Raw genomic sequence first — 58,480 nt, forward strand, 5'->3', positions numbered from 1 at the left:
CACATCATAGTTCTGAAGTGATGGTTCCAATTAGATATTCCTTATTAAAACTGTGAAGATTGAAGTATGATTGAAAGACTTTCACGATATCAAATATTTTTATATTTTTAGAAGGCGGATTTAATAACAGAAATCTGTGTTCTGTTGCTTATATAAAAACTATTGTAAGAATGTTAACATTCTCACCTAAGTAGAGAAAGAGAGAAATTCGGAGGGCAAGCTGGAACTCTGTGCTGATACTCCAGCCTTCCTCAGGACAGCCGGCAGCGCTCCAGCGGATGCAAGAACGCCGTGAACGCAGGCCAGAGGTTACGGCGCTAACCTGGCGCGGAGAGCAGGCTTACGATGGAGTGCTTGCTCATTCGTTTTATTTTTATTGATTATAAATCAACTTGTCAGTAGAACCTTTAAAGTAGTTTTTGTGCTTTAAATATCCTCTGGGGATTTTTTTTTTTTTTTTTTAAACCCCAGTTTAAAAAAAAAAAAAAAAGCCCATAATAAACATTTTAAATGCATTATTATTGTTGTCTGTAACAGCTCCATCTGGAGCTATTATGGTATATCATCTGTATACTGTACTGTACTTTATTACAGAGGTGTTTTTTAAACACGTGTTGTTTACTCATGAACTCTCTGAGGCTTTTTCAGTACATTTCTATGTAATGGCTTAATTAGAGATATTTTTTTTTGTTATTATTATTATTGTTATCATTATTATTATTTTGTTCTGGGAGTCCTTGAGCCAATAGACCACAATGGGTTCTCCGGAGCTATTCAGTCTACTAGTGGAATTACTTCAATAGGAAACGTAATGAAAAAGTAATTAATTGTGCAATAGGTAAATGTAAAAGCATGCTGTTCTTCTGTTCTAAACCAAATAGAAGCCTAGATGCAATTAGAACTGAGATCAATTAGACTGTTAGGAACACTTCACTTGTTGGAGTATTTGCATATAGCCAGAATCACCAAAAAAATGCCAGAACTGATAAACAAAAAGTTGTCTTAAAAATCACTTTTTTTCAGGAGACCGATTCACAGTGGAGATTAATGTAGAGTGACTTCTTATCCACCCGTGACGCTCGTAAAGGTATAGATTTATACAAAAACGTATCAGTAGTCCCTTACTTGTAGAACGGCAAGTGGTAAAAACGTATGCTTTCCTTTTTTGCCCCCTCGTGCACTTTCTCACTTCTGTCCTGTGCTAACGAACACGTTGTGAAGAGAGAGGTGTTTTAAAATGTTTACCAAAGTACCTCATCCTCTTTTCTGCCTTTTAGCGGTGGGTTGGCAAGGAGATCCTGTAGGTTGTAACCAAGTGTTGTAAATGCGAATCTCTCCCAGCGTGCCGTAATTGCAGGAGCTCTGCTACGCGGTAGTCAGAACGATCTCCTATTACCCTAAATTGCCATTCTGTGTTAATATTAAATCTGTTACCTCAACACTCAACGTGGCAAAAACGTTGTGGAAATTACCTCTAAGTCATTCTGGCACTGAAACGCAACGTGAGGTAAGATACGCGCGTTGAACAGCGGCTCGCAGTGTTGTGACTCCGAAACGCTCCGAGAAGTGTCAGGCTGGAGTTTGATCTGCACGACTACTTTGAATTTCATGAGTCGCAGTAGTGCAGATGTTCAGGTGGTAGAATTCCTTACTTCCTTGAGGAATTTCTCAAAAAAAAACCCCATAAGCGGCCGGTTGAGAACACTTTAGCAGTTGCACAGGAAGGGACCAAACAGGCCAAATAATCACCACATGGCTGGAGTTCTGGGACGCGGAACCCAGCGTGCGTATTTCGGGTGCACCTGCCAACAGTGGTCAGTAAGGATCGGTTTAAAGGAAAGAACAGGAATGTGCGCTCCTTCCTTTTGAGTAGGATGTCGTCTAGATCCGCTCTACTAAGGAACAGCAACTCCTGGCCGTAGATGGGTGACTCTTCCGTGCTTTCAATGTACAGTTCCGTTAAATTTTCCGGTAGAGGGATAGATTGCTTCATACGCTTGTTGCCGTCAAGGAAATACGAATTTGCATTTTTAGCTCTTTATAAAGAGCTAAGGAAGGACTCTACTCCGAGCCCTTCCAGGTTGGAAAGCATTATTCCAGACAGAGGGAAGACAGCCTATGTTTCCTGAGAACAAAAAGGATTGGAGGAGGGTTTACTGATTTCTGTAACCTGTACAATCTCAGAGCATATGCACGTTTTCTCATTGAGATACTTTTGTATCTGGGTTTTAAAATTAAAAAAAAAAAAAAAAGGCAGTTTTAAGTCTATAACTCATTAACTAACCAAAGAAGCATAGTTAGCACAGAGCTTTGGGAAGTAGGGGATATTGTGCTTTGAGTTTGCCCTAAAAGCAATGGAGGTGTCTAACTTTCCAAAAATAAACCTGTCTTTCTGAACTATTTTTCTGACTTTTGACTATGGATTTGCTAGTTTAGTTGTCTATTTAGGAGGCTAGCCTATACTTAGCAGGATTTTATTTAAGTATTTATGAAGTTTTAGCTAGCTATTTATTTTCAATAACTTGAATTATGTGATTTATTTTTCTTTTAAGACTTGCATAATGGGAGTACTAGTATTTATTGAATACTCCGATATTTGGTAGTTTTATGTGAGAATCTCTGGGATACATGATAAATGGTCAAGGAACAATAAACTTAGAACTATCTTCAAAGCAAAATAAATCAGCAGTTCAGTGGTGAAAAGTCTTGAGTCTAACAAAGTAAGATAAACTTTTCTTTGAACATTGTATTTCTGTGCTATCCGCAAGTGCCCAATAATCTTTTTTCTCAAAGAATTCAGATAATTTTATAGGTCTGTTCAACTTCTTTGTTTTAGACAAATTATAAGAAAACTTCCCTTTTTGTTTGCTTTAATAATGCGTAGATTAATGTTCTAGAACCAGCTTCTACAAGGTAACACCTTGGGGTTTTTACTGTAACTATTTTTAGAAACTACTTTTATTTTTCCTCAGAAAACCAGTCTTATTTTAGTAGCATACACTTGCATTCCAGTTACTCATACTGTCCTCTCACAGATTTTTAGAAGTGCGTACGTGTTTTGTGTTCCTAACTTATTTTTATGGCTGTAATTCAAAAGACTGTAATGGATTTTGTTAAATTGTTTTAAAAATGATAAATGAAACGCGTTTCTTCTGTTTTTTGTTGTCAGTAACTTTCATATTTTAATATATTTCTTTATCAGCCATGCATGTTCTGTTGTATTTAAGCAATCATGATTGTCCAAATTTGAAGTTGTTGTTCATTTTCCTCCTGTTGACAGTGTTTCTTGCTGGATATTGTGAATGAGGAAGATTATTCATTGTTTTCTTCTCTGGAATCCATGTTTTATAAGAATGAGATATTAAAAAACATTAAGGGGTTGTTTTTTTTTTTTTATTAGAAAGGTAATGTTTATAACATGGTCATATACCATGTATGTGATAGTGTATCATTACCTGTGGTGTTCAGCTACTGTAAAAAAGTCCAAGAAGTGTTTCCTTGCCTTGGTTTTCACTGTTCTGTTCAGTTTTAATGCTGATTGTTTTCCACAGGAAGTTACTAAAGAGTTCTACGCTTTCCAGGTAAGCTCATTATATGTTTTTAGATATCTAGAATTAAGGGGTTTTTACTGGAAAAAATGCAGGGGAGAATGCAGCAAAATAAGTGGGGTTAACTAGAAGATCTTCTGCTCCGATTACTGTGAATCCAAATTTCTGTGTAGCTGGATTTATAACTTTTTCTATATATTTCCTGCTAGGTGAATTTATAACTCCTACTAGAAGCAAAAAAATCTGTCCTGAGGTGCCGTTCAGTGCTCATTCTTGAATGTCTGCTGCACATTTCAATCCAAGAGCAGACGGCACATTTTTAACTCTTGCCTTTAACGTTCCATCATCATTCCATCATCGTGTAGTTAGCCATACTCATTTCACTAGCAATTTATAGCTCGGTAAGAATTGCTTATATGCTAAGCATATGTCTATATTTGCTGCCGTGAGTTACACTTTCTTAGATTTTTAGAACTTTATCTTTGTTGTCAATATATTTTAAATTGGATTTTAAATATATAAGCCCAAATATAAATCACGTATTCAAACCCAGTAGCAAAATTTTTAAGGTGATCTTAGGATTTTTTGATATGTTGATATTTGTGTGTGATGACACTGAATACAATTTTAATATATGGTGTTTCCAGGCAGTTTGAAAACAGGTTATTTTTTTGGTATGACACTGGTGAACCATGGGATGCATCTTATATGACCTAATGCAGTCTTTTTTTAACCCGTATTGAGGTAAAATACTGTATTTTTTTTTCTCCTGTTTGTGTGGATAGTGTCACTACAGTAATAAACTGGTTAAAATTAAGCTCTGGCTTTATTAAGAATATGATATAAAACTGTTTGAGAGTTTTGTAAAGGGAGAGGCTTGCCTTATGCATATTTTAGCAGAAACAAAATGATGTTTTAATTAACATAGAATCATAGAATGCTTTGGGTTGGAAGGGACCTTGAGAGATCATCAAGCCCAACCCCCCTGCAGTAAGCAGGGATTGAACCTGTGAACTTGGTGTTATTAGCACCATGCTCTAACCAACTGAGCTAACCCGGCTGGTCATCTATTATTTCAGAACATAATTTTTGGCATAATCTTCTATAAACTCTAGAAGGCTATTGTAAGACGTTTGTTAGTGGTATCTATTAACATACTGCTTACTGAATTTTGCCAGAAATTTAATTTTGCCTGAGACATGCTTCTTTTTGACCACTGTATCGTGACTTCTCGTGAATCACGTTCCAGCAGCATTCTTGTGACTGTCTGTCTCTGCACTCTTCTGGTCTGAAAACCCTGATCTCCTTATTCAGGATGGCGGTTCCTGAACTGGAGGTGGTAGGGAGTGCCGGGGTATCAAGTACCAAGCTATCGTGTGGCATGTTGATTGTAGAACACTCTAATTCCTTGTAGAAGAGTTTTGCTGAAAGTTACCAGGAGGCAGCTGGTGATTCGGTAGCTTCCCCCCACCCCATTTTAAATACTTAATTTTGGTAGCAGTGGAAAGTTCTATACAATATGCCATCTAGAATGCAACACAATCCATTGATTCATGTTACAATTTAGAAGCTGAGGTTTTGTATAGCTATAATTAACGATATATCGGAGACCTGGAGAGACTTCTCAAACACATTGCTATAGATGGTGGATGACATGCTTCCCTGTGCTTTCCAGATATAATAAATCAAGTCATTTCACCAGCTATGCACCAATAATTTTCAGGACTCTTTGTTGCTGTCAGTTCCTTTTGTCCATTCCGCTCTGATCTTAGTGATCACATGTAGCATGATTTAAACTGAAATTTTTAGGCCGTTAGGTGACAGAAATTAATTATTCTTCAACTAACGGAAGGAGCGTAGCTGGTACAGAGTACTGGGATGCAGGGGACAGCGTTCTTGGAGTTTGGCCTAAAAGCAATCTGTAGGAGTCTTCACTGCAACCGTTGAAACCATCGTCTGTCTGTGCTTTAGGATCAAGGGTTTCCCTTGGGGAGGTGGGAAGTACTCTTGTCCATTTTCATTCTGCTTCCAAAAAGATGGGTAATATCTTCTACCGCTAGCAGGTACTGTTGTGCATTTACTTTGTGTAGAAGGTTGAACGCTACAGGTGTTGACGTAACAGACAATTTTTGTTTCTCTCCTTCAGATTAAATGTTTGTCGGGAATTTGTCTTTCAGTTAAATAATGGCGGAGAGGATTGTGTCACGTAGGTAAGTGGAGTTTGCTATTTGAAAATGTCTAGCTGGCTGAAACTCATGACAGCAAAAGCGAGTCATATTTAGAGTTCATTCCAAATTTAGGAATTCTTACTTGAATCGTCTGCTCGGCCTCCATGAGCAAACTTGATATTTGAGATGCATTTATTTTGGGATAATAGCATCGATAACAGGGGTTGGTCTAATACACAGGTGTGGATGGAAAAACAGCTGTTTAATCAGCCTAGTTACAAAATGTCTTTGCCGAGATGTAGTCGCGTTAACTTTTTTGCGTGAGCTCCTTACGTGTCACGTACATGTCTGTGTGTGACTTTCCCACCAAAACATAACAGCACTCTCTCCAAGGAGTAGGCTTGAAACCACATCCAAATTTTAGGACCCCTCTCCTTTTCAAATAGAAGGGGCGAGAAACCCTGGAACAGAATTATTGCATACTTGGAACAGCCTATGAAGACTTGTAACAACTGACCGATAAGAGCAGTGGCTGCAAACATCCTTTTTCCACTATGGTAGCCCGGTAGATCCACACTCCGTACCGTGAGCTGGAGCCTACTTGTCTTCATCTCACAGGGAGACCAGAGCAGATCCACAGGCCTGAGCAGGGGTACATCTCATGAAATTCTAAATTCCTTAAAAGCTGCGTTATGATAAGAGGGTGCTTGTTCTTAAGGCTAATAGTTTTAGTTAAGTCCACATGATCGTCAGTGGCGAGTGATTTCATAGAATCATAGAATCGTTTAGGCTGGAAAAGACCTTTAAGACCATCCAGTCCAACCATTAACCTACACTACCAAGTCCACACTAAACCAATCAAGGGTAGACTAGACTAAACCATGTCCCAGAGTGCCACGTCTGCCCGTTTTTTGAACCCATCCAGGGATGGGGACTCCCCCACCCCTTTGTTAAGACTGGTGTCTGCGCTGTAAGGGAGCTAGAGCGCAGGCCTGTAGGTTAGGGCTGAAGTTCAGCGTAGCGGCCACTGTTTGGATGGAGAGGGAAGATGCTAAGACGCAGCTGAGGTTTTGGGGGAAACAGGGATGTCGCAGGAGCTGGGGAGACGGGGATATGCAGTAAGAGGGCTGGAAGGTGGAGGACTGAGTGAAGAAGAACAGAGAGAAAAGGCTGGTACGTGGATACGGCCCTGGAGAGTTGTGTCTGAGATCGGGCATGTGGTAGGACTGGATGTGGACGGATGTTGCTCCATTTAGCGCTGCCAGGCATCAGTGATGAAAGAATGAAAACTGTAAGCCGCAGAATGATTAATAATAATAGTACACATTTCTAAAAGCTTTCCCGCATTAACAGGTATGGTGCCTTGAGAAAGCCCATCCCTGTTATCTTATTACCTGCAGGCTGTGTGGTAAATCAGAACCTGAATTAGCCTGCCCGTTTCAAGTTGTTAAAGCTTCATAAGCTAAGTTTAAAACTTGAGAGTAAGAAAGCAGAATGCCTGCCTGTTGTGTTTTTAAGATGGATTGTATCTGTGGTCATGTGCTTTGGCTCTAGAAATGTCTTTCGACGTCTCGTGGGTATACGCAGTAAGAACTGCCTTTTTTGCTCCTTTTTCCCAGGCCTGAATTGGTAATCGGAACCTGAATTAGCCTGCCTGTTTCAAGTTGTTAAAGCTTTCAGAAGCTAAGTTTAAACCTTGAGAGTAAGAAAGCAGAATGCCTGCATGTTGCGTTTTTAAGATGGATTGTACCTGTGGTCTTGTATCTGTGGTTGTGTACTTTGGCTCTAGAAACGTCTTTTGACGTCTCACGGTATATGCAGTAAGAGCTGCCTTTTTTGCTCCTTTCCCAGTCCCGCAGCCAGCTCAGGGCAGGAGGAAGGGGCTGGGAACGGCCTTGCGGGCTCGGTCAGGCGGCGTAGCTCCGAGGATTGATGCCGGCGGAGGTATGGGAGAAACCGAGGGGCAGGAAAGGCCGCGATAACGTGTTGTATGAATCCCAGGGCTGCCTGGGTCGGGAAATGAAGCCCGGTGTGCCCTGCAGCGTGGGTGGGGAGCGGTGCACCCCAGGACAGCAGCTGCGGGAGGAGGGCTCAGGCCTGTGGATCTGCCCTGGTCTCTCAGTGAGCCAAAGGCGAGCAGGCTCCTGCTCGTGGTACGGAGTGTGGGTCTACCGGGCTGCCCGTAGAGCAAAAAGGATGTTTGCAGCCATCGCTGTTATCCATCAGTTGTTACAAGTCTTGATAGGGTGAGTGGATGGGCTCAAGTTGCGTCAGGAGAGGTTTAGGTTGGATATTGGGAGAAATTTCTAAGCGGGAAGAGCAGTCAAGCATTGGAACAGGCTGCCCAGAGAGGTGGGGGAGTCCCCATCCCTGGAGGGGTTCAAAAAACGGGCAGAGGTGGCACTTGGGGACATGGTTTAGTGGGCATGGGGGTGTTGGGGTGATGGTTGGACTGGTGATCTTAGAGGTCATAGAATCAGAGTTGTTGAGGTTGGAAAAGCCCTTTAAGATCACCCAGTCCAACCATTAACCTACACTACCAAGTCCACACTAAACCAGTCAAGGGTAGACTAGACTGAACCATGTCCCAAAGTGCCACCTCTGCCCGTTTTTTGAACACTTCCAGGGATGGAGACTCCCCCACCCCTTTGTTAAGACTGGTGCCTGCGCTGTAAGGGAGCTAGAGCGCGGGTCTGTAGGTTAGGGCTGAAGTTCAGAGTTGTTGAGGTTGGAAAAGCCCTTTAAGATCACCCAGTCCAACCATTAACCTAACACTACCAAGTCCACCACTAAACCAATTAAGGGCAGAGTAGCAATTTCATGTTTCCTAGCTTGGTGGCTGGATTATTTTTTAATGAAAGTAAAAACTAGGAATCGTTAAGTTTGGAAAGCAGCTCTCAGATCATCAGTCCAGCCGTCAACCCAACACCACCTTTCCAACCTTAACGACTCCTCGTTTTACTTTTAAAACAATAATGCAGCCACCGAGCCGGGGAACATGCAATGAATTGTTCCTCTGCCCTCAGCCGGTTTAGTGGAGCACTTGGCAGCGTTAGCTCGCTCTTGGCCTGGGTGCTCCTGAAGGGCCCTTCCCCCCCGGGCGACCCCGCGCCCTCCGCCCCTGAGGGCCGGGCCGGGGGGGCGGTGCCTCCTGCGCACGTGACCCGCGCCCAGCCAATGGGGCGATCGCGTGATGCGCGGCGGCGGCGGCGCGCGGGGGCGGCCGGCCAAGATGGCGCCGGGTGCGTGAGCGGTGGCGGCGGCGGCGGCGGCGGGAGCGGAGGCGAAGGCCCAGGCCCGGCTGCTGGGGAGGGTCCGCTGCTGCCGCCGCTCCCCCCGGGGCGGTAGGATGGTAAAATGACCCAGGGGGGGAAGAAGAAGAAACGCGCCGTGAACCGCAGTATCATGCTGGCCAAGAAGATCATCATTAAGGACGGCGGGACGGTGAGGCCGGGCGGGGCCCAGGGCGGGCTGGGCTGGGCTGGGCTGGCGGCGCCCCGGTTCGCCCCGCCGCCGTGCGGGCTGCCGATGGGGCCTCGGCAGGTGCGGCCGGGCCCGGCCCGCGGCGGGGCGGGCCTCGGGCAGCCGCGGCTGGCGGCGAGCGAGCGGGCCCCGCTCCGGCGGCGGCGGCGGGCCGAGCGCTCTGGCGAGGTTTCGGTTTCTTTTCTGCCTCAGCAGCTTCGCGCCGGCACCGCGGGCTGGTTTCTGTGAGGCAGGTGCCCGAGAAACACCTGCGAGGGAGGCAGGGCGCTTCAGGCCGCCTGTCTCGGGGCGCTCGCTGGGCCGGGGCCCATCGTTAGGGCTCAGGAGTCAGCCACAGGTGGCTGCGGGCCGCTGCCCTCTGTCCCAGGCCCCCGCGGTACGTGTCTAACCCGAACTTGACACTGAAAATGATTGAAGCGACTCTTTGCGGAAGGAAGAGCTGCTGGGAAGCCAGCTGTGCGCTCGGGAGCAGCGGCTGGCTGCACGCTGGCCCCGGACGGCGCGGGCAGGCCGCCGGCCTTCGTGAGGCGAGGCGGGAGGGCGGAGTGCAGTTAGGGTGCCGTGGTGCGAAGCCCGGCTGGGATCGCCAGCGGGCCACCATCGCGGCAGCCGTCCGTCCCCGACGTTTCCGTAGCCCGAGAAGGAGCAGGCTGGTGAGCGGGACGGAGCCCCGCATCAGAGAAGTCACAGAATCATAGAATCGTTTAGGTTGGAAAAGCCCTTTAACATCATCCAGTCCAACCATTAACCTACACTACCAAGTCCACACTAAACCAATCAAGGGTAGACTAGACTAAACCACGTCCCAAATTGCCACATCTACCCGTTTTTTGAACACTTCCAGGGATGGGGACTCCACCACCTCTCTGGGCAGCCTGTTCCAGTGCTTAACTACCCTTTCCGTGAAGAAATTTTTCCTAATATCCAACCTAAACCTCCCCTGGCGCAGCTTGAGCCCATAAAGGGTGCTTGGAAGAAGTGTTTTGCGTCTCCCTCCCACTATCGCGCTTCCTCTTAAAAACATAAATTTTAAAAAGAAAGGAAGCTGTCAAGTGTTTTGGCTGTTGGAGCTTGTTTTTTTCTTTAATGGATGAGTAGCATCGCTTCCAAGGTATCATTGCTCCTGGATTTTTTCCACTGGGTAACATTGTGTGGCTTTGATGTGCACTTCACTAAGTACAGTGTGCTTATTTCAAATAAGGAGACATCTTGGCAGACTGCATCACTGGTGGCCCTTCAGTTTGTCTTTCTGGAACAAAAATGGTGAAGAGGGAGGTGTCAGAGTCACTACAGCTGTTCATTGAACTGTTGACCGGCTGTCTGGATTATTTAGTGGTAAGAAGCCAAACTAATGCCAGTGGTGGATGCTGATGTTTTTCAGGACATGTTTTCCTGCTCTTTGTAAAGGTAGACGTGTACGAGATTACCTTGTATAAACATGAAATGCAGGTATTTTAGAATGAGTGACAGAAGCAGAGTAAATGTTGTTAGTCATGCGACATGGTGCCGCACAATTTCTCCCTGGAGTAATCCTTGATTAAAGTACAATATACTTCCAAGCGTCCTTTATCTCTCGAGTTTAACTTTCTTTTGCCAAGAGAGGAGAAAGGACGCTATACTGACTGCATGCAGTGGTACTTAGGGTGCTGCGTGCAGTGGCTCCCACCAGTTTCAAAAGCAGAGCGCAAAGTTGTGTGAGTTCTGTAAGATTTTCAGTTGTTTATAAAACAGTGGAAAAGTGGGCTGTAAACATGAGAGGACGGTATGTAGATTGTTGTTTGATAATGAAAATACCAGCTTGTGATATTTTCTGCCTTCACATAAATGTTTTGAGAACTTATTTGTTTTAAATACATTTTTAAAGCCATGAAGTCTGGGATAGCTGAGTAGTCTTTATAATGACAGCAAAAAGTTTATCCTTGGATTTTTTTTTTTAATGTTTGCTGAAACATGTAATTAGTCTTCTGTGCTTAGTCTCCTTAGTTTCTTTGCTATGTGGCATCATGGGAAACAGGTAAATGAAAATGGCCCGTGTCTTGAATGTCTCCAAACCAGTAATTCATCAAGCATCTAAGCATACAGTTTCCAGCCTGATTGGCTTGTTTTGAAACTATTTGAGATGAAAGCAAGCTGTGTGACTCTTGCTGGCAAGAACACACAGCTGTTTAATGAGGCGGTGTCACAGGCATAAAGAGTTTACTGATGGGGAACTGCAGTCAGTGTCTAATCACTGATTCTGATGTGCAAAGAAAAAACAGAAGCGAAAGGGAAGAACGGCCCCTTGCCCCTGCAGAGGCTTGGCTCCCGCCACAGGCTACGCTGGGTCCCCTCGGCGAGGCAGGGGATGGTGCGGGAGGCTGGGTTGGTGCGTGGTGGTTATTTTTGTGTTGTTCTCTTTGCAGCTTAGCAGCTGTATCACAGAAGGCAGCGTGTAATGGTGTGTGTACTCCAGCGTGTGTTGTCAGGCTCAGCAAAGGAGGGGCAGTAACACCAGTGAAGTGGTTTCAACACTCTTCTTAATTCTGCCTTCCTTTGTGACCAGTTGGAATTCATCTTCTGTGAGATTATGTATTTTTCAAGCACTCGTGAAATGAATTAGGAGGTACACGCCAGGGCAGTGCTGGAGAGAATTAGAGCTTAGTGCTTTATTTGGTGCCCTCTCCTTTCCCACAGAGGAGCAGCGGCTGGGAGCTTGTATCCGATGCCTTTGTGGCTTTGATAGCTATTCCGTTGCTGTCAGATGTGCGTGCTTAGGGTTGCCTGGCGTATACACTTTTTGTCACTGGCGTCACTGGCAGTACAAAGTGTTTGGTTAAAGACATTTTCTCTCTAACTACAGAATGGGGCATTCTTAGAGCGTTGTTTCGTGCCGCAGATTTTGCCAACCGTAAATACTTTCTGCTCCGGCTACGTGGTTGCAGAGAAGGGTTGCTGTTACTGCGATTGGAACATCTCGGTTGCAGGTTGTTCGCGCAGAGGCTCCATATCTTTCATCCGCAGGGGTAAGGCCTTCTGGTTTGGTTGCACTTAGGTTATTACGTTCTGTCACGTTGCGCTACGTTAGCCAGCGTGTAAAGCACAGCGGGGCAGGTCTGTGGAGTTAGGGCTGAATGCCCGACACCTGCGCTGTGCGCGTTGGGGTAGGAGGGTCCGTCAGACTAGTACGTAACTCTTGTGGACTGAATGCACATAGAACCATAGAATCATTTAGGTTGGAAAAGCCCTTTAAGATCACCCAGTCCAACCATTAACCTACACTGCCAAGTCCACCACTAAACCGATTAAGGGGAGAGTAGCAATTCCATGTTTCCTGGCTTGGTGGATGGATTATTTTTAATGAAAGTAAAAACTAGGAATCATTAAGCTTGGAAATAATATATCTTAACGCACTGTAACGTAACTGCTTATTAATCTCCTTCCCTCTTTCTTCCACCTCAGGAGTATTTTTGCTACTTTATCATTGCAGCCGTCTTTAAAAATAGCTATAGAGGTGATGATCTAAATGTGACTAAATTACTTTTTTTTTTCTGTAGATAAGAACAAATCACACTACCTGTGGTAAGTCAGCATTAGCAAGAAGAAAGCAAGGAAGTTTAACCCTAGTGAGCTAAATGTCACTTCTGTTTGTTCCTGCCAGCGTAATGGAAACCTCCGATCAGGTCGCGTACAGCTGGAGGACACGGCAGGGAGCAGCAGTCACCCGCTCGCCCGCCTCTCAAATGGCCAGCAGTTCAGCTGCGCAGAGCAGCCGCTGCTCTCGGTCCGCTGCTTTGGTTTGCGCATGTGATCTCCGAGCGGCTGCCCGGAGCTGGACGAGGGCAGCGTGGAGGCGGGCAGCTGTTGAGCTCATGTTGAGCTCGCGTTGCCCGCGTGCGAGTGGAACGGGGGTGCTTTAGAGCCCTGGCGCATGGGGCGACGGGCGGCTCGTGGCCCCCTGAGGCATTGCAGGCAGTAACCTGACGGGAGTCTGGCGACGATGAGAGTGAACCCGATTTTCTGTATCAGACTGAGCCAAACAGCTGAGGTTGTTACTTACGGGTTGTGCGGAGCTGGATAAATTGTTAACCCAAAACTAAAATGAAGGTTGTGGGTGGAGAGGGAAGGGAATTGTGAGAAGTGAAGACAATTATAGCTGCTTTCGGTACCTACAAAGACTAGTAATTTGCCTCCTTAAGAGAATAGGATGAAAAAATAGCCGAAATACATTCAAGATGTACATCATTCCAGGCTTTCTACGTACAGTCAGCTTTCTTCCCTATCCAATCTTAATAAAATAACTTTGTGAGTATGAAGGCTTTTTTACTTCGGGTTGAGACTGTAGGATGGTTGGACTCGATGATCTTAAAGGTTTCTTCCAACATAAACAATTCTGTGATTCTCTGTATGTCTGTATTTACTGAAGAGGGCTTGGGAAAGAAAAATTGTATAGTGCTAAGGTACTTTTGTAGGTCACCTTTTACATATTGGCATATTTACTTCTGAAAATGATGATCTTTTCTAGCAGTAGGGGTGAACGGCCAGTGTGGTTTTCTGTATTTATTTCCTACAGTTGTTCAAAAGGCTCTCTTCCCCTCCCTGCCCCGGTGTTGGAAATACTGGAATCTGGGGAGAAAAGCTAGGTACGACTTGCATAAATCATAAAATAAAAGAAAGGCTGTAGTATTACCTAACTGAAACTTAACATTGTGTAGTATTTGAGGTTGGAAGGCACCCCTGCACATCTCTAACCCAACTGCTCGCTCTCTCCCCGCCGGAGAGGGTCAGCTGGGGCGTTTTGCTCAGCCCGCGTCCAGGCGGGTTTTGGGGACGGAGGTTCCACCACCTCGCCGGGCAGCCTGCTTCCAGGGGTTTGTTTTGTCCAAGGTTGCAGTAGAATTTCCGGTATTCCAGCGTGCGCCTCCAGTCCTCTCGCCGGTGCCTCTGAGAAGAGTCCGGCTGCGTCTTTGCTCCCTCCCATCAGACATGTATACGCGTTGATGAGATCCTCCCGAGAGGTGGGGAGCTTCGCCTGCCCGTGTGCGCTGCGTGCACCCTCGCCCTAATCACATCAGCACCGCTCGGTCGGTAACGTGCCTTCGCACGATGCTGGCAAAGTGGTTGTTAAGACAGCACTTCTAAGCTGAAAGAATGCACATGAGATTTCTCATGAGTTATTCATACTACCGTCATATGAAAATAATTAGCGTACCGTTTCCTCAATTTGCAAATGACGAACTGTGGCATGTTGTTCGACAGGGTAGCATTTGCAGAGTATAGGAGATGAGCAGGTTCTCCCACCCATGCTCTTCTTGTTCTCCTCAAAAGCTACTTCTGACTGTACTAAATGACCAAAGAATTTGAAGTTCCTTATTTCAAATCTTTCATCCAGATCCCTTCCTACGTTTGAAGCCCGCTGTAGCTAATAGGCCCACTCTCAGTATTTGGGAAGCCATCGGTGCTGTTCCCGAGATTCACTTCTGGCATTCATTATTCCAGTTTTTCTTTCCTGATTTAGAGCTATTGAAGTTTTGCACGTAGCCATGGTGCCTTTTAGTAACAGAAGTCCTATAAAGCTGTTTGATAGACCAGGTGATTAGACTTTGGGATAGCCGAGTGTGAACACGACCATGTTTTGAAATTAGGAGAACTTGATTTCCATGCAGCGTTGTGTGGGCTTAGCGTTTTTCTCAAGAAAAAAGAACTAATTCTCCGAATTCAAAGAGTCTGTTTCCGCTTTCAGTAGCATCCTTGTTTCCTAGACTGGCAGGATAAGTGGTTTATTTGTTAATTTGAGATGGGAGCGCACTTTGTATTCTGTGGAGGATTAAGACGCTTCAGGGTGTTGGCAGCGAAGGGTTAAAAAGGGAATTCCCCTCAGCATCAGTTAGCTTGAGTAACTGTATTCCCGTGTTTTGAGTCCTGTTTCGTTTCCTAATCCTTCTGTTGATAGCGTTTGGGTGCATTTCTCGTGACTGGGATGATTGCTGGATGTTCTAACGGCCTGGTTTTTCTCTCATTTCAGCCTCAAGGGATAGGTTCGCCGAGCGTCTACCACGCTGTCATAGTCATCTTCCTGGAGTTTTTCGCTTGGGGACTCCTGACGGCGCCCACGCTGGTGGTAAGTGATGCGCTCAAGCTTCTCGCTGTGTGGGAGACAGGGCGGTTACTGCAAAGGCACCGAACTTCTTCCAAATTAAATGGAAATTATGTGCATTGAGCCGCTCTGTTGTGCAAGTGAGGAGTTTTGTGTTTTTACGTGGAACCAGGAATTTAAAATCACTTCACTAAAGCAGCGTAACGATGCGGCGTAGCTGTTCATGTGCAAGTCTGCTAATGCTCAAGCTTACATGTAAATATTTTCTGATTTGAAACCAGTAAGATAGCGATGAAATTATCTTTGCTTTCAAGATGCTACAAAAAGTTGGCCCATTAGAAATGTAAGGACAAAAATACACTGGAAACTTGGTAAAATTATGCAAGCGTGTGTGTAGGTGGGTAGGGAGATGTTTGCTGACCTGGCTGTGCTTTAAGGGCAGCTCCAGAGCACAGACCCTGTTACACCAGTCGGAGCGTCCCCACGATTAGCGAGACAGTCACAGCAACGTGTTGGTACCAAATTATTTTCTAGTGTAGTTGGTTGCTTTCCATTTGGATTTGATCTTTGAGAGTGACTCACGCTTACAAATTAAAAGGAGCAAAGGCTTCGAGATCTCCAGGCAAAGTCCAGCCACAGTGGCGGTCTTGGCGCGGCTCTGTGCGCTGGCTCTCGGATATAAACCGCGCGTCGGTCCCCGAGTGGCATCCAGCTCACGTGAGGCGAGGCAGGCCGGGAGCGCTGCCTGTTCTAACCCGCACAGCTAGGCTCTGGTCACCGAATTGAGAGGCGTGTCAGAGTGCCGTCGTCTCTCCTCTCACCCCAGCCCCCGACAGATGACACAGTACCATGGGGGATCTGCCCCGAGATCCTTCTCCAGCTTCTCTGTGGTCTGCACGGATTTTGGACGCTGAAGTTGGATGACGTACATCCTTCCCAAAGTGCGGAGAGGACTGGGGCCTCTCTCAAGTAAAGCTAAAACCTTAAAGCGCCTTCCATCTGAATTAGAGATTAAACAGATTATTTGTGGTGTGTCTTGTCTTTTTTTCTTTCTCTGTATTCTACGAAAATACAAAACTGCTGTGGGTGTGCCACTGTAGAAGTTGGATGCATTGCGAGCAATAATTTGTAGTTAATATTGCGTAAATGACAGTGTTCATATTTCTTCTCCAGGTTTTGCATGAAACCTTCCCAAAACATACATTTCTAATGAATGGTCTAATTCAAGGAGTAAAGGTAAGGTGACAGAAGTTCATCACAAGTACAATTTAAAGTGAGTGGTGGGAGGAATATAGGAGTGACTGCCAACAGAGAGAAACATCCTAGGGGTTTTTCAATATAGCTTTCCCGTTATAAATAAAATGGGAATAAATGATTGCTAAAAAAGCAAATACGCGTCATTTTATGTTTAGTAAGATATTGCTTGGTCCGTACCTGCTGTTTGGGCTCAGCAAATAAAGAGGTCGTTGACTAATCCCAATTGACACACGTGGTGTTAATGTTTGAGAATTTTTTACTTGGAGCTTGGTGTTCCAGTAGGGTATTTTCAATTGCTTCTGTTTATGTGAATTTTAAATGTATAAAACTATAAAACACAGTTCAGAGAAGTGCTGGTATGACCAGATCATCTGCATTTTGAATTTTCTGTAGCTCTGAGGTAGTAAATCTCAAATTCTATGTAACCAGACATGGGAGAGAAGATGAGCGATGCTGGACTGTACTGCTTTCGATGCCTTGCACTGTAGGCATCACCTTTATCAAAACAGAGCCCAGCCTGCTATTGGATCGTGGTGCGGTCGCCTATCATGCTTCTAACCACTCCGTTCTAACGTCAAATGTTTTGTTTTCTTTAGGGCTTGCTCTCGTTCCTCAGTGCCCCGCTCATAGGTGCCCTCTCTGATGTGTGGGGACGAAAGTCCTTCTTGCTGCTAACGGTGTTCTTCACCTGCGCACCAATACCACTAATGAAGATCAGCCCATGGTTAGTAAATTCCTTCACGCTAGATTTGCCGTTTCTTGTCGAGGTTGCTGTACGGTGCTGATGTTCCTGGCGTTGCGGATATAATCCCGTTTGTGCTCCGCGGAAGGTTGAGGCTTTTGTATTGCTTCAGTGCAAAGTTGGGAGGATGGAGTCAAACTGAAGTAGCTGCCACGAGGCCAAAGGCCTTGGTCAGAATTTCAGAGGTGGTGGTTTTGAGCCCTGTGCTGCAGGCCCCACTTCCTACTTCAGCGCATTCGCAAAAGGTACGAGAACGCTATCCAGTAAACCGTGCAGGTCTTTAGTGCAGCCGTGTTACTCAAATGCTAACCAGCTACGCAGAAACGAAAACCTTACCTGATGCAGGCTAGCGCACGAAGTGACCGTTGGCAACCTGAAATGTTGCTGAAGTTTTATGCTTCTGTTTCTCAAGTCCCAAAATCCACAGCTTGCACGCTGTGTGCAAGTTAGTAAGCTCTCAACTGGCACGTACGTTCCCCAGTAGCACGTGGGTCAGAACTGCCGGTGCTGTTGGACAGCCCGCGTGCCGTACCCGCGGGTGAAATAACGGAGACGGCGCTGACGCGGGGCAGAGCCAGCTGTTTGGGCAGCTCCGTGAGCCTTTCCCGTTTTCCCTCCGGTCACACGGATTGTTCATGGATTCTTCATCCCTTTTCCGGGAAGTAGCTTGTTTCCAAGGATAGATTAAGGTTTCAAAGGATGAGTGCTAGTGCCTACAGCGTAAAGAGAAGGCTAATGTTGCAACCTCTCAGTGACCAGATCCTCACACTACTGAAGTTCGAACTTGCTTCAGGTCGTAGGCATCCTGTTGAAGTTACTCGATCACCTTGCTTCCTAGAAGGACGCAATCGCAGCAGCTTTTTGTAGATGTTACAAAATTACAGAAAAAAATATCTTTGTACTTGGTGCGCTAAGGAGGAATTGCACAGCAGTATCGAGACACACGCATGTAGGCTTTACCCAAGTTTATCTTAAGATTTGTCAGGAAAAGTTGGACAAGATGTTTTACTGTTGAACTGTACTTGGATTGTAAACAGAGACTTTTTGTTTCTATTTAGCTGTTCTGATTTTTTCATACTGTTCTTAGGTGGTACTTCGCCGTTATCTCCGTCTCCGGAGTTTTTGCAGTGACGTTTTCTGTGGTTTTTGCATATGTAGCAGACATAACCCAAGAACACGAAAGGAGCATGGCCTATGGCTTGGTACGTACTGGTTTGGCTCTGCCTCTGTGGTATTCAGTGCTAAATGCTTCGAGTAGGTAAAGCTTTCCCAAACGGTATTTTTGTTTCTTCTCTGGCAAGTGGATTTTAGTTTGGGGTAAGTTTTTTCTGTTTAATTGTTCTCGTCATCCAGTCCCATATCTCTTGAATACTCTGCTTCCAACTTAAACAAAGCAGGACCCTGGCAAAAGCTGTCTTTCAGCTGTCTGAGCAGTTATGGTCAGTGTCCATGGTGTAATTTGAGGGGCTGCAGTTACTCCTCCATTGTTTCTCACACCGCTGCTACTCTGTCATCTTTTCAAAAAGCCAGCCCTTTGTTCCTGGCTAACTTTGGAACTGCCGTCGTGCGATACCTTGACTCCGCTCGTGTCTGCAGTCACACAGAACGAACGGAGCCGAGTAGCTTCTCTGCCTGCAGTTCTTCCAGCTCGCCTCCATTTCTCCGTTACCGCCCGATAACCTGCCCGATCTTGGAGCCTTCAGAGCCCTGTGTATTTATTATTTGTTGTGTTCTTCCAGCTCGCCTCCATTTCTCCGTTACCGCCCGATAACCTGCCCGATCTTGGAGCCTTCAGAGCCCTGTGTATTTATTATTTGTTGTGTTCAAGTTACAGAACCCATTATCTCATGCAGTGGGAAGAGCTGAAAGCAGCAGACATAGAACTAAATAGTTTCTTTCTGCCTGTACACATCAGGGATTGAGATACGTTGAGAAAGTGCCGTCAGTTTTGAAGTTAACACCTTTCCCAACAAGGCCAGCTGGTTAACTGAAAACTACTTGCTGAAGATCCACTGTACTGAGTTGGCTTAACCAGCACATTAAATTCAATACGCCCTTCATACACGTGACTCTTTACTTAACAGGCACCACGTATTTCACTGCTGTGGAGATTAACTACAGCTCATCGCCTCCCCGAGATATCGGTAGACTGTGTAGTTAATTAAACCTCCTCACATCAGTACATGCAGGAGTGCTGTGAGCCTCGCATTGCTGTCCAGTTATCAGAAGGAAAATTATGGGGTTTTCTTGAAAAATTTTGGCTGTCTGAAATACACAGGTGCAACCACATAGTCACAGGGGAAGGGTTACTTTCAATCACTACCTGATTAAAACGGTGGCGCTTCTGAAAATGAGGAAAAGCGGGTAATGATACTGTTGACTTACACCACTGAAAATCTTACCAGCTGTTACTTGTTCTAGGTTTCGGCAACTTTTGCGGCAAGTTTAGTTACCAGCCCTGCTATCGGTGCCTACCTTGGTCGAGTGTATGGCGACAGCTTGGTTGTGGTCCTGGCTACGGCAATAGCCGTGTTGGACATCTGTTTCATCCTCGTGGCTGTACCAGAATCGCTGCCGGAGAAGATGCGGCCGGCGTCCTGGGGAGCACCCATCTCGTGGGAACAGGCTGACCCTTTTGCAGTAAGCTATTTAAATCGGGAATGTCGTGTTCTTTGTAAGCGTTGAGCTTTTGAGGCAGGGAAGAGGCTGCATTTACTGCGTTTCAAGCTTGAAAAACAAAGCCATGTTTTTTCAAGTTTAACTTTGCGTCGCTGCTAGTACTTTTGCCAGCGATCTTGCTAAACACGCCGGGAGGGTTTTGGTGGTAGCACGTAACAGCTTCGCTCAGTGACGTGCTTTTCAGATTCTGGCCAGGTACGCTTTTCTGAACACGAAGATTAAACGTTTTATACGGTTTTTTTTCTTGCCGTAGTCACTGAAGAAAGTCGGCCAGGACTCAGTTGTGCTGCTCATCTGCATAACAGTCTTTCTTTCCTACCTCCCGGAGGCAGGTCAATATTCCAGCTTCTTCCTATACCTCAGACAGGTAAGGCAACGGTTTTGATACAGATTTGAACAGAAGTAAATGTATAGGACAGTTTTCAGTATTGCTGGATTAATGCAGGCAGTGGAGATAACTAGTGTAAGTCAAAAGCTTCCAGCAGCTGATTGAAGCCCTCTTGCTGTTCTGGTTTTGTCTCTTTTTAGAGAGACAAAAAGAGAGGAGAGCGATGAATGAGTTATAAAAGTTTCTCATATTTTGTAATTATTTGCATCATTCTTGGACTGTGAGGTTCACTATTAAACTTTTTTTTCTTTTTTTGAGGGAACCATTTACTTGTTTTCTATTTATGCCCCTTTATTTTTGTATTTAATGAAAAAAAACCCAGACCCCACCTTTTTTCCTAAGTTAGGGAAGAGTTGAATAATCCCGCTCTTCTGCATTGTGTGTTCCCCACTGATGTTTGTGGCATTATTACGATGCAGGGTTTACAGTGAATAATCAAATTGCCTGTTTTTTCATCTAGATAATGGGATTTTCATCTGAAAGCGTTGCAGCATTTATAGCAGTCCTTGGGATTCTTTCCATTATTGCACAGGTGAGTTACTGCTGCGCCCGACACGCATTTGGTAACTTGGGAAGAGTCAAGCGCTGCGGGGAACTGCCAGCGCGCGTGGTTCGGAGCCGTGACGCCTTCTCTGCGGCCGTTTCTCCGAGTCTGACAACTGACCAACGCTCTGACCCTAACTTAGATGAAAAACCAGCTCGGTTCAGTCGTATCCAAAGTGTAGTGTGTTGGGAAAACCAAATCCTTTGTGCTTGGCAGAAGGGGTGACGGGTTGTTCATATTACTCGTTATTTTTTTGGTGGAGGCTCCTGAATACTTGGCAAATACCGCTTCTGCAGGATTTTACTGGGCTTTTTAAAATTAATTGGTTTAGTGGCATGTATTTAACATGTAGAGTAAGATGTTTTTGAGGGGTTTTGTTGCTTTTTTTAATGTATTAGAAATTAATTTATTAATTTATCTGCATGTATTTAACATTTAGAATAAAATGTTATTTTGGGGTTTGTTTTGTTTTGTTTTGTTTTTTTTTTAACTTTTTTCCCCTCTCTGTCAGACAATAGTTTTGAGTTTACTTATGCGCTCCATTGGAAATAAAAATACCATCCTGCTGGGCCTCGGATTTCAGATACTCCAACTTGCGTGGTACGGCTTTGGATCAGAACCGTGGTACGTACATTTCACTTGAATATCTGAATGATGGGGTGGCTTTCGGCATTTTACCCTTTATCCAAGGGAGACGCTTACGTGCATGTGTGCGTGTAGACGTACGCGCGTGTATACGTACATACGCGCGCTCTTGAGTGCGGCACGCCGCCCACGCAGAGCGCTTGCTTGGAGCCTCTCTGTTTTTGCAGGATGATGTGGGCAGCCGGAGCTGTTGCGGCCATGTCCAGCATCACCTTCCCAGCTGTGAGCGCCCTGGTCTCACGAACGGCGGATGCTGACCAGCAGGGTAGGTCTGTCCTGATGCGCCGAGTTGCCCTCGGAGACCATGGGGACGGACGGACGGACGTGTCAGGGTGCGGTGGCACCGCTCCTCGGGCAGCCCCGATCTTGGCACGGAGCAGCCCCGTCCACCCAGTGGTAAAAGCCGGGTTACCTGGGCGCTGTAACGCATTTGAATGAAAACAGTCAACAGGCCCCCACAGCAGCGAAGTATTTCGCAACCTTAAAGCGCTGTTTATTTTCCTCGCTTTGGACAAGTTTGCTTCATCGGCGGGGTTGTGTCCAGCGCTCTCTCCCGTGTGAGGCAGCGCGAGCGAGGACACCAGTATATACTGGTCTCTACGGGCGCAGCAGGGCAAGTGCTGCTCTCTGCCTACAGCGAGGTGGGAAAATAGGGAATGATGATATATGCGTAAATACGGAGAGGTAACGGTGTGTTTTACTTTCCCCAGGTGTTGTTCAAGGGATGATAACAGGAATTCGAGGACTGTGTAATGGTCTGGGACCAGCACTTTATGGTTTTATATTCTATATATTTCACGTTGAACTCAATGAGCTCCCCATGCCCGAGTCGCCATCAGGAGGTAGTGGGGTCACGCAATACCACTTACAACAGGTATTCATTCTTCTTTTATTTACTAATCCCCCAAAAAAAAGAAATGAGGAAGGGATCATGTGCCTGCCAGCTCTTGAGTATGATGCCGTATTACGCTTTGTTACACTAACTGTAAAGGAAGAGTGTAAAAGGAGGGTCTGAAATCACTCTTGGGGGGTTGCTGGCCTGTTTTCTCATTTTTAACTAGAGGGTGGGGTTTAGTGTAACTGCCAAAGCGATACACCTGATAGTAATAGGCAACTGCTGACCCTCATAAAGAAAGGGGCTAGTGTAGCAAGTTCTCTCCCCTCTTGAAATTTGTGTGCTGATTAGCAACTGTAGGCTGCTGCCGTGTGCCTAAAGGTTCCTGTTGTTGTTTTCAGAATTCTATAATTCCCGGGCCCCCGTTCTTGTTCGGAGCGTGCTCTGTGCTGCTGGCATTACTCGTTGCCTTGTTTATTCCCGAACACACGAACCTAAACGTCCGATCCGGCAACTGGAAGAAACACTGTGGCAGCCACGGCCATCCCCACAGCCCCCAGGCTCCTGGTGAAGCTAAAGAACCATTACTGCAAGATACAAATGTATGACAAAAAGCCAGGAAGAGCTTTTAGACTGTTTTTTTTCCATCAGCAGTTTGGGATACACATTCCAATTCCATAAAAAAATGTAATTTCTTAAGGTAATCTTAAGAAGTATCTTTCTGCATGAAATTTGTAGGAATTTTTTTTAAAAAAAGAGGACGTTTCTCCAAAGATGTTGCCATTGAGTTAATAATTTGCTTTTAAAAACCAAGCTGTTACATACTGGTCTCTTGCCATGAAACACTGTTACGGCTAAGCTTGACGTTCAGGTTGAGAGACAGAAGCGCGGCGTGAGCGTGTGTCCTTCCGTTCCCTTAAGGTGGTGAGCTTTAATTCCAGCCCTGCCGTGTCTCAGTGAGACGTACGGGCAGCCCTGCGGACCCACTCCTTTTAATGTCGTAAAATCTTGGGTCAGATGATTCAAAGCCTTAATGTAAATGTACTTGAGTAGGGAGAAGGTGAGTTGGTATCCTTTATTTTAAAAGTCATATGGCAGGTTTTTTTTTTTTAAAGTTTGTACTAACATAAAAATCACATGAGCACGCTTGCTGAACAGTAAACGTTATTTTTATGTAAGTAAGTGCATTTACTCTTTCTACTTTTGAATAAACGGTAGCATCGAACACTTGTTTAAGTTTCAAGTGGGTGTTTTGAGCCTACAACTTTTGATGAGGGCTCCAAACCTCTGCTTGCCGAAGTACCGTTTATTATACCACTATATTTCTGATGTTTGGTAATCATAAAGGACCTCAAAACTTGAATACACAGACTGAAATATAAGCTGATAGCCTTGAATACGTCCGTGTGCTCTATCGTGGCCTTTGAGGACTGTCACAATAACCCTTTTGCATTACAGAGCTAATGTTTTAGTCCTAAATTTTCAGGACCCTTAGTACAGAAGAGAGCTTTATACAATTACCGATGTGAATTTCTCAAAAAGTGTATATTTTTGTGTCCAGTTGTATTATTTAAGTGTTCCTTTGTATAAATTTGTGTATAAAGTATTGTATAGGTTTAAAATGTTTTCATCTTGTGGTTATTGCTTAATGCTTTTTTACCTTTGAACATTCACCATGGTTGACCAAGAGCAGGAAAAAAAAAAAATGTAAATATACTGTTAATAAAGTTGACTATTTTAATGAATTTTTAAATAATTGTTAATGTCTCTTAAAACCCGTAATTGAAGTGCTAAGTGTATTAGTTCAGCAGGTGGAAAAAAAAAGTCAGGGGTGGAGGTGCAGCGCAGGGTAGCTGCAAGGAGGGGGTCGGTAACAGAGGCAGCCGGCCCGCCCCGCGCCAGCCTTGCTGCAGTTTAGATTTGTTTCATTTTAGATTTGAAGAGGCCTGGGAGCTGTTTTTTAATTGTAATTACCAGCTTCCTGTTTGATAGCAGCTTATCCATGCTTCAAGAGAAGTAGACCCAATTCACCTTAACACCTCCTAAACCTTAACTAGAAACAGTAGCGTAAGCACAGACCTTAGAGCGCGGCGGCTGCCAGCGGGGGCTTGTACGTGCGTCACAGTGCTGGGCCAGGGGCACTGCCTCGCGTGGAAATGAATAAGCTGGGAAGAAAGCTCCAGAACAAGGTGAGGCGAATAAAACAGTACCATTCCAGCACTTTCCTCCTCTTGGCATTTCAGTACAGTGGAGACAGTGCTTCAGCATTCTTAAAAACTCGGATTAGTAATGTTTTGTTAAAAACCATTTAATATTTCCCTTGGAACTTACACATGCCAAAACAAGTGACTCCACATTAACATAGTGCTGATTTATAAACAAATATACACATTTTGCACTGCAAAACAAACCACTTAACTATTAAATATACAATCCTCTGGATGCACTTAAATAACTAAGGTAAAAGGTACAAAATCTCTTTAACAGCAAAAGTATGTAAATAGTCCTTAAAAAAGTGTATTTTGTATGTTACAAATCCCAGTTCTTTATGGGGACACCAAATAAAGAATGAGGTTGTTGCATGATTCTAGCATTTGAAGCCAGGTAGAACAAGCTGAACAGACTCAGGCCACCTAAACTCGAGTGTTAAACTATCTTAAATTTCTGTACACTCTTACGGTTGTAAAGAACGATCAGTAAAAATAAAGTCACTGCTAGGTGTTGCAATATTTTCAACAGTTACCTGTTCAGATACCTCACCTTACAGTGTTTTATGCATGGTGGCCTGTGGACCATAATACTGACAGATTCATAGAAACATCAGGGTAACCAAGAGGCTTTTAAATTATAATTTTATACCTTCAGTGAAATAATTTAGCATCTTTAATATTAAATATCTTTGTAAGTCTATATGCAATTCAAATAAGCGGGTTCCAAAATTAAGCAAGTTTTTAACATTAGAACTGTAAGGGAGGATTAAGCGAGGCGGTCACGCTAACTTGTGAGCCTGACCATTAAACCGGACAGCATCCCTCTTCTCCAGCATTTTCTATCTGCATCACCCTTTCTCTGAAAGGAGTCAAGAAAAGGATTCACAGGGACATGCTCTCTCTCAGGGAATGCTGGAGCATCCATTTCACCCGTTACAGAGCCACCCTTGTCCACTCCTGTAACACCAGTGCATGTCAGTGGGGTTTTAGGAAGACTGCGGGGTCTCCAGTTATACCAAGAGAAAAATTCTGCACAGCCCTGCTGACTTCTTGTTCCCCCTACGGCTGAGGCTGCTTAAAGTTTTGTCTTTAGGCTCAAGTATCCTGAGAAGTCATCCAAGTCAGTCAAGATATGTCTCTCAAAGAAAACAAGATTCAGATTTACCAAATTACATCAGTTCCCATTGACACTTCACTAAGACATTAGTACAGGCCATCCAGAAATCCCCAGACGGTCAGAAGGCTCTTACTGTAAGGCCCCTGTCTACTATCCAGGAAAATAAGCGGAGGCTGGTGTTACCGCAGCTTTCGGTGACGGCTGGGCTTTTGTTGCCAAGTACGGTTTCAGGTACTCTGTGGAACAGCAGAAACAAGATATGTTCACAGACCCGTAACTATTAATACCCTTTAAGTACATTTCAAAGAAGGTCTTGTTTTACTGTTCCCATACATACCTGAGTTAAGTGTATTTTGACTAAGCCCTCGTAAAGGAATGCTGTCATCTTTTTTCTTGAAATACTTTGAGTCCAGCCCCAGCGTATCACCACTAGAAATAAAAAGGCTAATTAAAATCTAAAACAAGCGTAGTTAGCACTGCATTAGCAACAAGCACAGATACAGACTCATTCAGAAAAATCTTAACTTGAAGTGGAACTGCTGCGTTCCTATGAACGTTATCATTTAAAGGTACACCATCGCCGAGTAGGTCGAGAACAGCCCAGAACTCATTTTTGGACTGACCCATCACCTGACAGCCTTAGGTCTGTCACCAGGAGGGACAATGAACTTTTGTTCCTTTGGACCTACTCCTGAAAGCACGGCTCTTCATTTGTTACCTACGAGCCCTGCTTAGTGACCAATTAAGTCTGCCACAACTTAAAATTCATTAATGTGTTGATGGGAAAGGCAGATCACAGAACTAGCCTGGTACTGGAAGTGTTCTGCTCGGTTCCAGACACACATAGAAGAGAAATGGCTTTATAAAATTAATAATAAAAAAACCCAAAACCCCACTAAAAATGCACCAGATGACACTTACTTCTCCTTATTTGCTGGATGACCAGTCGCAGTCGCAGTCACTGTCTGAACGTCTGAACATCGATTCATTTTCGAAAGCTGTGTGTTAAAGTGAATCTGCAGAAAGGCAAGAGTTGCAGGTTAAAGAGAGCGACCCCGGCCCTACCACTCCACCAGTCAGTGCATTCGGAGCGAACCGCTCGGGGTTAACGCTTCTGTACCTCGCGTAGCCCTTCTGTACAGCAAAGCACACAGGAGTGAGCGCCCTAAACCCGAGCGTTAGCTTTTGCTAATAGTGACAGCGTTCAGGATGGGGACTTTAAGAGTACTAGGATGTACAGTAAATATTTATGCCTTTTGAGAAATACTCAAAGCGGTAAGCTTTGATATTTTATGTTATTGCATTCTTAACCAAACAGAAAAGTCAAAGTGCTTGCCTTTGGTACTGGACATTGTGAATTGACATTTTTGTTGTGGGCTGGTTCTGGAAAGTTCTGGAAGGCATACAGAGGAGAAATGGGATGATTGATTCCTGAGCTGGGAAAGGATGGTCGGTCAGACTGTAAGAGAAATAGAATACATCCATAAAGGGGAAAACAATTTGTAGAGATTCAAAATTCCAGAATTAACAACTAACCACAACTACAAAGCTAACGCTCGTTTGAGTCTTCCTGATGGGAAGATTCACATTCTTAAGGAAAACTTTTAACTTCTTAAAAGTTAGATGAGTTGAGCACTCCTGGCTAATAATTACAAGTTCATAACAAGCTACACACCCTGTAACTGATTATTAAATGTATCTAGCAATAAATCAGAGACCTCTTTGCATGAACGTGCCCTTCCACTACCGAACAAGCAGCTCATCAATTGCTAGGTGACAACAGCCAGCTGTACACACGGGGACAACAAAGCGTGAGAACCAGTAAGCTACGGTATTTACCAAAGCTAGGAGGTGATGTTTCTCACCCCTTATTTTCATATTTCTAAATATCACTAATAAGAGTATTCAAATAGTACACTTTCTTTTTCAACCTATACAAAGATAATTAGTATGTAATTTAACCTCACAACACAAAAATGCCACCTTCTCCCCCCACCCTTCATCTTTTCCAAGCTAATTTTGCATTGTTTTGTATATTTTAATAAGTGAGAGCTTAGAAAATTCTCACCGAGAAGGCCAGGGCATCAACTAGCACCCAGCAGGGTATTAAGTTATTTAAACAAACAAACGAACGCCACACACAACCCTAAACAAAACAAAACAACAAAAGGAAAAAACCCAAACAAAAACCCGACACACACCCAAAACTATAGCACCCCAAGAAGATGAAAGCACTTTTTCCGCTCCCCTCCGCCCCTTCTAAGGCCATACATTTCAGGCAATGATGACTACCTCATAACCATGTTATTTACAGTTGTATCTTACCAGGCCATGAGGGGAAATGGCAGTCCGACCAGCACCATGTGTACTGGCCGAAGTCTCCAGCTTCTTTGCCATCTGAATTTCATTCAGCTGTTTGTTTAACCACGTGATTACTGCAGGGAGAAGAAAAAGGCCAAGCTCGCTTCCTACCTCTTACAAGCTGCTCTTACAAGTGACAGCTCGGCGGGCTATTTTTCCCCCTTAAGCTCAAGCATGAGTAGAAGTCCCAGTCTTTATGTTCAAGCTCCCTCTGCTCCCTCCGCTAGTTAGCCCCCCACATGCACGCTACCCCGAGCGACCGCAAGCGCCAACTGCAAGGGAAGTCGTCTCTACTTGCAGCTCTAGCTTGTTGCATACCCACAACAGGTAGAAGCTTATTTTCCATGAACAACAATAATCACAGCTCTTTACAAAAAAAAAGAGAACACAGGTAAAGCGATACAGTTGCTTCCATGAATTTGCAGTAGCAGCTAGATCGCTATGTCATTTTTACAGAGGGAGAAGTGAAAATTGTATAAACCTACCATTTTCATTGGTTTTCAGTAACTGCTTACTTTCTTCTAGTTTTTCCATTGTTGTTTCTAGCTGTTCTTGCAGCTTGCAAGCCTGCAATATTCCCATAATAATTATAACACCATCAGGAGCTACTACTAATTACAAACTGAAGAAAAAAAACCATAAATAAATAAAAAGGATCTATGAAGTTGTTCTAGAATTGTTTAGAAAAGTTTGAACTCAGTTTTTTTTACAAAAGCAGTATGGTAATTCTTTTAGATTTTAGCTAGGGTTTCGACAAGATGACAGCCAGAAACCTTCCCAACCTTAATTTTTCTGACTAATAATGCAAGGACTCTAAGCAGGGGAATATACTTAATGGAAGAAAACGTTCAGTCTGTCCCTGTTCTTGCCTCCTTCACCAACTTTCACAGGAACATGCCCTCTAAAGCACGTCGACTCATCCACAACATTGCTTTGTACTCCTTATACAATTCTAGTTTTCTTCCATACGGGTGGATGGCTCTTACAAATCAGTTAAACATGGAAAAAAATGAAAGGTTGATTATATGTTTGAACAAACGCATTAAGTAAAAGGGTACATTCTATTCCACGGAAAGATTTAAGACCTTATTGCTGTGAATGAGTTAAAAGCCTCAAAGCCCAGCACACCACATACAACAGGGTTTACAGGACAGAGGGTTAGCCTGTCACAGTACCTCCTGCTCTTTCATTCGAAGAGATTGTCCCGCCTCCTGCAGTTCTCTCTGCTCTTTCTGAAGTCTCTCTTCTTTTTCTGCCAATAGTTTTTCCTGTTGAATTGTTACTGTATTTTTCAATTTTAGTTTACTCATTAGCGTTTTCAAATCTCCTTGTAACTTTTTGATAATTTCATTAGCCTATTAAAAAAAAACCAAAAAAACCACCAGACATTCTCAAAACAAACACCTAAAAATAAGGAAGACATTTCCTAAGGATAATGGCACGTTCAAACAAACCTTAAGAAGTTCAGCTGACAGTGACTTGATTGTTGTCTCTAGTTTTTCAATATGACTTTGCTTTTTCTCTGTACTCTCTTCCAGTATCACCTTTAAAAGAATATTAAAAATATTATAATAAAGATATGACAGACATCACTTATGATTTCAAGTAGAACCTCAATAATTCTTTGAGAGCTAATCCTTACAAGAAATTCAGGCCTTGCTTTTCAATCAAATTACACATGATCTCAATTCATCTATTTCTTTGTTTACAAAGAGTACCACTAACTTTACTCCAGTACCATAATATTAAAACAGTGGCAACCTTTGTAAAACTGAATCCAGTATACTTTTGATGCCACAATTTAGAATTTTTAACTACATTTGTAAGCTTACTTGCTGTATTCATAAAAACTGGTCAGCTGCTAATCTACAGAGACTGCAATTAAGAAGGTTCTACAGAGCTTTAGAGAAAATTATTTCGAAACTTGAAGGAACCTTTTGTTCTTGCGTCGCATCTAATACTTCTTTTGTTCTAATAACTAGCTGATCTTTATCTTTGATCTCTTGTTCCAGAACAGCAACCCGTGTCTGTAGTTGATTAATGAGCTTCTCTTTTTCATGACATTCGGCATCCAGAGTGGTGTTCTCCCGACGCAGTGACAGCACCTCCTGCTTTGCTCTTTGACATTCCTAGAATGTTGGGAAGGAATTTTGTTTTATTTTATTTATTTTTAAGAAAACCTGTAATAGTAATTTAAACAGATATATCTAAATCGTAAGCATAATGTGGAACAAAGAGGAGCTGAACAAACTTCGTATGCTATATTTGCTATTACATATACAGGCAGGCAGTGTTAATGTTCTAAAAATGTTAAGTGTGGTTATAGAAATTAATAAGCCATACATCTTCTATTCCAGAAAGCTTTGCTTTTAGTTCTCTGACTGTGGAGTCTCCTTTGTATCTCCTTTCTGTTAGATCTTTATTGATGACCTCGAGTTCCGAGAGTCTGTTCTGCAACTGTTGAATACTTTTCTGATGCAAATTTTCCAATTCCTTTTTCTGTTGTTCGTGCTGTTGTTGGTACTGAGCTTGGGCCTATGAGGAGCAAAGAAACTAAGCAGTTACTCAATGAATCTGAAAATTAAGCCAAGAAACTATTCACATGTAAGAATATTGTTAATTCTTTTCTGTTGTCATACCTGGAGAGCTCTTTCCTTTTCATTCGTCAGCTCCTGTGTGTGTTTGTTTGTTAGAGCTGTAGTGTACGATGTCCATTCATTTTTCAGTTTGTCTAGTTCTCGGCTCTTCTCTGACAAGCTCTGTTTGACAAAGCATGTACAGTTTTAAAAATTTAAGCATTTCGGTCAATACTGAATGACTCTACTGTTACTTCTTAAAAAGGACATGGAATTATTAAGAAAAGTCTAAATTTCAGCACCAAAATATCTGTTCATTCTGTAAACAGGGCAGTAAGGCACTGAGACGCTAAAGAGCACTTTCTGACACTGTGGATAAAATAATCTTAATTTCCAATTGTATTCTCTTCCAACCACTATTTAAGAGTGAAAAAACAGTGTGCTGATGTTCCCTATCCTTACAACACAAAGTGCTCGGGGCGGGGGGGCAAGTTCTTCAGCAGCATCTTTTCCTCTTTTTCATTTGTAATTCTGCATTCCAATTCAGCAAATGCATTCCAGTAACTCCAACTGAAACCGCAAAGATGAGGTAAACAACTATTCCATTCCAAAAAAGCTCCACAATAGCAGTTTTAATAGAATTTTTCAGTTTCATGATAGTCAAAAAAGTCACCTTGATAATTCTAGAATTTGACCCAAATCACCCTCTTGAAACACATGTGAAGTCATTACTGGGCTGACTGCAAAAATCAAGAAGTAGTAAAGTAACATAAAGTCCACGTCTGGTTTATTTATCACAGTTTCACAATTTTTTCCAAATATAAGGATTTCCAACCATTCACAGAATACGTAGAGTATATTTATCTTCACACTACTATATATTTAGTATATAATTTGTGTGTGCATATACAGACAGACCTCTGTACAAAGTAAAGTAAAATTCTGGTTTAGTACTGCAAGAACTAAATTTTATTCTTCAGTTGCACACTTTATTCATTCTTAAGAAAAGCTATAGTAGACTACTTTTCTTCTTTTCACTCACTCCCAAGTCAACTACCTTGGCTAGGTAGCGGCTAACCAACCAGCCCACAAGAAGGTACATTTCCACAGATTAAGAAAAGTTAAAAATTTACATTACCTGTTGAGCATAGCTCAGTTGTCTGGTAAGATCCTCTTCAGTTTTTCTAAGCTTTTCTTCCAACATCGTTTTGTCTTCCTACGTACAAAGTGACATCAAGTCAAATCCTTAGGTCCCAAAATACAAGTAGTATTTAGCTTCCACTTTATCAGCATACCCTGCCTAAGCAACCACATACCCATTATAGTTGTGGAAAAAATTATCTCATTGAATAAGCTTCATATTGAATAAGATGTAATAGATTTAAAAGAAAAGGCATTAGCTCACAAGGTAAAAACCCAGAATTAAATTCTCACCAAGTTTTTATAAGGAAATAGTATCTTATCAGAAAGACTTGTTTACAAAGGAGTTGCATGAACAACGAATCGACTGAAATGCTGTAAATACATGTTATTAAAATGGCTTATTAGGTGGCTATAAACATGACAGCACAGTAGGAGACACACAAATGCCTGTTTCAGTTTCATAGCCTGGCAACAGTCGAACTACGAGACCATTAATTTCTCATTAAAGAAAACCTAGCATGCTACCAACTGCATCAGCATTACAATTTTAATTTCCTATTTATAGCTACTAGCCCTTTGAAGTCCATAAAGCCTTAGAATTACATACACACGCATACTTTCCTAAACCCAACTGCAGAACAAAGACACTGAAAGTTTACCATATTTTATTTTTGCAGTTGGTCTGGTGATCAGCACAAGGCTATGAAGCACGAGACACTGAAGCATTCAGAAGCATTCAACAGCTGCATGCTACATGCACTGCGTGTGTAAAATACCTCATTTTCTGCCAGTTCAAATTATAGCGCTTGGTTGAATATACATGTAACGTTTTCATTGCTAGAGTGACAGTAACAATTTGATTTTATAACATGCACCCAAATAACTGCATGCAATGACATATATGAGCTAAAATAAAAAATAAACCAGAGCATACAATTTGGTACATAGTTCTGAAGTATTAAGACTGGAAAAATGTGCAAGTAGACACAGCATCAAGGCCTGGTTGCAGCTATGACAAGCCTTCATTTTACCTTAAGGCATTTCAAACAGCTGGCTAGAAACTTCTTTATTTCTGCATCATTTCCTGGTAGGAATTTTAGAGAGAGATGGGTAAGATGCTTAAAAGGGTTGGTCTCCACTACATTTAGAGAGACAGGTGTGTGATCTAGAACAGATGCTGAAGAAACTAACTGCAGCAAAAACCTAGGGAAAAATAAAAAATAACCAAGTGTTTAGCATATTTCTTTTCCTGAAACCACCTGTAGATCCTACAAGCTATTTTCAAATAAAATACATTTTTATACATGCAATAAAAGGCTGCCCAGTTTTTGTCTGAAAAAGAACTATGAAATTCAATCCCTATGTTGTAGTTAATACTACAAATATCAACTAAAATGTCTGCACCTTATAATAAGAAATGTACAAAACTAATCAGTTTATTTGTAAAATTTTCAGAAGCCCATTTTAGACTTAGAAGTCCAAAACCAAGGCAGGCCTTTGTAACCACAGTCAAAAGGAAAACAGACTCCTGACTTTTAGGTACCCTATAACCCAGTAAAATTCATAGCCCACAGTACATACTTCAGCAAACAGCCTGACTACTGGAGTGGAGCTAGGTACTCTGGACAGGGCTTTCCCCAGTACCCACACAAACAAAAATAACATATGAAAAGGCCACTACAGGGAAGGGTGGACCTCAGGTCTCCTCCCTCACATACAAACATCTGAACACCAAAATGAAAGAAAAAAAAAAAATCCTTGTCAGAATGCCTTATAACTTTGTCTTCTCCTGTGAAACAATGATTTACACCTCAGTCCATCAAATTCAGATTAGCTCTCTAGCATTAAACTGTTAAAAAAAAAAGACCAGCGCTGCATCCTTGCACTTCTGTTAGCTTGTTAAGCTTGCCAGCTTCAACTCAGATGGGGAGACATCAATTCCACTGCTCAGACCTCCTGAGACTTAGCTTTTGTCAGCAACATCCACTGACTGATATCCTCATGCATCCACATGAAGGCTAAATTATTCTTGTTCTACTCACTCTTCTCAGTCTGAGTGGCTGAAGTATTTTTAAGACCTCAACACACACACACACAGAGTAACATGGCACTCACTCACTACCTACCTTGGGATGTCTTTGTTCTGTTCCTGAATGCATTGCTGAAGCAAATCTATAAATTTTTGTGGGAAAGCAGAGAAGTCTACCAAGAGACCTTGCTGGGATTTTAAACTATATAAACAGAGTGGGGGAAAAAAAAAATATTAACAACATATAGAAGCGTAATTTTTTTCTTATAAAATATTTTGTTTACACTACTAGAGAGAACTAATTCTGATCATGTCATTAAAGTTTGCTAGTATGTTATTTTCAATCCTGAACACAGAAGAAACGTGATCATGTCTTGATAATAATCACCAGAGGATATTTTTGATTTCAAGAGTTCTTGCAAATGGACTGCACTAAGAAAAAAAAAGTTATTGTGGCAGAGCAAATGTGCTCCTTTGACCAGCTGTCTTCCTTACCGCACAGAGTGGTAAGGTTGTTGGATAGGGGCACATGGAAGAAGCAAAGGACAATGAGGGGAGACTCAACCATTACCAAGACTTTATCTGTCTACTTGTTTACTTAATTGCACACCGTCACCACAGACATAGTAAACTCAAAGACAGAAACAGACATTCAACAGCGTACACACAAAGCCATACCTTGTATAACAACACACTCCTGGATATTTGTTTTACACATACTATTTTACTTTTGGCTTTTGATCCACACACTGATCACATCTCAAAAAAAAAAAAAAAACAAAACCCCTAACAAACAAAAAAACCCCACAAAACCACACACAAACAAAACCAAACCGCCCCAAACAAAGCAGAACACTCAACTGTTCATGCCTGGTGCCCAGATTTGATGATCAAATTCTGAGCAAGTAAAGTGAGACCCAACAGTACAATTAGTATGCAAGAAACCCATAAGACAAAGGCTCAGGTCTGCAAATCCTCGTCCGTGTGAACAGACTGTCCTCTTGCAATTATTTCTTTAAATAGTTCGCACACATACAACAGCATATAAGAAGTAGTTACAATAAACAGAAGATGCAAGTAGTAATATAAACTGTTGTACTGTAGCTCTGCAGGGAACTTAACATGAGGATTCTGTCGCTCATCCGTATGATCTTGAGCCAATCACTTTCCTGTACTTGGCTGTTTCACCAACTGGTCAAAGGGAACACTTGTACCAGAATACTGACAAAACTCCACAAGTGAAAAATGCCAAAACCTAAATTCTAAGATAGACCAATCTAAGCTAAAAATATTCCTTCATTCTTTTTTGCCATTTAGAAATGTTTCACAGACATTACAATTTCACTTACCTTTGAAAATCTTCCTCGGATATGACAAGGTTATAAAGGAAAAAAGGATCAGTATCATCAGTCAATCGAACAGCTAAATCCTGAAAAGCCAGACATTTAAACATGATTTAAATTACTATAAACCACCCTGTAGGATTGTTTAAATGTTGTAAATACTGTTTGCAATATTGATTTAATGTTTTTACTGTTTAACCAAAATCAAGATAGAATTGCGGCAACCAATTCAGAAGGTGGAAAACATTAACATTTAACACAACTTCAAATGTTACAGTGGGAAAAAAACAGGAAAACTATTTCTCACAGAAATAAAGCAAGTAAAAACCTTCAACTTTGAGCAGCAAAGGTTTCAACATTCAATGTGTCTTCATCATTTTACAGAAAGAAAACTATTTGCTCTTTTTCCCCATCATGAAACAGAGTGTAGCACTAGCAGTCCACTGTAATGGATCACAAACACATCATTCCCAGAACTGGAAGTTTTTCAGATCATACTGCTCCTACAAGTTTAAGAAACCACCTTCAGAAGAGTTAATATATTTGAATACAGAGCTTCGCAAAGCAAACATAACATGCATACAGCTGAAGTCCACTAAGGTCGTAAGGAAAATTGTAGCATTATGTTGCTCAGCTTTTAAAAATAAACTCATTTGTGTGCTGGAGGTCTGCACAGTGTTTTGGAAAGACTGCCTTCTCTGTAAACATGAGCCTTTCATTACAAGGCTGGGGTTATGCAAAACACCTGGTACATCAGGCCCAGGCACCTGTTCTCTATAAGGAGGCTCAAAGCTGTGCAAAGAATATAATATTCCCTAGCAGAGGAAAGAAAGGAAGCAGAAACCTGGCAGCTCTTCCAACATAACTGAAGTGTGACCATAGCACATGTACATATGCAGAACTGAAACTATTTTCAGTAATTCAGATACCAGCAACACTAACAAAACTCTCAGTTGGAGATGTATAAACAAACTTAGGGATTTACATGCACAGCTAGCTTATGTTAAAACCAATGCCACCCCAAACCAACTAGGGCGGGTGCTTGAGTAGGGTAAGAATGCCTGCTTGGTTTATGTCCCATGAACCGATCCAAGCATTTGAAGTTATCTTTTTCAACTGATCACTCACTGATGTACCCAACTGGATTTCCAGGCTCCTGCTGCAACTTGGTACACAGTTCTTAACTGAACTGCTTCTTCACACTTAATATTTATCAGTCTCACAGTTAGCAGAATCTTACCAAAAAATGCTGTCCTCCTTTACAAACAAATCTTTACTCAATAACACTATAACCAACTAATGACCAATCTTAACATCGTGGCAGGTGGATGTACAGTTTAAGTGACAAATTAGACATAGAACAAAAAAGATTTTAACCTCCAGTAATAATCTCGCTATTTTTCCTAAGATTTTTTTTTTTTTAACTGCAAATTTAGTACATTACTTCCTTCCTACCCCCGCTGGATGAATTCCAAACATTGAAAGACTAGCACACGTATCAATAAAAAGCAAAATGTTACCTCCACATACAAGCTGTCATTTTTGCTAGTTAAGATGAGGACTTTGCAAAGACAACTGCTGCTCTACATTCTTAAATAAGTGTGGAGTATATTTAAAGCAAGACTGCTCTTAAGATCTAATGTGGGTGCCTCTGAGGGTCTCCAAATACTTTTAATTTGCAAGCTTACTAAGCCAAACTAAAAGAGAGGGCTAAAAAGGCTAGGAAAAAAACACCATACCAAACCAACTAAATTACTCAAGAAATTATATCAAAATAAGGTCAAGTGACAAATATATGAAAATCCTATTTTGCTTTTCCTTTGCCTATTTGTCCTCCTATACAATGAAATTCAGATAACACCTAATGAATGACACAAATATAACTAGTCCACAAACCTTTTTATGAACAGGATTAGAAATTGACAGTAGCTCAATATTCACTCGAACATTTAATCTCCTGCATACAAAAAAAAAAAAAGAAACTTAGTAACAAATCAAGGAAACATTCTCCAAATAACATGTGTTTGTAGCCACATTACAGGAATCAGACATTTAGAAACCAAAAATTTAGGCAGAAATATCAAGAAAGGTCTCATCGATAACTACTACTGAGACATCTGAAAGCCCGACCATTTCAGTTATCATCACAGCTCCTCAGCCAGCTCAGGTTTTTTTCCTTGCTTGTTATCCACCAAACTTTAAATAGTAAGGCAGAAGTTTTGAAACTTTGTCCAGAAACTAGAACCTTTTGAAAAGCCTGCTGAAATTTATTAACAATTGCTGAAACTCTGTATAATCACACAGTGCTACCTTGTCTTCCTTTACTGCTTGTTGAGTAATCTGAGAAGTTACTCACATTACACAATACACCCACAGACATCAGCCCTTCTGTGCCTTCTAATAGAATCATAGAATCGTTCAGGTTGGAGAAGACCTTTAAGATCACCCAGTCCAACCATTAACATAACACTACCAAGTCCACCACTAAACCAATTAAGGGGAGAGTAATAATTCATTTCATGTTTCCTGGCTTGGTGGCTGGGTTATTTTTTAATGAAAGTAAAACTAGAATAGAATCACTAAGGTTGGAAAGGACCTCTAAGATCATCAGGCCAACCATCAACCCAACACCACCGTGCCTACTAAACCACGTCCTGAAAATACAGGCAAGCCAGAATAGTCCTAACACCTACATACACTGTCTAAAATCCAGACAGGACCTATATTACTGAAATGCACTATATTTTGAATAGACACTTGTCATGGTTTAGCCCCAGGCAGCAGCTCAGCACCACGCAGCCGCTCGCTCACTCCCCCTACCCCGATGGGATGGGGGAGAGAATCGGAGGAGTAAGAGTGAGAAACACTCCTGGGGTGAGAGAAGAACAGTTTAATAGTTGAAATAAAGGAAAATAGTAATGCTAATAGTAACAATATAATAATGATAATAATAATAATGATATAAGAAGCAAGTGATGCCCAATGCAATTGCTCACCACCCGCCGACCGATGCCCAGCCAGTTCCCGAGCAGCGATCGCTGCTCCCCGGCCAACCCCCCCAGTTTCCATACTGCCCATGACGCCGGATGGTATGGAATGGCCCTTGGGGCAGTTGGGATCAACTCTTCTGGCTGTGCCCCCTCCCAGCTTCTTGTGCCCCTGGCAGAGCATGGGAAGCTGAAAAGTCCTTGACTGGCATAAGCGGTACTGAACAACAACTAAAAACATCAGCGCGTTATCAGCATTCTTCTCATCCTAAATCCAAACCACAGCACTGTGCCTGCTGCTGGGAAGAAAATTAACTCTGTCCCAGCCGAAACCAGGACAACACTTTACATAGAACATTCCTGCGCTTTGCCGAACACCACCAGCCCTAAGCCGTGCCCACACGCAACACGGGTGCGCCCAAATCGCCTTTATCCCTCGGCAGAAACCGATCGGGAAGGACGTGTGGGCAGCAACGAGCGAGCCGAAGTGCTGCAGGAGGCCGCGCGGTAAGGCCGGCTTCAGCCTGCGAGGAGGAGGAGGAGGAGGAGGAAGAGGAGGCGGAGGCGGGCCTGCCCGCGGGGCAACCGCTGCCGCCTGGGAGACGGGCAAACACCGGCCCGGCCAGCCCCGCAGCGCTGCCAGGGCCCGGGGGGCCGGGGCAGAAACCCCGTCCCTCACGGAGCCTGCAAGGGAGACGCGTTTGCCCCCGTGCCCCTCAAGCGTTTCTGCAAAGCCACTGCGTGTTTTCGCCGCTCCCGGTGCCCCCTCTCCCCTGGCAAGGCACCTACAGCCGCCGCTCCAGCCCTGACCACCTCCAGCCTTGCTGCGACCAAGCCCCCTTCCCTCTAACCCGGAGGGTCCCCTCATAAGCAGCCCCAAAGCGAGAGCAAGGCTACTCGGCTCACTGCCCGAACTACGCGCAGGGCCTCGCCTCTCACCCAGCAGCTGTGAGGGCACAAGGCAGGAAGAAAAGAGGAGGAAGGAGCCTGCCGCTCGGCAGCCCTTCTCCTAAAGGAGGCAATAAACCTTCCGCGCAGCGGGTGAGGAAAGCAAGCCAGCCCCTCACCTCTCCTCGCAGCCCTGGCACCTCACTTGCACACACACCGGCCGGTTGAACATCCTCTCCGCCGCCATCTTGCGCTTCGAGTTTGGCGCCGGGCTCCCGCGGAGGAGGGGCCTCAAGATGGAGCCGAGGCGGCGGGCGCGGGGGGTGCTGGGAAGGAAATGGCGGCGGGCGCGGGGGGTGCTGGGAAGGAAATGGCGGCGGCGGCGGGGCAGGCGGCGGCGGGCCGCGGCTCCCCGGTGCCGGGCCGATGTGCCTACTTCGTGGAGAGGAAGAAGCGCTTCTGCAAGATGATCCCGGCTCCCGGGAGGCGGTTTTGCGGCGAGCATGGGCAGCAGGAGGTAGCGGGCCCCCTTCCCCGGCTGGGTCCGCCTGAGCTGGCCCCGCGGCACGGGCAGGAGAGGCAGCGTCTGGGCTGCCTTTGAGCCCGCGGTGTGCTAAGGCCGTCGGTTCGGCCCAGCAGTGACGCTGCCACTGCATTACAGGTTTATGCTTTTAGGATCCGTTTAGGTTCTTCTTAAGTTAAGGATCCATTAAATTCTTGTCTCAGTTTCTCCATTCCGGTCAACCCATCTACATCAGAATAGCTGTTTTGTGAAATTCAGACGTCCCTCAATAGCTTTTCTGAAACGGGAACACTGAACGCATGCTCAAGTGTTGTCTAAACCTTTTTTTTTTAATAACTAGGAAGAAAATGACAGAAAAAGAATTCCGTGTCCTCTTGATCCAAAACAGTATGTGTAAATGTTTTTCCTATTCTTTGTCAGAGTTCACGTGATAAACGCCATTACTTACTTTTCTTTCCATTTGCATTTTAGCACTGTATATGAAGACCAACTACAAAAGCATTTAAAAAAATGTAATTCAAGAGAGAAGCCGAAGCCCGTAAGTGCAGTGTAAATTCAGACTACTTCCTCTCAGATTTAAGACCCTGAACATTGCAGGTCTGCGGAGGATTTACAGTGCTGACAGCAGCTGTGAACTGGAGGACAGCAGTCTTGGCAAGTGCTACAGTGAGGACAGCATGGAAGCTGAATGGAATGAAATGGAATTCACATTCCACTCTCCTCATCTTCTATGTCCCGTCTCGCTGTAGTTCAGTACACCTTTTCAGTTCTCTTAGCTACAAATGAAAACGCTGAATTCATTTTTCTCAAAAAAACGTTCTCCGAGAACAGGCTCTCCCAATGCTGTTCATTTTACAGGTTTGGTGAGAGATTGTCCTTGGAAAGCAAAACCTAGCGGGCAGGCTCTGGGCGTTGTCCTACCTCTGGCAGTCTGCTGCCCTCGCCAACTAGCTAGCAGGGAATTGTGGAAGGCGAGGCTGGCATTGCAGCCAGTGCTGAGGGAAGGAATAGGATGTATGTCTCAACAGCTGTGTAAATACAACAGAAGATGGCTTCTTTATTGTCTGCTTTTCTGCCCTATCGGTATTGCGCCTTTAGTATTACCTGGGAAACCTTGAAGTGGTATCTGGAATCAGTCTAGTAAGCACTGACAGCTTAACTCTTCTGAACATGTTCAGTCTTGTCAAAATGTGTCAGAACGGTCATTTCTGCCGGGGATTCAGGATCAGACTACAGGGAAAAAAAAAGTACTTGGAATATCTTCTTTTACAGTGGATTCCTATTGGTATGTACCGTATGATAAAAACACTGAAGAATTTAGCTTTTTGCTTCCTGGTAATTAACAGACTCAGATTTCTTTTCTTTTGATTTTTAAAGGTCTACTTTGTTCAAGATATTAATGCAGGTTCAAAAGATGTAGCAGAAATACCAGAAAAACAAGTGAGTACATTTATGTGTTCTAAAGCTCAGTCCCTACATAACATGTTGCAATTTATCATATGACTAAAGACCTAGCAAAAATAAAAAGGTCTTGTATTTATGGGTGGCGCTTTTTTTTTCCTTAAAAAGGTACCTATCTCTTCTCTATCCAAAGAAGAGCTGGAGAACTTAATTGTCAAGTTGAAAAAAGCAAGTAATGGTGAGCTTACTCAATACTGAAAATAAGAAGCTTTAAATTGAATTGATTAAATATTTCATTGTTATTTTTGTTGTTAGATATCTGTGAAAATGTGAGACATTTTGCACTAAACACATCTGAAGTAATTATCAAAATGTAGACAATCATCCAATAGCTAAATATTACTCAGAAGAATAAACTAGATTGAGAGAATGATAAAACACTGATCTTTTGTTCATATAGCTAATTTCCCTTCCTTTTGTGTTTTTTGTTTCCCACTCAAATATCACTACAGATAACAATACAGCTCTGTTATAAACATATGACAATAGATTTATGCTCCCAACAGGCTATTTTGTTAGTGCTACAAATTCAGCTCATGTCTGACTATTGTAACGTGTGTGTTACAAAAGCAGACGCTCTTGAAACTGGAAACCTATACCTAAAAGTTTTGCATTTGCATGCAGGCCTGGAACTCCGCCTTACGGAACAAATACTGTCCCACCAGGCTTTACAAGAAGCCTTAAATGACCCAAAGAATGGGGAATCCGCTTTCAAACACTTGAAACAACAGGTATGGTCACTGCTTTACTAATAACTATAGATGCTTTAAACGTGGAATTCTGCTGCTGAAAATTTGAGCGACTGTGCATGCATAATGCTAGTCACTTCATAAAGAGGAAATCTGATACGCTCTATAACTCTATGCCTTTCAAATAATAGCATACATATAACCGTTGAATGGCTGTTTTGTTAAGTGTTAGTAACAAAAGTTTATTAAGATACTGAAATAAATCACAAACTGCATGGTGTTCTTCTGAATTTTTACTTATATGTTAACTCGTAATAAACCCGAGCTAAAAAAGGTAAAATGTTGTATTTGCTAAGAAGTAAAAGGAATTTTTTACTTTTTCTGTAAGAGCTGGTCCTAGATTTCCTGGTTGTGTAACAGATGCATAAAAAGGATTAGAGAGCCTGAGTTTACCTTCTGCCTTTTTAATGTATATTGAACAGCAGGAACTTGAAGAGGGATGGATTGCATACTGTAGCAAAATAGAAAGTTTTGGGAGGAAAATCTAAAAAGTGAGAAATGTCTATTTTCTGTACTTTCTTCCCGTGCTCTACTTTCCTTTCCTATGTATTACAAAATGTGTAACTGCAGCAGAGAGAGAGGGCTCTGCAGGCGCTGATGCTTCACAGAAAATCCAGTACAGTACCCATATTTTGGATGGCTACTTTGAGAATCAGCAGAGAACAATATTGTAATATGTACCTGATCCCAAAAATCCATTGCAAAAACTTCTGGGTGGAGTTCTGTGAGCAGTGGAAGCAGGGCAGGGTGATGCTGACTAGCCAGTATTTATAATCCCTTTCCTCTGTACACACAAGATACTTTCCCTAATCCCTCATGGAAGGGAAGACTTGAAAGAGTCTTCTGCAGTTTGGTGTTTTCTATCAGGCATTACAATACACAGTGTATATATTTGCTGTATATATTTGCTTGGCTCGTAAATAATCTTTTAATGTTTGTAGGCTTCTATTTTAGGTAACATGGAAAAATTGCATTTACTTGGTCCAGGAAGATGTTATGTTGAGTTTGGAGCTGGGCGAGGAAAGCTGTCTCATTGGGTTGATGTTGCCTTACAGGATGTTGAAAATGTTCAGTTTTTGCTTGTGGAAAGGGCAACTACAAGATTCAAGGTAAGAGAGGATATTGTCACATTAGCAGAGTATGATTTTTAAACTGTTGTCAATGAAGCTGTTAGTATTTGCTTTTTATCTTCAAAAATAACATAAAGCCTTTGAAATGTTAAAAGTTTTGGACATGCGATTGCCTACATTCCATACTTTGCCGATAGCAACTTTATTAGATGAAAACCCCAGTGTCTAATGTTGGAAATGTACAGATGCTGACTTGACAGAAAAAAGTTCAACATGAATACCTGCAGCAAAATTATAATTATTAGTGGCCAGCCCTACTTAATGATCTTGTTCTGTTTACACAGGTGGATGGAAAACATAAAAGGAGAGATTCTATATTTGAAAGGCTTCAAGTTGATATTCAACATTTATGTTTAAGTAAGTTCCTTCTTGGCTTGCATAATTCTGAAACAGGCTTAATTTACATTTTGAATACTGGAGTTCAAGTCAATTTGTATATAGCATGCTTAAATGTACTTGGTTTTGAAGATTATTCTTAGTGATTGCTTGGACGCGTTAATGCTGTGTGGATATACGTATTTACACACGCACATATGTATATATTAAATGGGGATTTAAAATTTTCTGCTTTTTATACACTTACAGGATATCATTATCGGTGAGAAACACCGAACAAAAAACATTTTGAAGGTGGTTTAGAACTTGCAGGACTAAACACCTTTGCATTGTTTGTTTGAGGTGTGCAGAATGAAGCAGGTCATGAATATCATTGATATATGACGCATATCAGTACTATAGATTTTGCGGGAACACCTGTCGTCAGGATATGCATTAATGTCACATTGACCTTTCATAGGCAGTACAGAAAGGCTGAAATGGTTAAATAGATAAATGTAACTATCTTAGAAATACAGGATTTTGCATTTATGCTAATGCTCCATTTTAATAAAAGGCAACGTATTTCTATTACTATTTAGCTGGAGCTAATCTCTGGGCGACAGATAATTTTGTTAAGGCAAATCAGTCCAATGTTCTCTGGTAATCGTTTTACTGCTACGTAGTAGTGTTGCTGCTCAGAAACAAAATCATATTGCTCCATAACAGCATTAAAACACATCCTTTGCCTTTGGACAAGGTTGAGTTGTTTAAGAAAAAGAAGAATATGCTTCTCAGCCACAGCACCTGATACTCTTAATTTGTTTTAGAAAAAGAAACTTCCCTTTTAATAACTTATAACTGTATGTACAGACCACAGTATTTTTAGTAGTGGTAAACATTTACTTCTTGTTTAAAGTGCGCTGACATTATATTATCCAGAAAAAATATTGTCCCAACTGTAACAATAGAGGTTCTGTGGTTGTTGTGGATTGTGTGTGTGTGTGGTTGTTTGGTTTTTTGGGTTTTTTTTTCCCTTCCCTCCAGATAAGGTACCTATTTTGGAGAAGAAAAAACTACCAGTGGTAGGAATTGGGAAGCATTTGTGTGGTGCTGCGACAGGTATGAATTATCTATGTGTTAACTGCAAAAAGTTAGGATACTAAATCTTACAATCTGAATGGACTGATCTTCCAAACTGTCCTTTTAAGCTTTTCTTGCCCTCTAACCCTTTGTTGGTGAATGTAGCAATTAACATTCTAAATATTTATGGACTTGAGTGGAATAGTAAATGCACAATAGATGCAAGGCTACTAGAGTAGAACAAAGAATAGTGTATGGTGGTATGGGTCATGTAGTGTAAACTGTTGAAAGTTTTGGGGTTTTTTTGCGGTTTTTTTAAACACCATCGCCTCTACTCTGAAATATTTTTCTTTCTAAATTTATATTGGCTGTCTGAATATTACAAGCAAACAAATGAGAAGAATGTGTTTCTGTCCTGATAATTTTCAACTAATACACTTTCTCTAATGTTACATGTCTACTAAGTAGAGAAAGACATTTCAAATATGACACCTATATAGGTACTGTTACAAAGATGACACAGTTAAGTGTTTAAGAAGTACATGTACATACATGTACATACTAAATAGACTGTGTCCTAGATATCAAACTTTTAGAGCAAATGCTTGCATGTTTTACAGGGAGGAGATCCTCCTACAATATGCCAGTTTGTTAACCAAAGTATTTCAAATTCACTTGTGTAGAACAAATATTCAAGAGTATAAGCCCTTAGTAGCTCCAGAGGTCTCATAATATTTATTTAGCATTTAGGGGTTTCATGTTTTCAAAGCGTGCTTGTAATTTTTAGTTATCCTTCAAATTGCTTTTTGTCTTAGTTTGTGACATATACTTTAATTATTCCTTGTGGGAAGTACATTCCCAACCACAATACAGCCTCTATAAATAATGGCATGGCGTTCAGCACTATTTTTTTTTGGGGTTATATATGTTTTTCCCCAGATCTTGCTTTGAGATGCTTGGTTGAAAGTTATACAACTTGCTGTGATGGAGAAGATGAAGAGCCTGCACCAAAACGCTCCAGGAATGATAAGACAGAGGTGGCTTCTAACAATTCTGCTGATAATGAAAGCAACAAGGAAGACTGTAAGCCTGTAGCTGGAATTGTTATTGCACTGTGCTGCCATCACAAGTGTGACTGGACACACTATGTAGGCAGGGAGTTCTTTAAATCAGTAGGACTTGGACCAGTAGAATTTCATTATTTTCAGAGAATGAGTAGCTGGGCCACTTGTGGCATGCGAGAGACCACAACCAAAGCCTCTGCGAGTGAAGAAAGTGAAAATCAAACTAACGACACAGAAGAATACGAGCAAACATTTAGCAAGACAGAGAGTGGTTCTGATACTTTACAAGGGTATGTAATTTTTTTTCTAGCAAATGGCCTCCTGCAGAAAAGCAAAATTATGTATAGTGGTATATGAAATTGGTTTGGGTCCTCAAAATGACTCATTTATCAAACGTTTTAATTACTAAATTTATAAAAATATTCTACTTTAAAAAGACAGTTTTCATGGACATACGTTTCAAAATATGTAAACAGTCACGCTTGCCCAAGTTGAAATGAACTTATGGTGATTTCAGTAGATTTTCTAAGCTTAACTACTAATGTTAATTAACAGCACTATTCTTCTGACATGTCGTTGTTGTTTTCCTCCTTTTTGTGAAACAAGGATACTTACTGTTGAAGAACGAAAGGAGATAGGTTGCCTCTGTAAACGGCTGATTGATCATGGACGGATTGAATATTTACAACAACGAGGATACAAGGCTGCACTACAGTATTATACAGAGTCTGCTGTGTCCTTGGAGAATGTCCTCTTGACAGCTGTCCCAAGTCCATCTTTGATACCAGAGCCAACTACATGACAGGAGATAGATTTGGAATTGGTAGGAAAAAAAACCTATAAAACTTACCTGGATTTCTTTAAAAAGCTAATTCATTGCTTAACAAAAAAAAAAACCCAAAACCTATTTCAGCCTTTCCTTTATAAGACCAGAAAAAGGTCTTATATTTCCCAGTTTCACTGGGAACTACAAATGCGCAAACCAGTTCTCATCAGTGGAAAAATAAAATCCCTAAGAATATTTGAAAACTGTTGTACGCCTCTTTGTTAGGAAGAAGTATACTTGATATTTTCTTCCATTCACAGTTACATTCTTTATTCGTTAGCATTTATGATAGGAGAAGGACCAGAAGTACAACTTTCCAGATTTCCTGAAAGACAATGGGTTAAAATAAGAGAAATTAATATACTTTATTTTCGCTTTGAAGTTCAGGATAGCTTTGTATTTCCTCTTAAATTATTTAAGTAGGCCTAGGTACTTTCATCAGCCCATGCTGCTAGGGGAATCTGTTAAGGAAGACGACTTACTTCTGAACTGTCATCTTGATGTATTTTTGCTAGTTTTTCATGAAATACTGATAAGAAAAAAGCTGGCTTACTGTTCTAAATCAAGAGCATTTCAGCCATTCATTTTTTTAAGCCCTCACGGTATATCGAATGAAGATCAGAGAGAACATTTTCTATCTGCAATGAATGAAGTTCTCTCTGCAAGTAGCAGCTGCCACCTGCACATCTGTTCAGAACTGCTTATTTTGGTCTCCTACTGCAACCTTTAAGCTGTTACCTTTGAGACTACTAACAGCATTTTTTTTGTCATCCTGACTTAGACATGGGATGAAATTGTGGGGGTGTTTTGTTTAGGTGACTGGATTTTCTGTTGGGGAAAGCAAGTTGTGAGAAACATCTGTTTATCAGGTGTTGATAACTCATTGCTAAAAATGTTGTATGTTGGGAACATAGGCATCTCTCCCTTGCATCCTTCTTTGGTAGTCCCCATCTGGACAACATCCAAAAACAGGGAAAGAGCTCAGCTTCATGAGACAAACAGTGCTGGAAGACTGGTACTATGTAAACTGATTAAATTGCAAATACAAGAGACAGTCCTCAACTTCCAGTTTTCCAAGCCGTAGGTAGCTCAGGCACATGTATTCCAAAGTTCCATGGTCCCTACTAGAATATATGCTGTTCATGTGAGGACCTGCTGTGCCAACTCCTGATAAAAGAACCCCAGCCCTCAGTGAAAATCCATTTACAGATTTTTGGAAAATGTTAACACTTCCTTAATAAGATTATTCATGTTTCATTTGCATACGTATCCTAGCTTTCTTTTATCCAGTTTATCCTTCCCTTCCGCACTGTATTCCAGAGGGATTAGAATTAATAAAAAAGCCATACCTGTTTTCTTGAGTGACTCCTGGATATACAGGTGCATGAATTCAATGCCGAACATTTCCTGTTGCTCCTCCTCTTCCGTGTCCTCACATGGAGGGAGCGTTACCTCTAACTCCAGTGGGTTATCTCTGAAGTTGACAAATCTGAGAGTTCACCAGAAAAGGTTACTCTTGCAATAGGTTTTGTCCAGAGAGAACAACTGTATTGAAACTGAATTAAGATTCCTCAAACAGTATTTTGAGCAAAATAAAATGTCTTTCCTTATACTAAACCCACCACTACATTAGTAGTATTAAGTAAACTAAGCTAAGAAGCTGCCTTATAATAACAGTAGCTGATTGTAGCAGGAGAAAACATTGCAGTCCCTATAATTTTGTCTCCAGGTTTTTCACCCCTTTGTCAGTCAGCGTTACTGAGCTTCCACAAACAGTGGAGTGGATGAGAACAAGAGTGCAAATGCCTGCGTCCTCCCAGCTTTGCAAGGCAACAGCCAGCCCTGTCTCCCTCTGTTCCTGGTCCATCCCTGGGCCTATGCTTGTATGTATTTGTTTAAAGAGGTGCTGCTGCTTCCAAAACATCTGAAAACAGGAGTTGTCTCACTGGGCTAGGTGTGATTTATTCAGACTAGCATTCTTTCTCTAAAATGGCCAGCGTCTGGTAACTCAAAAATGCAAACAACAGGAAAGTTTCTGCCACAGTGTACAAAATAATACTTCCAATTCTACCAATTAAAATTACATTAATTCTCTTTTATTTTTCAAATCAAGAGAGTTTCATCCATATCCTTATACCTAATCCTTTTTGTTTAATTCTGAATGCTTGACTTTTCAGTGCCAAAGTTCTACTTTTTTGTCATTTTCATGCTTGTTACATATTTTCCTCCTCGCTCTTAGCTTTAGCGAGTGATACAAAAGGCCAATTAGAAGTGGGCATTGGGACCTTTTGGAAATGAGAAAATGTATGACAGTCTCCTTTTACATTTGGGACTGTAACTATCATAGCTTACTCTTTAAATAAGTTGCGCTACCCAAAGCTTTCTTGACCAGATCCTCAATGTTGTGAATCTGTGTCATTATGCTGATTTATGTGGCATTGTGTCCATCTGTACAACTTTGGACATGCCTTTTCTTTTCCACTTCCCTAGCATCGCTCTATGATACACAACTCAAGGGAGGCTTTAAAACTTATCTTTTAGTATTTTTATTTCTATTTCTGTTGCTTTTTCTTACCTCAGATTTGTCATGTCCTTCATACAAGCTGGAATATCCTTCAGTTTGTTGTTGCTAAGAACAAGAGTACTAAGATTTTTCATATTACTAATGGTTTCTGGCAAAGAGTTTATCTCGTTCCTTTGGAGCCATAAAGTGTGGAGATTTTCCATTCTGTAAAATAGGTATTTGCGTACTCAATCCAGATTTAGAAAACTAATCTTATCAATCATTAATATAAAGTAATTGATTCATTTTTTACAGCCACATAAAGGACTCGCATAAAGGATACAACAACTCTCAAAGAAAACCCCATATCCAAGATAATCACCTAACCTCTAGTCGAAAATGCCACTGGCAAGAAATATTTAACTTGATAGTGAATTTATCGTTTATTGAATGGATTATTCCAGCTCATCCAAAATATCACGTTAGGGCTGATAAATCTTAACTTTGCAGTGAGGTTAACATTAAAATAATCTTAGAATTTCAATGCAATGGAATTGAGATGAAGATGTGAGCTTTGAGGTTTATTTACCTGTCAATTGCATCAGGAAGTTCCTGGAGTTTATTCCCCCCCATATCTAACCATTCTAGATTTGGCATGTTGAGAAGAGCTGAAGGGATGGTAGTAAACTGATTCATGCACAGATCGATGTGTGAAAGCTTCTTTAAATCACTGAGCTGAAAAAGAAAGGGAGATTTAATGCAAGTTTGTATAGCTGTTCCATACAGCAGTGCTGTAATAATGTTGACTGAAAAAAAACCTATTTAAAAACATTGCAACACCTTTTGGAGTTAGTAAAGACAAAGGGTTCTGAGTTCCATTGGCTGATATTACCTAACAATTACAGTTCTCACCTGGAAGGTAGGTAGGTTTGACACAGATCAGGCAGAAGAATTTTATCTCCCACCTGGTAGTGAGTGCCCTAACTGCTGAGCAGCTGAATGCCATGACTGCAATGCAGATATACCCCAAGCCTTGAGAAGAAAAGGAATTTTAAAGACATCACTGTCCTTTGTATTTCATACTCAGTGGTGTTTCTTCATGCAGTATGACATTTTTCATTAGTCAATTATTTTGATTTTTATGAATTGAATTGCATGGACTGTATTTTAGAGTGAACCTAGACACTTCCCATGTTGTGAAGTCTACTACTATGGCAAGACATTCTAAAAATTAAACATAGCATCATTCAGTATTGAAGCACCTAAGTCCTTTGGTGAATCATGCCTTCAGGTGCTTTTACAATGTTCAAGTGATGCAAAGATGTTTTATTGCAAATCCGGTCCAACTGCCTAAACGCTGAACGCCACTGAAGTACGTACAACCAAAGCTTCACGGTGTTCACATCACCGTAGTCTCACTAGGACAGAACTACGTATTTGCTATGAGCTGTTAATTTTAAAGCTATAACTCTACATTACACCATGTAACCTGTATCCACGTAGATTTTGCAAATTCTGGATTTTGATTAATAGTGCATATTTTCATTTGAAGATTTGTTGTTAGGTATTGCTGTTTGGACTCACTCAGTTTTGCAGGGCACTGATTGCTGCCAACTATTGCCACTACTGGTTTTTTTAAATAAATTACAAGAAGTAAATACAGTTACGTACTTGTCATCTCTATCTAAGAGACTAATACTTAGAGATGCAGGTCGCTCTCACATTTAGGTCAGTCCAAATCAAAGCTCAGTAGTAGGTGAGCAGTTGTTTTTATTCTCTCTTAATTGCTTTCAACATCTCAGAACAACATTCATTCAAGTCTTTGTGCATAGGCAATTGTATAAATCACACAAGCCCTTTTCATAGCTAGCAGCTCTGGTAAAGGTGCTTACAGTCGTGTCCTGGTACATGGTATGAATTTGTGTTCTCAACCATAAAAGGGAACTCCTCTGTGCTAAGGTGTCAGACCCTCAGTGGGGTAAATCAGTGAAGACCTTCAGCCTAAACAAATTAACATCAAGTGTATCACTGTCCTATACGCACTACCAAGTCATTTATCCGGACAAAATAAAGATTGGCTCCTTCAACTACTCCGGTGCATATGTCCTTCTCATGTGCCTTCAGCTTGACCAGTCATATAAATGTTGTTCACATATTTGTTTCATACATTTCACGTGTTTCAGCTATGAAATCAGAATATCAAAGCAAATCTGAAAACACAGAGTGCGACGTGTAATGATAACTGGGTTTGGATAAATTAAAAATAGGCATTAAACAAAACTAAAACCAAAACAGTCCGTCAAAACCTGAGGAGGAAGATCACAGATACTCCTGTTGACAGCCAGTTCCAATCTTTCCAGACTGACGCAGTTACTTATTTCCTTAGGAACAGACTTTATTCTGTTGTAACTGAGAAGCAGCTCTTGGAGGTTAGTCAGCTGGCCTGCAGAGAGCACAAATGGGAAATGATAAATGTTCACATTCTTTCTGTTTGAAATATAATATTGCTTGGTTTGTGTTATCCTTAAGTGCTCTGTTGTTCTCACTAAAAACAAAAAAAAAAGATTCACTGAAATTCAAGTAGTAGGACTTCAGCACTCTTTAGTACAGAACTGCACTCGAGTGCTACAAAAACCCCCCCAAAAACTCAAAAAAAAAAAAAAAACCCCAAAAAACTTACGAACGTAGGCTACTCATGCTGTGGACTCAGAACATGAAGCCTGTTTTTCAGTATCACTTTTCTAGCTGCATTCTGATGTCTAGTACCTGCTGTGCTTACAGGCTTTTTTCTCATGGGGAGCTTTCATAAAGATATGTCCCCTCCATCCAGCCATTTTTTTTAATTTATAGGGCATCTACGGTTTTAAGATCTCAATCTCACTGTCAGATTTAAATCGTCTGTTTTCCAGCTACCCCCAACAGGGTTGTTAGACAGGGAAAGAGCACAAAAATGTCATCTTTGTGTAAGATTAATTTTCTTAGAAAAGCAGCTTAAAATACAAGAAAGCACAGCTCACCAATTTCTTTAGGTACACTTTCAATTGAGTTCCGCGATAGATCCAGAACAACAAGACTCTGAAATCTTCCAATGAACTGAGGAATTTTCTGCAAACCAGTTCTGTGAAGCTGCCATTCCTGGAGATGGGCCAGTTTCAATAAGCACGAAGGTAGTGTCTAAGACAAGAAATATGAACCAGAAGAAATTCAGCTTAGTATACAACAAGAATACAGGCTAACGTAGAAGTTTTATTTGAAACAGTCTTGTGAGTTAAAGAAGAAAGGAAAAAAAAAGCAATCTTTCCTCCTTCTCAAACTATACTGGAACATCCCAAAATGAACACCATCAATGGAGGTCATTCTGACCACAAATTTAACCTGCCCACTTTTTGTTCCCAGGATTTAGATATCTGCACTACTGTCATTGCTTGAAAAGCATCAGGCTTGCTTTTGGGTTTTTTGTTTGTTTGGTTTTTAAACAAAGCCAATATAACTGAAGATGAAACTGCTCTAAATAGCTTTTTGCATTTAACTGGTGATCTAAATTGTATTTCCTATTCTGTTAAGAAAAACAGTGAGCATCTGAGAGCAGAAGAGCTGAGGGATAGAAAAACTACACTGTCTGCATGCTACAGGTTCTGAACAAGGAACGCTGGCCTGTGCACCACCAGAGTATTGCTGGGTGGGCTGGCACTCTCTGCCCTCAACCTGGTCTAATTCTCATTAGCTCACAGGAATTGGCTTCTGCGTTTCTGTGTAGCTCAGAACAGACTGTTCGCTTCCGCTCTCTGGTTGATTCTACAGTTAGCCGCTTCTCCCGACGCATTAGAAGCAAGTATTCTGGGAATCCACTGGCTCATTTTCACTCTTAGAAAGTAAACAACAGTAAGAAGTATTTTCATGCATCTAAACACAGAGGGTTTTCACCTTGATGTATTTCAGTAGTTCTGGTATGTTAATGTTAAATGAGGATTTATGAAATTAAACTCATAATTTGCAGTGTAAATAATTTCTAACGCAGAAAAGCCTTTTGGGCTCTATTTTTGCAGAGTAATGCTTATTACTCGGGACTAAAAAAATCAGCCTTTTACACTCTCACAACAGTGCGTCTCAATTCATTGTTAGCAAAGCACAGAGTGAGCACTTCACAGATTAAAAATAGTACAACGGTGAGCGTAAAGTTGTAAATAGTAGTTTTCTAATGCACCAGTCATTCAACGCAAGCAACATTCATCCCTATCAACACTACCTTCCATTCTTCTTCCTCTATCCTTAAAATTGCTCTTCCATCTTCATTAATAACTTTTTCTTTGAGCTTTGCTAAAGCAGCTCTCTCCTCCCAGACAAGCAGTAGCCTACAAGGGAAAGAAGAGCTGTCAGTGGTGCAACAATGAAGACAGGCAATAATTATGACCCATTCTATCTTCTGGAACAAAGAGACGGTAGCCTTTCTGGATGTCAAACAACATTTATTATATCTGGCTGCTAAATATACCATCCATTTGAGGGAAGACAAGAACATGAAGTAATGTTTGGCTGAGGTAATTTATAGGAGTTCTATTTCACAGTTCTTCAAATTTACAGTCAGAAGGAAGACATAACTTCATTCATTTTGATCACGTTGCAGCAGGGCAACAGAATATCAAGTCATGTGAAATTAAGTTCCAAAGCCATTAATTTTGTTTGAAGCAGTCTCCTAAAAAGAAAGCCTCAGTCCCACCAAGTGTAAGTGCAATCAAAACAGCTCAATCGGCTAGGGATTCTTTTAGCGTGATTTCCAAAGGGGACTTAAACAAGAATCATGAAAATTAGGCTAATTCTCTTTCTTTCTGCTTGTGTTTTCCATTAGTAACTTTTAAATTTGTTATTCTAAACACATTTGACAAATTAGGAAGGGTTCCAAAAATAGAATGCTAAATTTCTTCACATTTCATGAAATTGCTGGCCAGACAGAAGATCAAGAGACCCTGTAATGCCTCCACTGAGAAGAAAGCACAACAAATTGAATCTCCACTGGTTAGAACATCCACACAGAAGAGGATTTTAATATCTGAATTTAGGGGATTTAGCAGATATGCTAGTATTTTTATCACAGAACACAATTCTTGGTTTGACCTGACCATATTGCTAGATTCTAACCAGTGGGAGTTCTGCAGGAGTAACGACTAAAGCATTAGACTCTCGATGAGTTTGAAAAGACCGATTATAGTTTTCTGAAATGGAACATATAGTCTAGCTTTTCACATACTTAAAGATCTACAATTTACCTACCTTCCTGCAGACCTCTGTCTGAATTCCTTTTCTTTCTGTAATTCTTCATTTATCTTGCTTATTCTCACTTCCCAAAGTGCCTTCACAGCAGTGAACGTTCCAACGCAAACGGCAGTTTCCATCATGATCCTTACATGTTCAGATTCGGTCCCAGGAATCTGACTGCGAATTTCAGGCTCAATGCATCAGCGCATGTACCAGCTACCACATGGGGACAGTGATGTGAAAACTAAAATACTGCAAACCCCACTTGATTATATTATTAAACATAGTTAATGTATAGAACTGACAGAATTTTACCAACTGCTTTTTCTTTATAAAAATAGACAATTGCACCTAGTTAAATTTTCTTATAATAAGAAATGGTATTCTTGCAATCTCTCTGCATTCTTAGCCAGTGAACAACTGCTTCTCTCAGTTCCTTCCAATGTCAGGCTGAGAACTGACCATAATTATTAAACACAGATATGAGCATTCATTCCCCTCCCAGGAAGAAATTAAGCTGTTACCTGCAATTTAAGGCAGTTACATCCTGGTAGCTGCATCCTGGCAGCTACCTGGTATAAATACTTGTAACTAAAGGAGTTTTGTGCTTCAGAGAAACTGAACTGTTGCTGGAAATAAATTAGTATACTTTATTTGCATTCATTTTCTTCATAGTTTAACTCATAATATATTTTATAGTTAGCAATGCATTACCTTTAAGAAAAGGCTTTTAAAATTCTTCAGATCTCTCTTTGAATCTCCTTGTAGACCTGCTTAGTGTCAGGATCCACATTTAAAAAAAAAAAAAAAAATCAGCCTGAAGTTTTGAAGTCATCTATTCCTTAGTGAGATAATTAATACCTATTTTCCTGAAGAGCAGCAAAGTAGGATACTCAGTCATCCTAATCAGTACATCCCTCTAAAAAGCATTCTTATTGCCATTACTGTAGTCATTTGGGGAAGGGTGGGGTTTTTTTTAAATAAACTGGAGCCAAGATATTGATATTCATAGGCTTGGAGGGCTAAACTTCATGCCACAGCAGTGTACCCTGAACACTGATGATTTGAATGCTCCCTTTCAAACTTTTTACTAATACTTGCAGGGACAAGTAAAAAAAGTCTTACATCTCTATTCAGACTAAAAAAAGTGAGGATAACTTTCTTCCAAACAAGCAGGTAGATAACAACAGAAGTGGGATTTCAGGTATTTTAATGCATATATTTCCCTACAATAATTGCTGTGGGTCTGTCTTTTAGAGCAATCTTTTCTATCATATTTATTCCATTATAATTTTGTGTAGTATGGATACGCCGCAACTGCTTAGTGAACATTTTTGTGTTCAAACTGTCAATCATTCTATTTTATGTTTACCATCTTTTGCTAACATAGTAATTTGTAAAGCCCGATTATACTGAAATCGCTTAATTAAAAATGTATAGGCAAGCAAATAATAAGAAATGTAAATTGTCAGGATTGCTTCCTGTTGGAAAGGCAGCAGGAAATCAAATTCTAACACTTCAATAAAGAAGAATCTGGTCCAACACTTTAATATTAAAGATTCTTAACTGTTCTCTGTTTGTTAAGGAAAAATGGCAGGATTTGACAGGTGATGCAATTGGCAACCGCAGCGTGGCACAATGCGGTCTGGCATTTGGGTTCCTAAAAAGGGATTGAATTTTTTCCTGTAAAGAGAGGATTGTATCCTCTTTCCCTTCCCCACATAAACGCGACCACATTTACTAGTTTGAAGAATTAACTTCTCTTTCAGTGGTCCTCATAGTAATTATCCTTCCCATTCCTCATCCCAATATGCAACAGTAGTGTCTAAGACATTGTATGAGGTTTTTTGCTCTGATTAGTGGTTACCATTTAAATTGCCTTATTTTTCAGAATTAAATTTCTACTGAGATTAAGTGATTTACCTGATCTATCATTTCTTCTTGTTTAGAGACATTTTTTGAACTATAAGCCTTTTAAGGTAGAAAACTAGAAATCTTTTTGTATAAATTGTGCAGAAAAGAGACATTGCGGTACAAATCTCTAAAGGAGATATTTGTTAATACTTGTACCGCTAAAACCAGTATTGGACTGTACAGTCAAAACAATAATTATTTTTAGTAATGCTTACACTGAGCAACTCTCTTTTGCTGTGGAAAGCTTATTATTCAATAAACATTGCTTTAGAACCATGAAATATGAAAGAGGGCCTAAGTATATGACTTTGTTTTCAAAGAGATTTAACTATATAATAACAGGACTACCATCAAAAGCTTCTTGTTCTTCGATCTTATCATTTGTCAGGAGAATAAAAATCATAATAATCATGCCATCACGGCCAACAATTCAGAAGTGAATTCCCAAGCGTGGCTGTAAAACAACTGCAAATTTACTCCCAAGTAATCAGATCTCCCAACAACTTCACCTGCAAGCATCTAGAAGAGTGTAATAACAACTTACCTCAATTATTCGGTGTTTTCAAGGATTTTCTGCAACTCATTTCTTTCTGGGCAAGAGCAGAGATAAATTATGAATCTTGTCTGCACTACCAAAACCATTTAGAACTCTCACTCAGACTCCAATGCAATGTCAGTCTAGTTCTAATTTTAACCTACGCTGAGAATAGAAGGTATCACATGAGGCCCTTCGGCAAAACCCCCAAGCATTTACCACTCTTAATGTCTTCCCAGTTTGCTGAACGTGACTGGACTCCCATTAACAAAAGTCACAAATTGTGAGCAAAAAGAACAAAGGAGTACTTGTTATGCTCCACAATGACAAATAATCTAGTTTTGAACTCAAAATTACAAGTACTTGCTTTAGTAATGTTTCTCTGCAAGATAACTGAGCTTCAAAGTGCTATTAAACAGCAACACTGACTAGTTAGACTAGGAAAGGTATTACATCACTAAGTATTTTACTCATTACTTTTGCCCATGCTGAAGAATTCTCTTGTTGAAGAATTTTAGTGCAAATTGTCAAAGTCCAGACAGAAAAGTAATCTTTATCAGGATGTGCAGAGGGGTGGTTATTCACCCCTTTTCATGCTTCCAATCATGAAACATTAACATTCTGTTTCTTCAAAGAGCCCTTGGAGAAAACAACAACTCTGCCAGAACCTTTTTCTTCAACCACATGGAGAGAGAGCAATAATCACAGCTCACTGTTTGAGGCAGAAGCCGTAAAACTGGATCGTTCTAACCAGTTCTGCACTGGAGTATAAAAAGTGAAGATGAGATTTTTAAAATATCATTCATTTGGTTATAACCCTCTTTCAGTAGAAATAATTCTTCCTCATTATTAGCCTTAGATTCTAGCATTACTACATAGAACTTAATAACCAAAAACCCCCTCCAGTCCGTGACCAACTACCTACCTGAACACCAATACCTATTTAAAAAGACACTAACTGCTTTAGCTTTCAACCTTCTACGCTTTTTTTTTTTTTAAAGTTATGCAAAAGCAACAATGATCCAACAGGTTCTTTCGTATAGGTATTTCTTCTTTCAGTTTTGGTATAGATTCAATCCCCAGAGTGCTTTTAATCAATGTTTTTTCTTGATCTAAAAAAGTCATAACTAAAAACCTAACTACTTAATTTCCTCCTCCTTAAAAGAGACAGATAATTAGAGCCAGGAAAAAAAAATAACCTTCCCTTTTATTAGAGTTTTGAGACACAAAGAAATTTCAAGCCCCTTGTGCGAGCAAAATATATTCTCAAATATTTAAAAATCACTTTATTGCTTGCTATCATACATTTATATTTCCTCAATTTATTTTCTCCATGGTTATCAGATTGAAAAATACACTATTCAGACTAAGCCCTTACCACAACAATACACTTGTAGGAAAGTAGCCATTAGGCTGTGTTCTTTTGGTAGTCTTGAGTGCAGTAGGTTCTTTGAGATAAGAAGAAATAGAAGTTTGAGTCACCTGTACAGGATTGCCTGCATAAAATTCACAAATAGAAACAATATTACTACGATTCTTTGTGACTATTTTTTTTATTAGGAATAAATAAATCTGATAAAAATGAAATAGGTGATAAGCATGATATATTAGTCAAACTTTGCAAGAAATGATCTATATATAAAAGACCCTTATACCACAATAGAAATATAAATAGCACCTTACATGTATGCTCCCGCTCCCTCCCCAGCATGACCAGCTTTCCCCTTGCTCAGTCTCAGCATCAAGGATAGTGGAGATTCTACCTCTCGTAGCTTATGTCTTGCATCTTCACAGCTAAATGCGATAGACAACTTTTGTCTACACTTTTGGAGAATGCTCCTGTAGAGGCAGTTTTTGATATACCTAAAAAAAGGAGAAAATGTCCATTTTGTGCCTCACAAATTAATTTTTAAGGCCACGTAACTGTCTTTTCTTGTGTCTGTTTGCAACTTATGTTTCTAGAAGGTATTTATATCCAACGGTTTTCTTTGTATCTCCTGTTAAATAACCAGTGCAATCCTCATCATGTTTAGTTTGCCTTAAAGCCCCATAACTGTTGTCTGTTCTGAAGGCATTAACTTGACCCTATTCATTTTGTGCCTCATAGC

General features: G+C 41.4%; 4 protein-coding genes across 5 annotated transcripts; 2 read left to right on the forward strand and 2 right to left on the reverse strand.

Annotated features, from left to right (window-relative positions):
- The first annotated feature begins 9,035 nt into the window (after window positions 1-9,035).
- On the forward strand, window positions 9,036-24,073 carry SLC71A1 (solute carrier family 71 member 1). Its single transcript, XM_075710154.1, has 12 exons — window positions 9,036-9,160; window positions 15,201-15,296; window positions 16,446-16,508; window positions 17,126-17,253; window positions 18,359-18,473; window positions 19,693-19,911; window positions 20,204-20,317; window positions 20,799-20,870; window positions 21,394-21,506; window positions 21,695-21,792; window positions 22,238-22,401; window positions 22,764-24,073. The coding sequence occupies exons 1-12, from the start codon at window positions 9,074-9,076 to the stop codon at window positions 22,968-22,970; spliced, it is 1,476 nt and encodes a 491-aa protein (XP_075566269.1). The 5' UTR covers window positions 9,036-9,073; the 3' UTR covers window positions 22,971-24,073.
- Window positions 24,074-25,796: 1,723 nt separating this feature from the next.
- On the reverse strand, window positions 25,797-39,308 carry SASS6 (SAS-6 centriolar assembly protein). Its single transcript, XM_075710524.1, has 17 exons — window positions 39,196-39,308; window positions 37,038-37,098; window positions 35,148-35,227; window positions 33,896-34,000; window positions 32,801-32,972; window positions 31,765-31,842; window positions 30,690-30,809; window positions 30,394-30,585; window positions 29,985-30,179; window positions 29,505-29,594; window positions 29,226-29,405; window positions 28,536-28,617; window positions 28,015-28,124; window positions 27,026-27,148; window positions 26,611-26,705; window positions 26,027-26,118; window positions 25,797-25,925 (listed from the first exon to the last, which is right to left on the reverse strand). Exons 1-17 carry the CDS (start codon window positions 39,261-39,263, stop codon window positions 25,840-25,842), a joined length of 1,929 nt encoding a protein of 642 aa, XP_075566639.1. The 5' UTR covers window positions 39,264-39,308; the 3' UTR covers window positions 25,797-25,839.
- Window positions 39,309-39,386: 78 nt separating this feature from the next.
- On the forward strand, window positions 39,387-46,323 carry TRMT13 (tRNA methyltransferase 13). Of its 2 annotated transcripts, XM_009493428.2 has the most exons (11): window positions 39,387-39,533; window positions 39,880-39,926; window positions 40,011-40,077; window positions 40,917-40,979; window positions 41,109-41,178; window positions 41,625-41,731; window positions 42,691-42,858; window positions 43,164-43,236; window positions 44,242-44,316; window positions 45,217-45,631; window positions 45,948-46,323. In XM_009493428.2, the coding sequence occupies exons 1-11, from the start codon at window positions 39,387-39,389 to the stop codon at window positions 46,141-46,143; spliced, it is 1,428 nt and encodes a 475-aa protein (XP_009491703.2). In that variant the 3' UTR covers window positions 46,144-46,323. The 2 variants fall into 2 exon arrangements, with proteins under 2 accessions (XP_009491703.2, XP_075566498.1); XM_075710383.1 differs by lacking the exon at window positions 42,691-42,858 and having other exon boundaries at window positions 39,466-39,533.
- Window positions 46,324-46,436: 113 nt separating this feature from the next.
- On the reverse strand, window positions 46,437-54,072 carry LRRC39 (leucine rich repeat containing 39). Its single transcript, XM_009493429.2, has 8 exons — window positions 53,939-54,072; window positions 52,917-53,022; window positions 51,688-51,844; window positions 50,977-51,113; window positions 49,260-49,405; window positions 48,743-48,895; window positions 47,517-47,656; window positions 46,437-46,492 (listed from the first exon to the last, which is right to left on the reverse strand). The coding sequence occupies exons 1-8, from the start codon at window positions 54,061-54,063 to the stop codon at window positions 46,437-46,439; spliced, it is 1,020 nt and encodes a 339-aa protein (XP_009491704.1). The 5' UTR covers window positions 54,064-54,072.
- Between the last annotated feature and the right edge of the window lie 4,408 nt (window positions 54,073-58,480).

This window comes from Pelecanus crispus, chromosome 5, assembly GCF_030463565.1.
Source record: "Pelecanus crispus isolate bPelCri1 chromosome 5, bPelCri1.pri, whole genome shotgun sequence".
Taxonomy (NCBI): Eukaryota; Metazoa; Chordata; class Aves; order Pelecaniformes; family Pelecanidae; genus Pelecanus; species Pelecanus crispus.

Excerpts from the sequence above, each read along its gene's own strand:
- SLC71A1 (XM_075710154.1), top strand. The coding sequence starts at position 9,074 with ATGACCCAGGGGGGGAAGAAGAAGAAACGCGCCGTGAACCGCAGTATC. Across the intron at positions 19,912-20,203 it reads AACAGGCTGACCCTTTTGCA|TCACTGAAGAAAGTCGGCCA; the intron begins GTAAGCTATTTA and ends TTCTTGCCGTAG. Across the intron at positions 22,402-22,763 it reads CGCAATACCACTTACAACAG|AATTCTATAATTCCCGGGCC; the intron begins GTATTCATTCTT and ends TGTTGTTTTCAG.
- SASS6 (XM_075710524.1), bottom strand. The coding sequence starts at position 39,263 with ATGGCGGCGGAGAGGATGTTCAACCGGCCGGTGTGTGTGCAAGTGAGG. Across the intron at positions 31,843-32,800 it reads GCTGTTTGAAATGCCTTAAG|GAAGACAAAACGATGTTGGA; the intron begins GTAAAATGAAGG and ends CTTTGTACGTAG. Across the intron at positions 30,810-31,764 it reads AACTGAGCTATGCTCAACAG|AGCTTGTCAGAGAAGAGCCG; the intron begins GTAATGTAAATT and ends TTTGTCAAACAG.
- TRMT13 (XM_009493428.2), top strand. The coding sequence starts at position 39,387 with ATGGCGGCGGCGGCGGGGCAGGCGGCGGCGGGCCGCGGCTCCCCGGTG. Across the intron at positions 41,179-41,624 it reads GTTGAAAAAAGCAAGTAATG|GCCTGGAACTCCGCCTTACG; the intron begins GTGAGCTTACTC and ends ATTTGCATGCAG. Across the intron at positions 41,732-42,690 it reads TCAAACACTTGAAACAACAG|GCTTCTATTTTAGGTAACAT; the intron begins GTATGGTCACTG and ends TAATGTTTGTAG.
- LRRC39 (XM_009493429.2), bottom strand. The coding sequence starts at position 54,063 with ATGATGGAAACTGCCGTTTGCGTTGGAACGTTCACTGCTGTGAAGGCA. Across the intron at positions 51,845-52,916 it reads TAGAGGAAGAAGAATGGAAG|ACACTACCTTCGTGCTTATT; the intron begins GTAGTGTTGATA and ends TTCTTGTCTTAG. Across the intron at positions 51,114-51,687 it reads AAGTGTACCTAAAGAAATTG|GCCAGCTGACTAACCTCCAA; the intron begins GTGAGCTGTGCT and ends TGCTCTCTGCAG.